General features: G+C 35.3%; 2 protein-coding genes across 2 annotated transcripts; one reads left to right on the top strand and one right to left on the bottom strand.

Moving 5' to 3' along the window:
• The first annotated feature begins 27,917 nt into the window (after positions 1-27,917).
• Positions 27,918-46,460, top strand: LOC113782442 (LRR receptor-like serine/threonine-protein kinase EFR). Its single transcript, XM_027328334.1, has 5 exons — positions 27,918-28,836; positions 36,424-36,495; positions 43,583-45,580; positions 45,692-46,029; positions 46,129-46,460. Exons 1-5 carry the CDS (start codon positions 27,918-27,920, stop codon positions 46,192-46,194), a joined length of 3,393 nt encoding a protein of 1,130 aa, XP_027184135.1. The 3' UTR covers positions 46,195-46,460.
• A 7,849-nt stretch (positions 46,461-54,309) lies between these two features.
• LOC113781991 (high mobility group B protein 14) lies at positions 54,310-59,896 on the bottom strand. Its single transcript, XM_027327905.1, has 6 exons — positions 59,763-59,896; positions 59,502-59,648; positions 58,166-58,223; positions 57,993-58,037; positions 54,743-54,823; positions 54,310-54,615 (listed from the first exon to the last, which is right to left on the bottom strand). Exons 1-6 carry the CDS (start codon positions 59,843-59,845, stop codon positions 54,565-54,567), a joined length of 465 nt encoding a protein of 154 aa, XP_027183706.1. The 5' UTR covers positions 59,846-59,896; the 3' UTR covers positions 54,310-54,564.
• Between the last annotated feature and the right edge of the window lie 12,193 nt (positions 59,897-72,089).

Genomic DNA, 72,089 nt, shown 5'->3' with positions numbered 1-72,089 from the left:
CAGTTGGCTAAGTTCGATATTGAGGAGCTTGGATAGGAGGAAGATGAAAAGGATCAGGACAGCATCGAGGCTGCATTAGATGCTGAGATAGCTGAGAGTGATGACAGGGTTGAGACGGAAAACACTTAGAAGTGTTCCTGGACTCAATTTGTTTTTTTTTTCTTTTTTTGTTTCCTATGATTCACCCGATCCATTATACTATTATTTATAACAATTTATAATAATATCAAATATTTATGGCATCGGCTTCTTCACTCCCCCATCTCTCCTTTATTAGAAATAACAATAGCAAATATTATTTTTAAAAATAAATTAACTATTATGACATCACGGACGATACAACTTGAGATTTTCTACATCCCAAGCTGGAGGCACAAGAGTGCCATCTCAGTAGGTTAGTGTACAATAGTCATTAAGGCTAAATTGTGTGACACGATAAGATCCTTCCCATTTAGAAGTTAATTTTCCTTGGGATTCAGATCGGCTAACAGAATTTTTCCTTAAAACTAAATCACCTAGCTCAAAACAAAGGTCCTTAACCCGAGTTTTGTAATAATGAAATAGGGTATTTTTGTATAGAGCGACCCTCGCTACCGAAGTTTCACTTTTTTTCTAGCAAATCGGTCCGTCTTTCTTCATCATTTGTCTCGACGATATAAGTAGTCATCCGAGAACTTAGAGTGAGGAACTCAGTAGGGACAATGGCTTCAGATCCGTAAGTCCGGGAAAAAGGTGTTTCCAGGGTAGTCGATTTCGGAATAGTTCGATAGACTCATAAAACGCTGGATAATTCATCCACCTAGGATGTTCTAACTCAGTGTAATCGTGTCCTGAAGCCGTGCAAGAGAGTCGTATTGAAGTTTTTGGCCTATCCGTTAGCTTGGGGATGTCCTACTGAGGTGAAATATTATTTGATGTTAGATCATCACACCATTTCTTGAATGGGTTGTCGACCAATTATTTCCCGTTATCTGAAATGACGATCCGAGGTACTCCAAAACAACAAACTATACTCTTCTGAAGAACTTCTGAATGACTCGATCTGTTATGCTACTTAACAGTTCAGCCTCCACCCATTTGGTGAAGTAGTCAATAACTATCACTAGATAGGCAAGGTTTTCCAAGGCCCAAGACAAGGGGTCAACTATATCTGTTTTCCACTGCTTGAAAGACTAGCGGAACGTGATAAGAACCATAGGGTTAGTGGCTAATAGTACTCGGGAGCGTAAAATTGGTAAAAAAGACAGTTCAGTGCAAGAATTTGGGCATCCTGTTGAATTGATGGCCAAAAATACCCGAGCAATAGGGTCTTTTTTGCCAGCATTTTAGTCCCAATGTGAGCTCCACAGAGTCCTTCATGTATGTTCTCAAGTACCCTCTCTCTTTTTTTCGCGGTGATGCATCTTAGTCATGACTCAAAGTAAGACATTTTATACAATGACCCGTTATACGGAGGCTAATGAGCCAACTTATGTTGGATCCTCCTCATCTCAAACTGATTTTCGAGAAGAATTCCTTGGTCCAAAAATCGGACAATGAGATCCATCCAAGTTTCTCCTATATAGATGGGGTACACCAACTCTTCTTGGTAACCCAAGTTAGTTAAGACATTCACTAAGATCATTTTGTTCAACTGAGAGAACGAGGTGGAGGCTAATTTGGAAAGAGTGTCTGCGCACTTGTTTTAGGACCAAGGTATGCAGTGGATCCCAAACGACTCAAAAAGATTAACTAGTCTCTAGACTTGCAAAATGTACCTTTGCATGACTTCTTCCTTAGTCTCGTATTCTCCAAGGACCTGCCAAACTATCAATTGGGAGTTACTATATACTTAAACATGCCAACCTCTCAACTCTCAGACTAGGCGCAAACTATCAATTATCGCTTCATACTCAGTCTCGTTGTTAGAAGCTAATCAAAATGCAAGGCAAACAAAAATTCCTCTCCGCTTGGCCCAATGAGGAGCAGTCTAGTTCCACTATCTTCATTATTGGAAGAGCTGTCCACATAAAGGCTCCGTTTGGATAAGTTATTTTTTAATCCAAACGGAGCCATAATTTTTTGTATATTTGGAGTTGTTTTTGATATATTGTTTGGATATGGTACTTTTGGAGTTATTTTTGTTTGTGTATTACTATAGCATTGTAGGTAAAAAAAATATTTTTCAAAAAATGCTGAATCCAAACAGAGCCCTAGGTAAAGGATGTCAGCATTTCCTTAGGAGCATCTTGATTCACCGCAGGGGTGAACTCGGCTAAGAAATCGACTAAAGCCTGGACCTTTATTGCAATTCTAGATTTGTAAGTCAAATCATACTATCCTAACTCAATAACCCATTTTGTCAACCTCCCCGAAGTTTCAGGTCGAGTTAATATTTGTTGGATGGACTGATTCCTTCTGACACATATTAGATGAGTCAGGAAATAGGGTTTCAATCTTCGGGCAGCATGTACTAAGCACAATGCCAGCTTTTCCAACTAAGGGTACCGGATTTCAACCCCACAAAGGGTCCGACTATTATAATAAACGGGATATTGAACCCCTTCCTCTTGCACTAGTACCGTACTGATGGCTTCCTCAACCGAAATGAGGTAAAAGTAAAGAATCTTTCTCGACTTCGGTGAGACAAGGGTTGGGATATATTATAGATAGTCCTTCATTTAATCAAAGACTTGTTGGCACTTCTCGTTCCAAGAGAATTTCTATGCCTTCTTCAAAATCTTAAAAAAGGGCAACACCTTCTAGGCAGACCGAAAAAGAAATTGGTTCAACGTCGCTAGTTGTCCTGTCAGTCTCTAGACCTCGCAAGCGTTACTTGGAGCTATCATGTCCTAAATTGCCTTTATCTTGTTGGAATTCAGCACGATGCCTCGATGGGATACCAAATATTCAAAAAACTTTCTCGAGCTGACTCTAAATATGCACTTTTTTTTAGTTGAATATCATCCTGATTTCCTGTAGGATCCCGAGAATCCCCCGCATGTCAAAGAGGAAGACATCAGTGATCTTACTTTTGATAAGAATATCACCAACATATACTTCCATGTTTCATCCGATTTGTTCGGGAAAGATGCGGTTAACTAGACGTATAGGTGGCGCCGGCATTCTTTAACCCGAAAGACATGGTGGTGTAATAAGAAATAGCTCGGTCAATGATGAAAGTCATTTTCTCTTGATTTTTTTCATTCATTTTTATCTGATGATAACCTTTGAAAACATTTAAGAAGTAGAGGATTTCATGACCCGTAGGCGAATCAACTAGGGTGTCTATCCATGGCAAGGGGTAGCAATCCTTTCGGCAGACTTTGTTGAGGTCAATGACGTCTACACACATACGCCATCCTTCATCATCTTTCTTGACCATAACTGGATTAGAGAGTCAGGTTGGGTATTGGACCTCTTGTATTATCCTTATTGAAAGAAATTTGTCTATCTCACCCAAGATGGCTTGGTTACGCTTCGGGTCGAAATGTCTCCTCTTTTGTTGCATAGAACGAATCTGAGGATCGATATTAAACATATATATCATAACGTTAAACGACATGCCGATCACTTCTTCGACCGTCCAGATAAATATATCTTTAAATTCCCTAAGGAGATCAATAAGTCCTTTTCGGATAGAGAGGGGTAGGCTTATGCCAAATTGGACACTCCGTTCTAGGCACATGATATCTAATGCAATTTTTTTAACCCCATCCTCGGTCTCTAGCCTCTTTGGCTTTCTGTACTCATGAGGTTCAATTGCATCGATAGATAAAACATCTAGGGGCTGCTTGGTTAGAGGGTTTTGGTATGGGGAATGACGATGATTCCAATACTTGGTGCTTGGTGTACTGTAATGGGAATTAAAATATTGGAATCATACCTAAAATTTTGGGGATTCATGATTCCTGAGTAAATTGGGAGGAATCACCCAAATCCTCCGTTTCATTTCCAACAGTATAAATAAAAGATAAAACATTTCCTCTCTTCTCCAGTAGACCCTTTCCTCTCCTCTCTCGCCATCAAATCGTCCTCCCCATCACAATCGATCTCTTATGTTCTCTTCTCTCTGTGAAGAGAAAAATTAAAAAAATTAGGAACCAATCTATTCCCTCGATTTTGCTCAAATTATTCACCAATAAAGTTTATCTTTTGGCCCAAAAATCAGCCTGAAAGTTGATAAAAATAGCGTCTTCATCAGCAGCAACCCAATTCAGAACCCATTTTTGCATTATAAACCTCAATTTTACAGGTCTTTGAGTGTAATGAATGAAAAGGTTGTTGGGATTGATTTGGGGACAACGAATTCAGCAGTGGCTGCCATGGAAGGAAGGAAGCCTACTATAGTTACTAATGCTGAAGGGCAAAGAACGATGCCTTCTGTGGTGGCCTATACCAAAAATGGGGATAGATTGGTTGGGCAGATTGCAAAAAGGCAGGCTGTGGTGAATCTTGAAAACAAGTTTTTCTCTGTGAAGAGGTTTGTTGGGAGGAAGATGTCTGAGGTGGATGAGGAATCTAAGCAGGTTTCGTATAAAGCTGTGAGAGATGAGAACAATAATTAAAAAAAAAAGAAAATTTAATTTTGATATCATTCCAACTATGTTTGTACCAGGCATCGGTCTGTGTAATGATACCAGGGTTCAAAACCCATACTGATTTTTTGTATATTATTTCATCTCCAATTCCAATTTCAGAGTATGAAACAAGCACCTCCCTAGTCTTCTACCTCAGGTATTGGTATCGAGTTAGTGGAGATCGCAACTTGCAAAGTGACTAAGTAACATTCACGAGCCACCTGTTCATTGCTGGTGATCTCGACCATTCCGGTTGGAGTTAAAAATTTGAAACTCAAGTGATAAGTGAAATACACAACCCGCAGGGCATTCAAGGTAGGTCAGCCAATTAACAGATTGTATGAGGAGTCTACCTTTACTACGGTAAAATTAACGGGAATGATTTAGCAATACGGATGGCTCCTAATTGTCATCGTCAAGGTGATCATTTTGTTTAGAGTAAACTACATGTCCTTCGAACCCAACTAGTGAAGTCTACACTGGGATCAGTTGATCATCCATCAACTGCAGCTTTCCAAAGGTTCGGTAATACAATACATCCATTGAACTTTCAGCGTCAACATATCTTGACAATGAAGTTATTGATGCGAGTTTCGATCACAAGGGCATCATGGCTATTTGATATATTGGGTATAGGATCATTCAGGCCATTGACCACGACTTGTGTGAGCTAAAAACTAGACTCCATTTGGTCAAGGGTGGCTTATCAGTAAATCCTTTTTTGAGAGCTTTGGCAATCTCCCCCTGTCGATCCACCTACAATGGTGTTGATGACGCTGGCTATGTTAGACCCGTAGTCAGGCAATCCATCTCGAGAAAGCTGACTAGACTCTTTAAGGTGCCGAGGGGTCCTATCTTAGCTTTCTCTAACCATGTCGGTTATCTCGTCTATGATCTCGATGATCTTGCCGACAGTCCTAGTCTCGGATAAACTATTTTAAATGCCACTTTTGATGAGGTTTTCTATTTTCTTTTTGAGATCATTACAGTTTTCGGTCTTATGATCAAATTTCTGTGGTACGCACAAAAAAGATTGGCGTTCCTGTTTTCTTTTTTTCCCCCCATCTTGGGTGGAGCTCTACCAAGATGGTGTTCTTCCATGATGGCGATGACGTGTGATCGGGCAGTGTTGAGGGGGGTCAATTCGAACTCATAGATAGGTTGTTTCTCCTTAGCGATCCGATCGAAAACGCTACAATGGTCCCGTGCACTTTGTGTGCCACCACTAATAGGTGTAATTTCGGCTAAAACCAGATTCTTTCTTCGTCTCGGGTTAGGGACCGCCCTAGACGCTTGGGCTTCCCATTTCATACTGTTGACATCCTCACTTTGAATACCCTTGTCGACCTTTTGCCAAAACTCCCTCAAGATCCGAGGGTATTCCTCATGTACTTCAGTGTTGAAGATTCCGACCACCAATCCATTAGTGAAAGCCATGATAGTGCCATGTTTATTAAGGTTAGGGATTTGAACGCTTTCGTCATGAAACCTCTAGACGTAAGAACGCAAGGATTCACTGAGGGCTTGCTGGATATTCATCAGATATGTCGTGATCTTCGTCATCAGGCGAGATGAGATGAGACAAACCTGTGTATGAACTTATCTACAAGCTCCCCTAGGGAAGATATGCTCCTAGGTTCTAGACTCCAAAACCATTTTATAGCAGTTTCCTAAAGGAAGACGGGAACGGCTCGACAAATAATTGGGTTAGGCATGCAGTAGCATGGAGATAATCTTCTGGATCACCTCGTCCCGCATAAGATTGCAAGACAAGGAGTTTAAAATTTAGTGGAATCAAATCTTCATTTATCTCATCAGTGAAAGGAGGGGCTTTCATGTAATCGGCGCAAACCCTTCAGGGCATCGGGATACTTCGTTAGCCCGTCGCCCGAGAAGGCCTTGAGAAAGAGCCCTCAATATTGAGGTCTGCCTAGAGCTAGATTTGGAGGGAATTCGTTTAGAATAACTCCGTCCGAGATGTCTATCATCCAATTCCTTCTCAAATAGGATCTCAGGAGAGGTAACTGACCTCCATTTTGAGGATTCGACCTTCTCCTTTCCATTTCTCTTGAAGAACCTCTCTAGCTCTTCGAAGATGCCAGGGTTCTTGGCCACATACTCAATCATCTTTGTGAGGGCCTCTTCATTCGTGGGTTGAGGGTCTCGCTGAGGTTCTTCATGGTTTGGATCTACTTCCTGTTGAATCTCGGTGTCAACTTCGGGATCGTTTCGAGGAACCTGACAACTTCTAGAATGCATGGGTATCATACTAGTGAAATTGTCGTTCCCACAGACGACGTCAATTGACGAAATGATGAACAGGTAGACAAGCCAAGTTGACAGCACAAGCACAATTGCCAAAATACGAGAATGGCTGGGGTCTTGTCCTCCCAGTCTCTCTCTGATGATAAAGTCAGTTACGGGACGAGAGTTGAAATAAAAATAGGTAATTGTTGTTAGTTTTGTCTACCTGGCATTTAGAGAGTGAGGGTATTTATAGTAGGGATTTAGAAGACAGGATGTGACTCCTACGCCTGGCTAATGGTCAGACGACATGCTAGGGCGGCGGGCTTAGTTGTAGCTCTAACCATTAGGGTAGCGGGAGTCTTCATTAATCACTAGTAAGTTCTACCCCATGGTATTTTATGTTGGGTTCACAATAGTTGCAGGGGCGAAGTCCAACTGGTGCGATTGATTGAGGAGATATCCATCTCAGGACGTAAAGATGAGGTCTTTCTGAGATAAGCGAGCTTGGGTAACCACCTCGGTAATAACGAGCCGAGGTGGTACCCATAGTTGCTATCGAGGTGATACCCGTAGTTGCCAAGAATCCTATCATTCTTGTTGGTCAATTTCTTGGGATCAGACCTAAAAATTCAGTGTATCAATACTTTGCATGCGTGAACAATTGTATTGGTGACGTTCAAACTGATCGTGGATTTACAGATAACAGCGAACCACTAGCAAGTTGATTGGAAGTAACTTAAGCAAGGAAGGAAATGTTGTTTGGAGAATAATTATTTAGAAAATTTTGTTTTATTGAATCTCAAAACACATTTTTTGTGATACCCCGACTTTTAGGATAATGTTTTTGTTTAGTCTCAAAGAGGATATTACGGTTTCTTTATTTTATTTTTATTTTAAAACATTGTTTTATTTTAAAGACAAGAAACTCTACTTGTACTTTAAAACCCTAGTTTACTTGTGACTAACAGGTTGTGTTTAAATCCCTCATATTTGACTCAAAACCCTAATTTTATTCTATGAAATTGTAAAATTCATCACATTTTTCTTAAAATTCCCTTTTATTTGAAATACATTACCTTATTATAGCTATACTATTTATTTACATCCTCAAGGGTTAGAATAAAGAATAGAATTAAGAGTTTTACCCTTAGTTTTATAGTTCGGATAAATTAGAGTTTTCACGTATTTTGGTAATGTGATTAAGTGTGGAGGTTTGTGTACTAAATTTAGTAATTAAGAGTGAGTTTTAGATGAGAAATAATATGATATTAGAAGTGAGAATAATAAATTAGTGAATTATAAGTAAAAATCCTAGTACGTGCGAGTTAAGGAAAAACGGGTAGAACCGATGTGCACCGTTTGTTACCGAGTGAGTGCACCACGTGAGCACCACTTTATTACTTTAATACCCTTGCTATTAATTGAGTCAAATCAGCCCCAAAATATCTGATAAAGCAGCCGAAAAGTCGGACAAAAAACAAGAGAGAGAAAAGAAAATTTTGACCACCAATCAAATTGTGACATGTGTTAAACTTTGACCAAGCCTTTTTCTTGCTTTCTTATCTTTCCTTGGGCTGCATTTCTTCTTCATTTCTGCACATTTGGCTGTGAGAGTGAGGAGAGAAAAGGAGAGAAAGAAACACTTCATTTCATCTTGATTTCTTACTCAATCTTGCAAACTAACCGATAGATTCACCAAATAATCCATGGAAGTTGCTTAGGAAGGTGGATTGCCATCTTGGAGTGGAGAGTTTTGGTGGTTCAAGCTTCCTAGAGGCTGTTGTGCTTCTCCAATCCTAGGTAAGGAAGGTATTAGTTCATGGTTCTACTACTTAATGGTTTACAAGTGAAAGTTATGGTTTGTTGGGCAAATCTCATGGTTTAGTAGTAGATTTGGTCAATTCCAGCTTTGTAGTGTAAAATTTCAGCTTTGGGTTTGAATGATTTTCTTCTTATACTTGCTGTATGGATGGTATATGATGTATATAAGATTGTATATGAGGTTGTAGTGCTGGTTTCAAGCTTAAAATGAGAGTTATACCTTGAATGGAGCAAATTTCCAGAATATCGGTTTCTTATGGTTCAGTTCTGCCTGTTTCTGTTTGAGTATGTTAGAGACCGAACCAGCCTTAGCCTAAAACATGAAAGTTGTAGAGAATGATATTTTATGATTTCCTACAAAATTTCAGCCCAATCCAACCTCGGTAACCTGTGAAAAGACCGAAATACCCCTGCTGCCCTGTTTCTGTCCGAAATTGATAATCAGCTTCTGTAATTGGTTAGCTTGACCAGGAATACTACTGATTTGGTTGTCGATGTCTTCTTAAGAATTATAGCCTTGTATCTTAGCTTTCAAATGGCTTTGGAATTACCTAAATCGGAGTTGTGTGTGCTGAGATATGATCGAATGAATCAGGACTGCTAGTTGAATTTCACAGTGAGCTTCGAACTAGAAAATCTGGGGTTGTTTTGGTAACTTTGACCTATTTAGGATGAGAACTGGACTAAGTACTCTTCATCAAAGTTATAGCCCTCTGTCTTAGCTTCGAAACGGTATAAATTTCACCCAAATCCGATAAGCGAGCTCCGGTTGTGTCCATTACGCAAAATAACGTCAAATCTGCCTTTTGTTTCCTAACTTAAACTTCATTTCCGCACATGTTCTGAACTTGATTTTGTACTTGTATGACCTTGAGTCTATTGGACGGCTAATGAAATGAAATTATGTTGTATGTAACTTTAGGTTTGATTGAGGAAAAGAATGAAGTCATAAATGGCTGAAAAATAGGTAAATACAAAGGACGTGCTGCCCAAATTTACGCTCGAGAACTAGGTAGATATGCTTGCGACTTGAGTAAGGTTTGAGAGCGAATACCACTTGAACCATCTAGGATATTGCACCTTCTTTTATCGAGGTATATAAGTTAGAACTTGGCCGACCTTGTACCCTTGAAAAAATGAAATTTATGACTAATAGATATACTTTTCTCCATTTCGTTGACCCAAATGGTATTTCAAAGTATAATTGTTTCCAAGTTTCAAAGTCTTAAGAGCGAGCATGAATTTCTTAGAATTTGATAAGTATCTTGAATACTACTCAAACGAGTTGCATTTACTTGATTTTCTTGAAGCGAAACTCCTATGTTTCAAACTCTAGAAAATTTTACATTCGTAAATGATATTTTATCGCAGATTTGGACTCCAACCAAGGAGTTGGACCTGAACGTGTTTTTGAGAGGCACTAGACTTTTGATGAGTGTTTCCAAATATCTGGTTGAACTTGACACTTGTTTTAATACTTGATCCATGAAAATACATGATACGAGATTTGTTGATCGGGCAAGGATGTACTTTATCTCACTTGCCCTAATATGATATCTACTTGTTTATTGTTGCAATTAACTTGATATACTTGTACTTGATTTGTAAGTGTGGAGCGGCAGTATGTACCACACTCTATTCGAGTGGGAGGTGCCTCTTATTCCCGTCTCCATACTTTTATTTTAATTCAGTCGATTGGAGTGTTACCTCATTGACTTTTGGGGACCCTAAACCCCATTGGCTAGTTAATCGAGTCGAGCCGGCAAGGGCTTGGTCGATTGGGTAACGAACCATGGGTCTTTCTTTTTGTCGAGTGGAGTGATATCTCCTCGACTAATCGGTATATTCGAGTATTACCACCAATATTTATTGAGGATTTTGGACCCAGTAGGGGGTGTGAATGGTGGATGGAGAGTAGTGTAAGTGGTGCTCTATTGGATTGGTTACTTACTTGAAAGTTGACGGAGTGTCAACTATTACTTGATCAAACTCTGGTGATGCAATGGGAATTTGGCTCCTGAGAGCCATCCGTATCCTTATACTTTGGAGTGATTATTGTTTATTGGATTATTGTTTCTTTTGAAAAACTTTTACACTCGCTCACTTTGAGATTTGCTATTTGAAGTATTATTGCTCACTTTTATGAACTATTCATGCTCATTACTTTGCTACGTGATACTTGCACTTTTAAATAAGGGTTAACTTGTTATTTGGAACCTCACTGGGCTTTTAGCTCATTCCACGCCATTTGTTTTCCTTACAGGGGTACGAGCGAGGCGTGAGACGTGTACAGACTAGTGTAGTCTAGTTGTTTTGAATTTTGTAATTGTACTTGCACTAGCTGCTCGATTAGGGTTGAATGTACTGAGAACTTAACTCTTTTGATGTATTTGGGACTGTATGGATGGTTGGGATAGCAATGAATGTATTTGTATGTTCCAAACTTGGGAACCGTTATTTCGTTTATTATTGAGGTTGCACCTTATTTTAATTGATGCGAGTGAGTGAGTCCTGGCGAGAGTTGGGCAGGCGATCTGCCGAACCCTTTGGTTCGCCTTAGGGTGAGGTGGGGCTGTCACATTTTTTAACTATTTTTTTCTCATACAGATTAAATTAAAAAAAAGTGCTATAATAAATAAAAATCTTATTCCCCAAATAGTCTTCAATACAAATGAATATAAACAGAGTTAAGTTCCTATCCTCATTGCATGGCTGCGACTAGGTATTATCACAGTTCAAGAATTGTTTGTTTCAAATTTTGTAGGGATATTTATGGTTATAGTTCTGGAACTTTCATCTATAGTCTTGGTTCCTTTTTGTTGTGAAGTTCTTTTAAGAGGAATCATAACCAAACATTGTGGGGACATTTACACTTATGGTTTTGGAACTTACATTTACGGACTTGGTTCCTTTTTGTTGTGATTTAGGCTTTGTATCTTTCAATTACACTTATCCACCTATGATTTTTTTTTTTAGCAGGAGACATGTAGGATTAAAAAGTGCTGAAGGAGAAGGGGCATTTGAATTTAGAATTTTTAATTTTTAGACTCTCGACCTTAACTAGTAGAGCCACTTATGATTATAAAATTGATTCTGAAAAAGTAAAGTTCCTGTTCTAGTTGTATTGCTGTGACTAGGCATGGCCATGGTTCAAGAGCTATCGATTTTAGTTCTATCATTTATGCTTACGGTTTTGGAACTTCCATGATTCCATCTGTGGCTTTGGTTCCGTTTTGTCGTGATACAAGCTTTGGTTTTTTTTTTTTTTTTTTTTTGTTCCTAGCAAGGGAGATTTTATATTTGATGTGAGCAAGGGAGAATTGAATTCGGAATTTTTAATTATTGGCATCTCAATCTTACCCACTAGAGCCACTAATGATTATAAACTTGATTCTTAAAAAAATTACAACAACGAGTTTAGATTAGAAAAAGGGAGAACTAAAGACAATAATGGATTTAGAATAAAAATAAAGCTTTCATGTTATTATTAGGAAACAAGAAGGATGGTACAAATTTATTGACAAAATATATTAACTTATTGTTTTGAATAAAACAAAAGATACATAATTTTCTTATTGGAATGAAAATGGGAATAACATTTCACTAGTCAATCATCTAATTACAAAAATCGAAATAGAAATGGAAGATGGGCTGGGCCGAAATGACTCAGAGTTGACGTTGGTTTGTTTCTTCAATAGACGGTTAACCCAATTGTGATCACCAGTTCCAACAGTTTTAGAGCCCAGTGTAGAACCTTCAGCCAAGGTCCCAGTCTCGGTTCCACTTCCACATATGTTGTTCCAATTTTTGTTTAAGAAACCATTGGTCTGGTCAAATTCAATGCCGGTGCAAACATGAGCTATGGTCATGCTTAGACACCTTAGCACAATTATTTCACACGAAGGCTAGCAATATTTCCAAAATAATAATGTTCTCACCAGAGCAAATTTTTCTTAAATACCAAGATTACCCTCAATTAATTAATTCCATATATTCTTTTTGATTTTTTTTAGATCTATTAAGCACTAACTAGAATTTATCTGTGCCTTAGCACGGTCTCTTTTCTTATTTATTGTGAATTTATACAAATATAAATAATTTAAATATGAAAATTAACAATAATCCTACATGTTCATTCATATTAACTTTTAAAAATTAATGTATTCTAAATGTCCAATTATTTACTAATTTTTAAAAATTTCTTTACATACTTTCACTATAATGATAATAAATATCAAATAAAGTATCCCATATCAAAAACTTGGGAGATATTCTTTTTTTATAAATATTCTTTTAGATAATTTAAATTTTTATAATGCCCATAAATCTAGAACTATATATTCACAATTAATTAAGTAGAAAAGATCTAGCAATCCAATTTTTTTCATCAATAAATATTTAGTTTTCAACAATATTGGTAAATCTGTTAGTATAACCATTAATTCTCTTTTTTGTACTAAGTTAATTCAAAATTAAGAAAAGAAATGATGAATAATTTAAATACTAATCAATGATATGGTGGTGAAAGGAAGTAATTTATGAAATATGTAAGATTTTAATAATTGTGATTTGAAAAAGGTTTTATTATAGTTCTATGTAATAATTTCATTGAAAGCATTAAGATAAGATTAGTTATTTTTTAAAGTTATTTTAGATATCATTAAGATAAGATTAACTATTTTTAAAATTTATTTTAAAATTAGGGATAATTTTTAAACATATAATATAATATTCAATATGGGTAAAATTCAAATGACTCATAACCCGTTAATTCTCGTCAATTACGGATGCCACATAAGAGTGAGAAACAATTCTAATTAAAATAATTACTTTCATATATATATATATAGATTACTCCTCTTCTTCTCTCTCCAATTAAAGTTTCTCATATTTCACTCACATTCTTCTCTCTCTCTCTCTCTCTCTCTCTCTCTCTCTCTCTCTCTCTCTCTCAGACACACGCACACATTAATTCATCAATTATTTTCATGATTTACTAAATTGGTCTTGGCTTTAATAATTTCTAGTATACTAATTTTACATGCTCTTATATTTTTCTATTTTTAAAATTTTACTCAAAAGGTTCTTTTTTTCAAACACAATGTAATTTAAATCAAAGAAAATAATAGTTTAACATGAAAAATAATTCCAAAAAATAGCCTTACTTTCCGTTCAATGTTCATGTACTATATAATGTAATGTAATTTAAACTTACTTTCATCTAATTATTAGAGAATATGAATATTTGATAGAAGTCAAGTCTTACATGATAAATATGAATACTTGACAAAGGATAAAAGTCAAGATTTACATGACAAGTATAAAAGAGGAAAAAAATGGTAAAGTTTCAATAGCATTAGTTGCTTAGAGTCATGATAAAAAAGGAAAAATGCATTTCTTTATTAAAATTTTTTATACTATAAGCAGAAAAATACATGTTGCATGTCAAAAAAATTTTATACTAAAGTGTTGAATTACAATGACATTATAATAATAATAATAATTTTAAAATGAAATTTATTGGAGTTAAAATGAAGTTCTATCTGAAAAAACTAAATAAATGAATAAATAAAAGTTCTAGAATTGAATAAAAAAGCAAGAATGCATAGAACTAAAAAGATACAAGAAAAGATTAAGGCCAAAAAATTAATTATAAAATAATGGATCTATTAGAGTGTGAGTGAAAAAGAGAGAAATGAGAATAATAGGAAGAACAGTGGGAGATTCTAATACAAAATACATAATTAGAGAGAGGGAAAAGTAGCAATTAATGCATAATAAATTCTAGAGAAATCAAAGAAACATATATAAAGTTAATTGATTGAAAGTAATTTTGACATTTGAATAAAATATGCTTTAGTGGGAAGATAATTACTTTGACAATATCGCTTGCCCACTACAAAGCATAGGAAATTTACATGAAACAAGCCCAAAAAAACACACTTGAAATCCAAAAGAAAAAACACAAATTTAGGGACAGTAACTTATTGCCAGAGTACTTTTTATAGTGCCGCAGCCGGTTTCTTGACCGCTAGGGGCATTTCTATTAGGTGAGCAAAATTGGTTTGGCCTATAGAAAGTGCTCTCGAAAAAATACCACCCTTTTAAATTTACTATTCTTAACAGCGAAAAACGTATATGTTTGATAGAAAGTAAAAAGGTGATTTGGGGTTAAATGAATCGATAAAAAAAAGGGTGAAAAGGTGAATTTATTTATTTATTATTTCTTCGTTCCATAAAATTTGTCATATTTATCATTTTTTTTGTTCCAAATTAATTGTCATCTCAGAGAACCACAAAGAGAAACCACAAAATTCTATAGTTTCCTAGCGTGCAACGACTTGATATTCAAAAAGAGTTAGGAGCAATGTCATCAATCAAAATCCGATGAGTCAATAAATTGGAAGTGCGGAAGTCCTCAGCTCACTTTCAGAGGAGACTTTAGCGACGACTTAAGCGACTTAAGATGTTGAGCTGCATCCATTTCCCGTCCACATATTGAAGTTATAGTCTCCAAAGACTATTCCAGCAAAAGTAATGTCAATCCTGACCTGGTAATGCCACAAGTGATTAATAAGAGACGACTTAAGCGACAAAAGATACGCATTCGGTTAATCATTCACATTGGACCAACCTTGGCTTCATACTCAGCTAACCAAGTAACCAACAAAAGATTTAAAAGCCGTGTTTAATTCTAATTGACCTATTTGTCTAGAAAATGACCCTGTGGAATAATAACATCTATGCTAGTTGGTCATAGCAGCCTCTATCTCGATTTGATGCCTAGAGCTGAGGCAGAACCTTTACTTTGGGAGGGCAAATTTGATTTCACATGAACTAGATGGTATAATAAAAAGACCTTGCAAAATTTTGTATTCGGGCAAACATTTTAGCTCAAAAAAAAAAGCAAATTTTTTTGAATGCTTTCAAACATTTGAGGGGTGAAAAAAATTTTATGAATCTAAGTTGGGGCGGTGACTCCTATCCAGTCTCCTCTCCTAAACCCCTACGCTGGTCTGCCATAATTTGATAGTTAATAAGTTGGAAAATCAACAATGATATTGATTGGTGATACTTTTTTTGGTATTGATGTTTATCAGAGCTGGACACCACCACACTAATTGATGTTCCCCACCTCCTTGTGTGTGTTACCATGTTAAGAGGACTTCCATGCTCATCTTCAGTGTTTATGATTTTGCGGTTGACACCAATTCATGTGAGCTACCGTTACAAAAATGCCTGGACTTGATCAATAAGCATGGCCATGGCAAAACTCATTGTGTTTGGATAGGAGATTAGTTGAGAAATTTTTCGAAAAAGCACTATAGCATTTCTTTTGATATCACGTGTATGAGATAAAAAAAGTAATTAAAATATATTTGTAATGTAATCAAATAATTTTTGCAAATAATAAGCTATCCAAGTAAACTGTTAACTTTTAGCTTAGTTTCGTTTGCCATGATGGCACCTGCCAGCAGCACAGTAATATTACTAGGGATCAACCACCGGTTCATGCTTTTAAAGATCACATGACCACTTTATGAAAAATTCACTTTTCGTCCCTAAACTTTGAGTTAGGGATACATTTTATCCCCAAACTTTTAGATGTATCACATTTAGTACATGAATTAATTATTTTTTACCACATTTAGCTTAAAAACAGTAAATTGCTTAATTTGGATGGGGAGAGTCATGTGTTTGGTAAGTGACCGTTAAGTAAAAATAATTTCTCAATCAAAATCAACGGCACCATCAGTTTTCTCCATCCAAATTGAATAATTTATTATTTTTTGACTAAATATGGTCCAAAATAATTAATTCATATACTAAATATGGTGTGCCTAAAAGTTTAGAGACGAAATATGTCCCTAGCTCAAAGTTTAAAGACGAAAAGTGGATTTTTTCCGGACTGCTTCAGAACCTCAAGAAATCTTGGCTAAAGATCGGTACGTTACCTCCTCCATTTGTGATTGGATAGGAGCCACCTACGGCCCTCGGCACCGTTGATTGACTGTCTTGAATATTTCAAATCTGAACCTTGCTGGTAGCCTGGTACCATACCTGCTCAACTTGGGAATTTGTCCTTTCTTGTTTCCCTTGATATTAGCAGTAACAATTTCAATCGAGAACTGCCTCATGTTTCCTCTAATGCTTATGGGCCCTAATTGGACCATGCTCAAACATTGGGGACGAGAATTATAGTAGTAGCGAAGAGAAAAAGAGAGATGGAATTGCCTTCAAGAAGCTTATTTTTAGCAGCTTTTTCTTTCCGTAGGATTTCAACAGTTCTGCCTTCCTTCGTCGGCTGAGCCTTCAGGTGACTTTATCAGTGAGATTTGTTATGATACATGAAACATAACGTTTTGTGAATATATTCTCAGATCATATCCTAAACCTCAGGTGGTTATACTCGTGAGGTTCTTCGCAAATTTACATTGTACGTGTCAAATGGTGCCGCCGACTGGACATGCGACTTGATCGGCTCACTTCTGAAAAATGAAACGGATTCCAGAATCCGGGTTAAATTAAACGAATACTTGGGCGATTCAAATTGACTATTGGACTCATTGACGAGTACTACAAGTTACTGATTGATCGTGACTATAAATCCCTCAAAAAGAAAGCACATGCTATTGTTGATATGGAACTGAAGTGTGAGAGGGATTTCACTGACACTTATCTGGATGAACCAATCCAACTTACAAAGGCCAGTAACAGGTTTTCAAAATTTGGCTAGCATTATTGTGGTCCTAGCAAATCATGCAATCTAAATTAGTTGATGCATTAGATGGATATCTCGCTCCAGCGTTTTGCCTTTTGACAGAAAAGAATGGAATGGTAGATAAAAATTTCCAATAGATGTCCAGATCTAATGTACGTTGTTTTTTTTGATAGCAAACTAGAAAATTTCATTAAGGTGAGGATAGGTCCGCCGAAATTGAGGAGAGAAGAAAAGGTGGTGGAGAATAACTCCAACTACAGATATCTGAAATAGAGTTAGCATTTCTAGCTAATAAATGTGCTAGCACATTGGCCTTCCTAGGGACCCAATTAGCCTCCCAAGCGGCGAAGTTCTGTAACCTAACAAAGATATCATCTAACAGCACCCCGTAGGCTGAGTCATCAGATTCCATAAGCTTAAGCATGTTGATGATCTTCAAAGAGTCTCCCTCCAAAATAATGTTGGGCACTTTCCATTGAAGCAGTAAGGAAATTGCAGTTCTCGCAGCATAGGCTTCGATGACCTCAGGGGCAAAGATACCAAAGATTTTGTGAGAAGTTCCTACAACAAAATTGCCCCGCTCGTCCCTCACAACAACTCCAACACCAGAGTAGCCATATTCGGAGAAAACTGCGCCATCGAAGTTTGCCTTTAGGAAGCCCACAGGGGGCTTTTTCCAGTGGAGTGGAGCAATGGAAGTGTGGATTGGAGTATTTGGAGATGTGTTGGCTTCCCGGTACTTCTGTAAGAAATTGAGAGAGAGAGAGACTAGACTGAGCGGATCCCGATATGAACCATCGAATAAAGAACCATTTCGGTTATGCCATAGATTCCAAAGAATTATGGCTACCAATTCCATGTCCTGCTTCTTCAAGAGATTCAGAAGGCCAGGCAACCAAGAAGAAACCTGATTGGCGGAGTCTAACCTTATCTTTAGTGTAAGAAAACTGAGGACCCAAGCCTGAACTGCTACAGGACAGCACAAGAAGAGGTGATTAACATCTTCAACGGGGGCCTTACATAAAAGGCACGTAGGGTCAAGGTAGACTCCACGGCTATTCAACGTGGAAGATGTAGGTAGAATACCCTTGTAGATACCCCACAAGAATATCTTGACTTTACTTGGTATGTTGAGCTTTCACAGGTGAGGCCAAATATCCTGCATCGAGCCATTACTCCCTGAAGCTACATCTTGCCAGCTTGTAGATTGTGTTTTGATAAGGTGGTAGGCACTTTTCACTGTGAAGGAGCCATTTTTAGAGTAGTGCCAAATGAGTTTATCTTGATTTCGACTATAACCCAATGGAATACCCATAATCAGCTCAATCTCATCCTGCCAAAAAAGCTCATGAAGCAACTCAACTTTCTATTTCCTGCTATTCCCGTCAATTAAACAATCCACAGTGGAATCATTCGGCAGCGCATCAGAACGGGATATAATTTTGAAAGTAGAAGGGCGTGGAATCCACCTATCCTTCCAAATTCTGATATGATTCCCATTTCCAACTCGCCATCTGCTACCAGAGAGTAAATATCTTCGAACAGCGCACAATCCCCTCCAAGTAAAAGAAGCCCTGGAAGTAGGCTCGTCATGAAAAAAGTCCTTCGTTGGAAAATATTTAGCCTTAAAAACCTGATGAAGAAGAGTAGATGGTTGGGTTGCAATGCGCCATGCCTGTTTAGCCAATAAAGCTAAATTGAAAGCCTTGAGCTGTCTGAAGCCCATGCCCCCATCATTTTTGGACGAGCACATTCTATCCTAACTCACCCAGTGGATTGGTCTCTGCTTTGTGCCATCACCCCACCAAAAGTTACTGATCATAGATTGAATATCGGAAAGCAAGGAGTCCGGGTACTTGAAACAGGACATTGAGTATGTTGGAATGGCCTGGACAACAGCCTTGATCATGATTTCCTTACCTGCCGTTGAGAGGCGTTGTTCATTCCATCCATGTATCTTCTGCCAGATTCTCTCCTTTACGGATGAAAAAACTTCAGACTTGGAATGACCAACAACAGTAGGAAGGCCAAGATACTTATTGTGAGTGGGAACTTCCTTGATGTTAAGAAGCTGTGTGATACTTCGACGAACTGTGGGGTCTGTGTTTTTGCTGAAGACCACTGCTGATTTATCAAAATTAACCTCCTGACCTGAAGCTGCTTTGTAAAGGTCAAGGATTGTCTTTATGTGCTGAGCTTCCTACAGCGATGCCTTTCCGAATAATAAGGTGTCATCGGCAAATAATAGGTGAGATAGTTTGGGTCCGCGTGAGCCGATCCGAAAACTTGAGATGCTTCCGCAACGTTCAGCTTCCTGCAATAAACAAGAAAAGCCTTTGGCACAGATCAAGAACAAGTAGGGTGATAATGGATCCCCTGTCTGATACCACGGTGGGGTTGTAGGTTCCCAAGTTGAGACCCATTCAGTAGGAAAGTGTAAGACACAGTAGAAATGCAGTGAAAAACAATGTCCACAAAATTGGAATGGAAACCTAAAGCTAACATCATATGTCGAAGAAAAAGCCACTCGACCTTATCAAATGCTTTGCTCATGTCCAACTTAATGGACATCGATCCCTCCTACCCATAGGACTTCAGCTTAAGGGAATGATTGATTTCATAAGCAATTAGGATATTATCAGTGATACAGCGCCCAGGGATGAACGTAGATTGACATGGTGAGATGACTTTGGAAAGACAGTTCCTAAGCCTATTAGCTAAGACCTTAGAAACTAGCTTATAAACTACGTTGCAAAGACTAATGGGACGAAATTGGGTGATATTGGATGGACTGTGACACTTAGGGATAAGGACAACAAAGGTGTGATTAAGACTTGTGGGTAAGGTGCCCTCGTTAAGGACAATAAGAACCCAACGAGTGACATCTCGACCAACAATATGCCAATATCTTTGGTAGAAGACTGGTGACATGCCATCCGGCCTAGGAGATTTAAATGGATGCATTTGACTTAAACTAATGTACGTTGTTATACATACACTCTAGACTATTTTACACAGGATAAATTACATATCCCCCTACGATTTTGTATTTCTTCTGAGATTTCAAAATAGACACAAAACCCACCTATAGTTTTAGGTAAAGTGAAAATGGATATAACGCATAATCAGTTACGACGATTAGACCACACGCTTTCTAATAGTGCGTGCAATGAAAACATAATATCTATTTAACCTCTCTATGATTTGCATCATATCCACTTTATCCCATGTGATTTTTGTATTTATCTACGTAATCCCTCTATGATTTTGTACAAAGTGTCTAAATCGTCACTTGATTTAGCATTTAAATAAGGATACTACTAATATTTCAACCAATGTTATATAGATTATTTTTTATTAAAATTTTAATTTATATGAACTACAGGGGTGAAATGGATATTTTAAAATATTAAAAAGATTATGTAGTAATAAATGAAACCACAGGAGTGTTATTAATAATCACCCTTTTACGCAACGGCGGAGAAGGAACGGAGGGATAATCTATGAATTATGATAGAAGTAATCATGAATTGGTTACATTGGTTGAGGAAAAAATAGGACAGAAAATTGTATCATTTTATAATTGGGTAATTAGACGTCTTGAACAAAATCAACGCATGCAAAATCCAAATGATACCGTAAGACGCGTCACATAGTTTTATTTTTCCGAAACCAGTACATTGGAAAAGTCAAACAAGGATGGCCAGTTATCAAAATTGCACCAACTCTTTGTTGAGTTCCATGAAGCAGACAAAATTAGATAACCAAAAAGGAACAAAAAAAAAAGAAAAAAAATACTTTTTTTCTGTTAAGCTCCTCCCCCTCAGGTTCTCTAGTCTCTATAGTGACTACCAAACCTGGACTACGTCCTTTCTTTCTAACACTTCCTCCAATGGCTTCTCATTGCCAGTCCCATCCCCTAACTCTTCTGTGTTTGGATAGGAAATTATTTGAAATAATTATTGTAGTATTTTTTTAATAATATAATATATATGAGATAAAAAGATGATTAGGAAAATAACTTTGAGCTCCTCCCTCTCAGGCTCTCTAGTCTCTACAATGACTACCAAATCTGTACTACGTCATTTCTTGCTAACACTTCCTCCAATGGCTTCTCATATTGGTAGTTCCTGTAACGACCCCACCTCCCCCTAAGGCGAACCAGAGGGTTCGGCGGGTCGTCTGCCCAGCTCTCGCCGGGACTCAGTCGTTCACTACAATCCTCTACAATCCTCAAATGAATTACAATACAAATCTCAAATATACATCCACGTCTCCAATAATTACATATCAAAAGCGAAACGGAAACAATTCCCAACTATACATAAAATGATTCCAAATCCAAATTGTACAAAACATAGGCCATCCATTCACGTGAATAAGCACAACAAGTCCTTCCTTCGCCTTGAGCCCTGTGGAGGGGAATAAAATAGTTTTTGGGGTGAGCTAGAAGCTCAGCGAGTAACCAGCAAAATCATTAGTCAAATATATTTCACAATGTTGCATTTCGATGATTTCGATGATGTCATGATTCAGAGATCAAATGTCCGTTTAGTGCTCTCGTGAGCCGGTGAAATCATAGCACTTGAACACCCAACGCTCAAATATTTCATTTAACATTAACACACGAACTCACGAAAGTGGGAGCAACATCGGTGCTCCAGATAACCATGAACATGAACCATAAACAAGGTGGAGACGTTGGTGTCCAGCACAAGACTTTCCCAGAACTCATTGAAGCCAAATCATGTCATGAATTCACATGCAAGCACGCATGATATGCAATCGAATAAGTAATGCAAGAAACATTTCACAGGTACTTTGGAAATAGTTTAGGGTCACTCACCTCCACGGCTCCGAAACTATCCATCATATTGCATTGCCTTGCTCAAACCCAAGTCTTAGATCACAAACTCAATGCAAACAAATCCTTTAAAAGTTCGGACAGCACTTCCCCTAAATTTGCTTACTTTTCCAGCCGTCATGGCTTCATGATTTCCTCATTCCAACCCAAAGGTACACACACAACAACAAGTTCATCCAATAGCCATTCAGCAAACTCCAAGTAGTACAAAGACAAGTCAAGCTAGGGAAAAGTCCGGAAATGAAAGTTAAGCTCAAAACCAGAAAAACAGTTTTGACGTCATTTTGTGGTAATGGTGCCAAAAGCACTACGATGGTCGGATGAAGGTGCAAGACCCACCGTTTCGAAGCTAAGAGATAGGGCTACAATATTGCAGAAGGTCACTCAACCCAGTTTCGAGTGTAACCAGGTCAAAAATGCAAGATACTACACCAGAATCACAAAACCAGATTCACAGAACGCATTCTAGCGAAAACATCATAACTCAGGCTCTCCAAGTCCAAATCCAGAAATTCCAAAACCAGCTGAAAGGTAAGAAACAGGGATAAATTTCATCAGAAGGCCTCAACAACCAAATCCAAAACAATTTCAGTCAAAACAACCCATTACAGGCGCAGTTCTTACATCCTGATGAACCCAGAACAGCAACAGTAAATTCGGCTTATCTCATTCTACACTACTCCAATTGACCTGAAATTTTACAGACACCCTTAAAACATCAATACCTACAACTTTCATGTTTTGAGCCAAGGCCAATTCGGCCTCTATCTATGACCTAAAAATTCGGACAGAATGTTCATCACAAAACCCTCACTTTTCAATTTTTGGTCCAAAACAGAAATTGGTTGCAATTAATCACTTTTTCCACCTCCTAGAGTCATTAAACATCATTTCCAATCATCATACATGACCCCATAATCATATTCATATGAAAACAGAAAAATCCCCAATAATTATAAAACTTCACCAATTCAACCAAAATCAAGATTTAATCCATAAAAGTGCATCTTATACCACCACCAATCATGAATTGAACATCAATTAAGGGAGGAGAGTGGTTCTTCACAACTCACCTTAGCCATACAAGAGATAGAGCAACAAATCACCTTAGCTTTCCAAACAACTCCACAAAACACCTCAAGACCACTTAGCAAAGAGATTTTATGGAATGATTTGGAGTTTTATTGGTTGGATTTGAAGATTGAGCAAGAAATAGAAGGAAGAAATTGAGAGCTTTTCTTTCTTTTCCTTTGAGAGAGAGCCGGCTATGAAGCTTTAGAAATAAGGATGATTTTTGGCAATTTTTTTGATATTTATTTGGTAAAGGTAAAGGTAAAGTCAAATGGTCAAAGTCCAAGACTTAATCTTATGGTGACACTTGTCACCTTTTGGTTCAAAACTTATCTTTTTGTCTCTCCAATACAAATATCTTAACACCTTGTAAAATAATATCACTAAATACAAAATTCCAAGAAGTTGTCAAAAATATATTGCGTTTACCGCACTTGCGGGTCCCACGTTCAAAATACGCTCTTAATTTCTCAAAAACTAACCGATACTAGAAAAATCATTTTAAAACTATTTTTGCTCATAAACTTTTTTTGGGGAATTTTTCTAATAAAGAAACTGTAGAAAAGGCGGGCGTCACAGTCCCATCCCCTACCCTTTTGTGTTTGGATAGGAAATTATTTGAAATAATCATTATAGCATTTTTTTTAATGATATGATGTATGTGAGATAAAAAGGTGATTGAGAAGATAAAAGAATATGTTGAAAATTGTGTTTGTAATGCAACTAAATAATTTGGAGCCAAATAATGGCAAATATTTATTTGGGACCCAATTGAACTTTCAGTATCCATTCTCTTAACTTTGAATAAATTTTGTTCAACTTCACCAAAGAAAAAATACAGGCTTTTATTCAAAAAATTTTTTTTTTTGCATAACACATACCTTTATTCTTTTGACGTGGAGCAATTACCATATGAATTCATGATGGAAAAACTATGTCGATTGTATGCAATTTGTCTTCACACGGATTTTCTAAATAATGTACTTATTATTATTTCCTTACAACCATTTCTATGAAAAAGAAGGGAAAAACCTAAAATATTGGATAAAACATCCTGGCTCCATGATTAATTATTTCTCAAATTTCGAGAGGTAGAATAAACATGTTGACCAAATTGAGATTGAAAGTGTTTTTTGTGCTTCTTTAAAGATTAGGTTGCCTTATTTTGTTTCATTAATTTGTCATAGGACTAAAACTAATTCTCTCATTTTCCTTTCTAGAAGATCTCTCTAGCTAAAACTTTCTCCAATTCTCCTATGAGAGAGAGGGCAGATTTTTATGATCTTTCTCCATGGGAGGAACCCTCTCTCTAGTTTCTTTCATTTGAGTGAATAAAATCTCTCTTAGGATTTATTAATGAGAGTTTTTTCTCTCCTAGGGTTACCTAATGAGAGTTTTCTTCTCTCAAATTTTTCTAGTGAGAGTCTTCTTTTCTCCTAGGGACTAGCGAGAGTTTTAGGTAGTTTGTTTTGTTTTTTTTTTATTAGATTTGAATTTTTTTCAGGTTTTCATTATCAGATCTCAAATATTTTAGGTCTATTTGGCAGATCTTACCATAATATTTGAACTTGAATCACTTAATCAGCAAATCTGGTGATTGGCAATACACCAGATATTCGTGGATTGCAATTATTTTATCTTATCTTTTATAATATTTTTTTGAGTTTTGTAGTGTAATTTTTATCTATTTTTCAAATCTATAGTATCCATTCTTCAAATCTGTTCTTTAATATCTGTGTATGTTTAATGATGTAACTTCTATAATTAGTTCAGATTTTAATGAAATTATGATGTTTTGTTTAAAAAAAAAAGTAAATTACATGTAACACCCCTTGCCCCACCCCCTCCCCCGATGATTTCATTTATTGCCACATGACCCTCCTAACGTTTCAAAATGCCCACTTCACTCCCTATGGTTTTATGTAAAGTGAAAATTTGATGAAAAATACCCATGTAACGTTAGTTGAAATACCAATAGTGTCCTTATTTAAATGCTAAATTAATCGATGGCTTAACCGTCTTATATTACAGTATAGGGAGATTACATGAATAAATGCAAAAATCACAGACGGTAAAGCGGATATTTATACAAATCATAAGGGGGTTACATGGATATAAAAATTTTATCACACGCGCTTTAAAAATGCGTTTGGTATAAATACTGTAACTGACTGTGCAGTCTATCCATTTTTCACTTTACATAAGATTACAGGGGATTATGTGCTTATTTTAAAACCTTAGGGGGGTCATCTGGCATTCTATAAAAGCACAGGGGGTAATAAGTAATTTACCCTAAAAAATTGTTTGTAGGAGTAGATTCCATATCGTGCATGATATATGACACGAAGGCATGATACAAAGCATTGAGGTCCCTTGTGCGACAATACAAAATCCAATTTCTATCGGGCTATGGTTTATAGCAATTTCTTTCTTTTTCTTTTCTCTTTTAAATGACTAATAGCAATCAGCATATGACTTTAAGAGTGGAGTGAAACTTTAAAGTAATGGCGACTAGACATGAAAGCCCTGAAAATATGCTTGAAATCTTCAAAGAAGCAATGACAAAATCCAAATTAATGAGAAAATCCTATATCCAGGATAGGTATATGTAATAGTCATATTTATGTTTTAAATTGCAATTTTGCAGAGAGAATACCAAAAAGGTACTATTCTGACACTTTATTGGAAAATGTATATGTCCGATAAAAATGCTATAGAGGTTAAAATAACAGTTCAGAGATTTTCAAATAGTAGATGACCAAAAAAATACAGCTTGCAAAAATTTGTTCTTTCATGATACATGGTGGACTAGTTTCTATCCAATATGGTTCACTTTTTTCACAATTTGAGCAACCATATCATCTGTACGCCCTCTAAGTGTTCTGTAATTATTTTCAATTGATATCTTTCTTCTATAGTTCTTGAATAACAGATTAATTCCCCAAAAAATTATTTTAGATTTCTTGCACAAAATTGTATATTTTCTGAGCTTGCAACCGACTTGAAATTCAAAAAAGCTAAGAGCAATGTCACCAATATACAAAATTGAATGATTCAATAAATTGAAAGAGTAGAGATGTAAATCTCACTTTTAGAGGAGACTTCAGCAACTGGAGGTAACTTTTTGAGCTGCATCTATTTCGCAGTCCAATGTTGAAGTTGTTGCTTCAGCGTAGTCTCCGAAGACTATTCTGCCGGTAAGAGACCACATAAGCAGCCAAATCGTGTACGCATTCGCTTAGTCATTCCATTCGAACCACCTGAATTCATAGTCATCTAACCAAGGAACCGATAAATTATTTAAAAGCCGTATTGAATTCTAAGGGTTAACTCAACTTCTTTGCACCCTCCAACTTGTGCCACTTTTCTTTACATTATAAACTTTAATTTTGGATATTTTGTGTTCTAAACTCTCAATTTTAGATACTTTGCACTCTAAATTCTCAAAGTTATCCTATTTAAGTCCAATCAATAATAACATTAGCAAAATTACCATAATAGAGGATTGTAAAAATCAATGACAATGTACTTAAAATTGTTAAAAGGAGAAAAGGATTGCAACTAGAACAAACTGGTCAAAAGTTTGTCCCATTCAATAACTAATATTGTTAGTAATGTTAATGAGATAAAAGACAATTCAAAATAATGATATGTATCATTTTGTTCTTCATTTGATTCCTTTGCACCTTTTGACCACATTTAGGATATTGTCATTGATTTGTTTGATACTCTGTTCGGTTAATTTTAGTAATGCCGTTGTTCATTGAACTTAATTGAGACTAATTTGAGAGTTTAGGTTGCAGAGTGTCAAAAGTTGAGCTAATTAAAGTTCAAAATTAAATTTTTGGGTGTAAAGTATAAATTTGATATTAGTTTGGAGGGGTAAAGTGGTGTTACTCCTTAATTCTAATTTGCCCGTTTTGCTAGTAAATGGCCCTGTGGAATTATGAACATCTACCAATGAATGTTGATGCAAGTAGAAAAGGTTTGTATTCCTTAATCATGAGGTCTTAGATTTGAAATTGATGAGAATGTAAATAACAACATTAGAAGAGTTTTTTATCGTAAGGGCCCAATCTGGTTCGAACAGAATTAGTTGCAAACTATTAACAGATGTGGATACCTATGTTTTGTACAAAAATTATCAACATCTATGCAAGTTGGTCGTAGAAGCCTCTATCTTGATTTGATGCATAGGCCCGAGGCAGAACATCTTACATTGATTGGGAGGGCAAATTTGATTTCATATCAACTAGATGGTACAATAAAATGAACTTGTAAATTTTGTACTGGGGCAAGCACTTTATCTCAAAAGAAAAAAATGTTTTGGAAACTTTCAAACATTCAAGGGGTTTCCTGAGTCTAACTTGGGGCATTATTTGATAGTTATTCAGTAGGAAAATCCAACATTTATATTTGACTGGGGATGTTTTTCCTGCTATATTGATGTCATCATAGCTACAGAGAAGAGACGACGACACTAATTGCTGGCCCCACCTCCATGTGTGTTAGTGCGTTAAGATGCTTCCTTGCTCGCCTCCCCTATATATGATTTTGCAGTTGACACCATTTCATGTGAGTTACAGTTTTTCATTTGTTTTTGTGTTTTTTAATCTGAACTTGATCAATGGGCATGGCCATGGGCAAAATTCACTACTTTTTCTTGCTAAAATTTAGCATGGTTTTCCTAGCAGTGGGGGCTGCCAGCAACAGTAATATTACTACGGATCAATCAGCGCTTCTTGCGCTTAGAGATCGCATGATCACTTCATCAGAACCTCAAGAAATCTTGGCAAAAAACTGGTCAGTCACCTCCTCCGCCTGTGATTGGATGGGTGTCACCTGCGGCCCTCGACACCGTCGGGTGACTGCCTTAAATATCTCAAACATGAAACTTACTGGCGACTTGCCTCCTCAACTTGGGAATCTATCTTTTCTAGTTTCCCTTGACCTCAGCAGCAACAATTTCCATGGAGAACTGCCTCGTGAGTTAGCTCACCTGCGGAGATTAAGATACCTCTATCTTGGGATCAACAATCTTGGTGGAGAGCTTCCCTCCTGGTTTGGTTATTTACACAAACTCCAACAGCTGACTCTAAGCAATAATAGCTTTTCGGGTTCTCTCCCGCCTTCCATCTCTAACATGTCAAAATTGGAGAGTCTATGGCTGACAGACAATTCCATTGAGGGGACCATTCCAATAGAATTTCAGAATCTTCATAGTTTGAAAATTTTGATTATTGATAGGAATCAGCTTTCGGGTCCTTTGCCTCTCCACACTTTCAATATTTCCTCATTGCAAATCATTTCTCTATTCCAAAACAGCCTATCTGGCATTCTTCCAGACACCATCTGTCACGCACTTCATAAACTTACATATCTTGGTCTGGGAGGCAATAATTTGATTGGCCAAATACCTTCAACATTGTCTCAGTGTTCCATGCTCCAGACGCTTGCCTTGCCTCTGAACTATTTATGGGGACCCATACCTAAGGCAATTGGGAACTTGACAATGCTCGAGACACTAGCCCTGGAGTCCAACAATTTAACAGGTAAAATGTATAGTGCCCTGTTTCTATTCCTATTTTATTAATATATATTAAGCTTATACTTGTGCTCTTGCTTATACTTGTGTTCTTGTATATGGTTTGTAAGTATATATTGAACTTATGCTTCTGTTCGCTGTGGATCATGCTTTAACAAGTATGCAAATCAAAATTGCAACCTTAAACATGCAAATCATGTAATCGGATTTTGCAATAAATATACATACATACACCCACATATATAGACACTCTCGTAGTCACGTTCATGTATGAGTCTGCATATATTCTTTGGTTGATTACAACTTCCCTTCGGTTTGACCAAATTACAGATTAGATCCTGAGGTTTGTGAATATTACCAAAGGTCCTACATCCAAACATATTTATAACAGAAACACCCCTAATGGCCTAACCCATCTGTTATATTCTCTCTATTGATGTCAACATTATTTTTTATTAAAAGTCCGATAATACCCCGAAGCCCCACCATTCTTCTCTTTCTTTATTCAAACAAGTTTTCCATTACCCCGAAGTCTCACCATTCTTCTCTTTCTTTATTGGGCAAATTACACTTTACCCCCCGTGGTTTATTTTTTTACATTACCCCCCTATAGTTTTAAAAGCTATACATAACCCACTCATTATTTAAATTAAACTGTCAAAGTAATGGAATTTGCTAATGGAGTTACCTAAAATATCAAAAATGTCCCTATATATAGTTGAAAATTATTTATTAACTACAGGGGAATTAATGTGTATATTTTGAAAATTATAAGAGAATTATATGGTAAAACATTAAATCATAAAGAAGTTATATGATAAAACATAAGATCAGACGAGGTTAGTGCATCATGTATATTACATTTATATATTCTGGTCACTATAGCCATTTTAATTTTTAAATAAGGGTAATTTCGATATTTTTAAAGGTTCCGTTACGAATCATCATTTCCATCATTTTGACATTTTAATCCAAATCATCAGGGAGTTATGTATAACTTTTGAAACCATAGGGGGTTATGTACAAAAATACTAAATCATAAGGGGGTAAAATGTAATTTGCCCTTCTTTATTCAACCAAGTTTTCCATTGCCAACAATTTCTCTCTTTCATGTCCGTCTGTTTCCTAGTGAAGTGAATCTTTAGTCTGAGAAGTTCATGAGCAAGAATGGTCAAATTTAGACACAAATAATCTAAATTTTAGGCCATAAAATACCCTTACCAACCCAAATTTCTCAAAACAAAAAATCACCATCTCTCTCTGTGACACCCCGCAATTTTTGGTTCCAGAAATTAGATATATTAGTTTGAAATTAGCCATAATTTTATTTGGGAAAATTTTGTTAATTGCAAATTTATGATATAATTCGATAAAGGTGTGCGCCGTTGGAAACTTTAAAGAATATTATTGAATAAGTTTATTGAGAAGAAATAAATATAAGGAATGATAAGTATGAGTTAACTAAAGTGATAAAGATGCAATTATTAAGAACGAGATAAGTTTGAATTTATTATGTTGTGGTTATAAAACTCTCATTTTTGATAAGTTACGAAATACATTTTAAGTGTGTTAATGGTAATGATTTCTTTATGAGATTTCATTGAGTTAGTAGCAATTAATTGTGTTGAATACTAAGAGTAGGAATTGATGACCGAGGAACCAAAATAAAAGGAAATGTGTAGAATTTCATGTATCTAGACAGCTCTTGTGCAATTAGACCTAGAAATAATTAGTAAAGTGATAGTAATGATTTATTGCAAGCTATTAGTATGAACTAATGAAGGGATAAGTTTGAATTTACTTCTTAGGTAGTTACACAACCTTTAGTTTTCTATCCAATAATGAGAGTAGAAATGGCTATTATAAAAAAGTGGGTACACTACAAAAAAAACCCCTGTGGTAAATCTAATATACAGAAAAGTCTCCCATAGTTTCAAAATATACAACACGACACTCCGTACTTTGAACTAAATTGTAAAGGTGACGGAATCCGTTAAACTTAACGGAAATAATTTATTGGAACCTAAAAAAAAAATTTATACCTAATTTTTAACAAATATACCTATTTTACCCCTTAACCCTCAATTCTCTCTGTCTAGAAAATAAAACAAATGTTATGAAACAATTAAATGGGAGTGAATGTCCATTAAACTCTCCTATGTTTATTAAGCTTATTTATTTCTATTGAATCCGTCCAAAGATAAAAGAATATGGATGATGGTTTGATCTCCCGATACAATTAATTTGTAACCCCTCAGTGTATCTATAAATAGAGGTGCATTCTTGATTGTTTGAAAGGATATAGAAGAAATATAGTTCTCTACTTTTATCGGCTTCTCCCTATTTTATTTTACCCCACATCTTGGGAATATAGTTAAGTATATTGAGCCATTGACAGGTGATTTATTTACTGCAAGATTTGTAGATTGTCATTTTGATGAATCACATTTTCCGACATTAGGGGGAGGAAAAGATCAACCGAAAAAGAAAATCCCGAAAAAGGAAATCATTTGGAAAATTTCATTGGATTTCTTGGATTCTCGTACAAAAGAATGTGAACTAGAAGTTCAAAGGATCATACATTTGAAAAATATTGCAAATCAATTGCCGGATGCATTTAGTGACTCCAGAAGAGTCACAAGATCACATATTCCTACTGAAAATGCTCCGATTAAAATAAATGTCCCTGAAAGACAAATCACAAGTGCTAATGAATCTAAAGCACGCCTGAAGCGTGGGAGACCTCTTGGTTCCAAAGATAAAAATCCTAGAAAGAAAAGAGGATCAAATGAATCCATAATTAGTGACAAAATTCAACCTCCTGAAGATGTTGCTCCCAAAGAACCAACTCCTGAAGAGAATGAATTATAGAAAATTCAATAAACTTTGTCACTACAAGAAAAAGTTGGAACCGAAGAGAAATAATTGTTGATGGTACTTTTGCATATAATGTAGCACTTAATATTATGGTAGAGGACGAGGATCATGAGCCTACATCAGTTGATGAATGTCGACGTAGAAATGATTGGTCAAAATGGAAAGATGCTATACAATCTGAATTAGATTCACTGGCTAAAAGGCAAGTTTTTGGACCTGTAGTTTAAACACCTGAAGGTGTAAAGCCAGTCGGATATAAATGGGTATTTGTGAGAAAAAGGAATGAAAAGAATGAAATTGTGAGATATAAAGCAAGACTTGTAGCCCAAGGTTTTTCACAAAGACCTGGATTTAATTATGATGAAACGTATTCACCTGTAGTGGATGCAATCACATTTAGATATCTTGTGAGTTTTGCAGCGCATGAAAAACTAGAAATGCATCTAATGGACGTTGTCACTGCTTATTTGTATGGAAATCTTAAAAATGATATTTACATGAGAATCCCTGAAGGATTCAACATGCCTGAAGCATGTAAATCAAATCCTAGAGATGTGTTTTCTATTAAATTACAAAGGTCTTTGTATGGGTTCAAACAATCTGGACGTATGTGGTATAACCACCTCAATGAATGTTTAACTAAAGAAGATTATATCAATGACCCAATATGTCCATGTATTTTTATCAAGAGAAATAGGTCAAATTTTGTGATAATTGCTATATATGTTGATGACCTAAATTTGATTGGAACTTCTGAAGAGATCCAAAAGGCTATCGAATATTTGAAGAAAGAATTTGAGATCAAAGATTTTGGAAAGACAAAATTCTGCCTTGGTTTGCAAATTGAGCATTTAGAAGGTGGAATTTTTGTCCATCAAATTGCTTATACCCAGAAGGTATTGAAGCGATTTTATATGGATAAAGTACATACATTAAGTACCCCAATGGTCGTCAGATCACTAGATCCTAATAAGGATCCTTTTAGACCACGAGAGAAAGATGAAGAGATACTTGGTCCTGAAGTGCCATATCTCAGTGCAATTGGTGCACTAATGTATCTTGCTAATTGTACAAGACCTGATATATCATTTGCAGTGAATTTATTAGCAAGATTTAGTTCCTCGCCTACAAGACGACATTGGAATGGTATTAAACATATTTTTCGCTATCTCCAAGGAACAATTGATCTTGGTTTGTTTTATTCAAATAAATCCAAACCTGAATTGCTTGGTTATGCTAATACTAGGTATTTATCTGACCCACATAAAGCACGATCTCAGACTGGCTATCTCTTTACTTGTGGCGGTACAGCCATTTCTTGGCGTTCTACAAAACAATCATTAACTGCCACTTCATCAAATCATGCTGAAATAATAGCAATTCATGAGGCCAGTCGAGAATGCGTTTGGTTAAGATCAATTACCCACTACATCCGGAAGAGTTGTAGGTTATCCTCCGAGAAGGAAAATCCTCCAACAATTTTATATGAAGATAATGCAGCTTGTATAGCTCAATTAAAAGGAGGATATATTAAAGGAGATAGGACGAAACACATTTCACCAAAAATTTTCTTTACTCATGATTTACAGAAAAATGGTGAGATTGATGTGTTACAAATCCGATCAGATAATAATTTGATAGATTTGTTTACCAAGGCATTGCCGATTGCTACATTTGAGAAACTGGTGAAGAATATTGGAATGCATCGGCTAAAAGATATCAAATAATATTTGCATCAGGGGGAGAAATTATTACACAAGAATAGTGTACTCTTTTTCCTTCACTAGGATTTTTGGTCCCATTGGATTTTTCCCTAGTAAGGTTTTAACGAGGCATATTCTTTGTGTAATGGACATCCAAGGGGGAGTGTTATGAAACAATTAAATGGGAGTGAATGTCCATTAAACTCTCCTATGTTTATTAAGCTTATTTATTTCTATTGAATCCGTCCAAAGATAAAAGAATATGGATGACGGTTTGATCTCCCTATACAATTAATTTGTAACCTCTCAGTGTATCTATAAATAGAGGTGCATTCTTGATCGTTTGAAAGGATATAGAAGAAATATAGTTCTCTACTTTTATCGGCTTCTCCCTATTTTATTTTACCCCACATCTTGTTATTTCATTAGTTTTATAACAACAAATGATTTTTTTGAGCTGTCTTTTGCTTAATTATATCAGGGCATTCTGGTCATTTCATCCATTTCCGTTAAATTTAAAGTATTCCGTCACCTTTACAATTTAGTTCAAAGTACGGGGTGTCGTGTTATATATTTTGAAATCACGGGGGGTTTTTCTGTATATTAGATTTATACAGGGTACTTTTTTGTTTTTTACCCTAAAAAAGTCCGTAGGTCTTGAGGAAACAAATTTACTCCTAAGAAAGAAATTATCATTTTAGATGACGATGCTCTTGTATTGGAAGTTTGAACCATTTTAGTTTTTGACAAGTTTTCACACCCAAATCATTAATTTAGTTTTGACTAGTACTGTCAAAAGTCACGAGAAGTGTGTTTATTTATCAAATAAAAGAAAAAGAAAACCTGGTAAACTAAGCAAATACAATTGGTTTAATTAAGGGAATTGGAATATCATATCTGATATGCTTGTTTCGTTAATGTTTTCTGAATTTATCATTTTTGTATTTTCTTTTTTCCACAGGTCTTAAAAATTTATTATTCTATGTTTTCTTCTAAAATAGTAAATTATATTTTTCCTTTCAATTTGTCATTTTATGTGGATAAAAAGTTCCAAATTCATAATAGTCTCTCTCTCTCTCTCTCTCTCTCTCATAATAAGCTAAGATGGCCTTGTTTTGGTTTGATTTAGAATTTGGAAACCTACTATCTCTTTGTAGTAAAATTAAGTTACTTTAGGGACTTTGAAAGTATTATGCATCTTTTAGACAAAAAGAAATAAAGAAAAATAATAGCATAAAGTTGGCCACACTTTTGTTCAGGGGTGAGCAAATTCGGTATAGACCGAATTCAAAATCGAAATCAAATTTAATTTGGTAATTTGAAATCGGGTATTTGGTAATTTGGTACAAATTCGGTACATACCGAATTCACCGAATTTTAATATGGTATGAAATAGGTAATGAAATTATGAATTTGGTAATAACCGATTTCATATTCAAATTCGGTAAAATGAAATAGGCTACCGCATTACCGCATTCGAATACGAAATTAGTTTATAAAATTATATAATATATGGATAAATGCTATTTAGTATTAGTATATACTACTAATATATTATTATATTATATAGGTAAATGTTATTAATAATAGTTAGTAAATGGTATAATCATGTACTTATAATAATAATAATAATATATAATAATGTACAATATATTATTTTAGTATTTGTTAATTGTTAAATGACTATAATAATACAAATATATAGTAATACATAACAATATAACATAACTATAGTACTTATTATTTTATACATTAGTAACATGACTAGAATTAGATAATAATTAATACATATATGTATAATACTAAATATTAAACAATAAACATAATTAGTAATTAGAATTTAGATATTGGTAATTTGATACATCATTTATGTTTGAATTATTGAATATTTGAATGCGTAACCTGTAACTTACAAGTATTAATGTGCTCTAAATTTACATTACATATTTAACATAAAAATTCATATTCTCTATTCACTAATCTTAAGGCTTTAAGTATAGACAAGACAACTAAGCAATGTAAATAAATGCATATAAATTGCAAATCAATGTATTAGTGTATTGACTTTCACAATAACATATGTAAGTAAATAAGTTTTATTTTGATTTGAAATAAATTATAAGTTTGTAACTAATATTACTTATTATTAATCATTGTAAATTATAAATTCATAAATTATCACTAATCATTGTATAGTCTAAGGTTTATTCTAGTTTCAACTAATCACTTTTTATGTGTTCCTTAAATCATAGACTAAGGATTCTAGGTATAAGTGATCAAATAGATGCCAATTAAATTAAACGACAAAATGATTAGAACATAAGTAATATGTTAAATTATGAATAAATTTGGGGATCAAATCAGTAATAATTTTTAAAAAATCAGTTTTTTTTTTTATAAATGAATTCGGTTAACCGAATTCATTACCATTTCCGAATTCGAAATCGGTTGCGAATGAATTCGGTTATAACCAATTCGAAATTGAAAGCGGTTTAGATTTCTATAAATCAAATAACCGAATTCAACTAACTGAATTACCGAATTTGTACCGTTTGCTCACCCCTACTTTTGTTCTTAGTTTTATGAAAATGAATTATTAGATTTTAAACTTTTGTTGCCAAAAATAAAATAAAATGACAACTAAAGAAAAAAAAGGAAAAATAAAATAGATGTAGTTGAAGCACACACAATTAAACTTCCGCCCCAATTTTGTTGATTTATTTGAAATGGTCTTTTTTGTCTTTTTTTTCAACACAAGGAGTATCCCAACTTTGTCAGACTAATTTCCCAGTTTTTTTTTTTTGTCATTTGCAAAACTCTTTCCTTGCCAAAAGTTTTTCAAAACCAAAGACATCACTTCTTAAATGCTAAAATTTATAAATTATGATAACTTTATCTACCCATTAGGCATTATTTCCAATTAATGCGTTTGGAAAGTTCAATATTCTAATTAATTGTCATTGTATCCTTCCATTACCAATCATATCAAACTCATAATAGTTGCGATTTTGCAGGTGCAACTCCAAATGAGATATGGAATCTAACTATGTTGACGGGTTTAGATTTTAGCAACAACAAATTAACTGGTATGTCAAATTTCCCTATAGGATTAAAAGGAACACAATCATTTCCAACTAATGCATTTGGAAAGTTCAAAAATATTATCATTATATGTTACTCTAGTTTTCCATTACAAGTCAAATCAAACTCATAAAAACTGCAATTTTGATGGTGCAATTCCGACTGAAATACAAAATTTAGCAATGTTGACGATTCATATTTTCCAAATCCAAACAACAAATTGACAGGCATGCCTTAGTTCCTAATTTCAAGGTCTTAATTGCATAGACCGCGGTTAAAACTCGGCATCAGTTTGATCTATAGGATAACTTGGGCCCATGTATTTTTTTTTTCCAGAAACGATAACGATTTTATTCATAAAATTAATGAGAACATACACATTATATGAGCAAGGGCTCAAGCATAGGCTTTACAAAAGTGGACTAAACCACAGAGGAACCTAAAGGTCCTCATTAAAGTATCCGCATAGCTAGCTTGCTCAGTTTTTCACTGAGCCTATTCACTTCAACAGGTAAACTATCAAATGAGCATTTCCTAAACATTGAGCTAAGGTCTCTGATATCCTCCAGGTGAGTTACCAGCCTTGAATTGCTAGTAGCTTGGGGTCGTAGCATATTCAGCACCTGAGTACATGGTGTTTGGATCTTGATATGTTGCCACCCTTTCTCGTTTAGCTTGCAGAGTGCCAGTTTGATGGCCATCAAGTTGTCCAAAACAGCCGAACCAGTACTTCTCTCCTTCAGTATCCAAGCTGCACATTTCTGGCTCCTGTTATTTTCTGCCGTAACTCCAATTCCCATGTTTTGGCCTTCTGCATGTTGTCCTACCTCAACACTGATGTTTAGCAGATTATCCTCTTCCCTCAGCCTTTCCTCATCTTCTTGTGCTACTTCTGTTTCTGAGATGCTCATATGATGCTCCATTTGTTGCGCTTGTTGATACTCCTCCCAATCCTTAATTGCTTTCCTGATAACTTCCATTGGATGTCTATCCTTCTCTTCGAATTCAGCTTCATTCCTAGCTTTCCAAATCTGCCAGAGTATTTCCACTGTTAAAGCTATATGTTCCAGTCCCTCCCGTCTGGTTTGTGCCTCCATTAAAATGCTCCACCATCTTCTGAAGTCAGCAGTATGTTCCTTAATTCCATCCCACTGGAGGGGTGCCATCTGCCATATCATTTGAGCCTTTGTGCAATGAAAAAAGATGTGTTCAACTGTCTCACTACCTTCTCCACACAGCTTGCAAATCATGTCACCTTTGCCTATTCGTTTGTATATTGCTTCCCTACCCGGCAAGACTTGGTTCAGACTTTTCCATATAAACAGCTTTTGTTTATGCTTTATCTTCAACTTCCATAGCTGTTTCCAGACTTTCTCACTCCCTCCTTCCCAGCTTGTCTCCCCCTTCAGTCTCCCGTTGGATTCCTGCTGCTTACCCTCCCTTGTAATTGCCTCATACGCTGATCTAACTGTGTATTGGCCATTGGTACTATAACTCCAGGAGTAGCAGTCAGGTCGACCAGTTAGGCTTACAAGAGTATTAAGTATCTGTCCAGCTTCTCTTGTGTTAAAGGTCCTGAAAACAAGTGGTGAATTCCATCTAAAATTAGATATCAGTTCACTCACTTTGCTCATCAGGCACCCTGTGGGTTTAGGGGACTCTAGCTTTCCATCCTTCCCATCCTGAATCCAAGCATCCTCCCAAATTCTGGTCCCCTTCCCATTTCCAATCCTCTTCCTTACACCTCGCTTAACCTCCTCCCTAGCTCCCATCAAGCTTTTCCAAATCCAGGATGAGTTGCCTTTTACTTCACAGCTCAAAGGTGACTCCTTCCAGTAGTACTTTGCTTTCAACACCTTGCTCATCAGCAGGTTTGGACTCGTGAGGAGCCTCCAGATTTGTTTACCCAACAAGGCTTTGTTGAAAGCTTGTAAGTCTCTGAATCCTAGTCCTCTTCTGTTCTTCCCAGCTGCCATCTTTTTCCATGAGCACCAGTGTACTTTTCTTTTTTCATTATCTCCTCCCCACCAGAATTTTGCCATTAAGGCATGTATATCCTTACACAATTTCACTGGAAGCTTGAAGCAAGACATTGCATAGGTTGGCATGGCCATAGTGATTGCTTTCAGTAACACCTCTTTTCCTGCTTGGCTAAGCTTCTTGTTGCACCAGTTAGAGACCGTTTTCTGGCATTTGTCTCTGATATAGCCAAATATTTGTTCCTTGGTTCTGGTTATTACCATTGGCAATCCCAGATACTTTCCTTGATGCACCCTTCTTATATTTCTTAGTCTGCTGCAGATTTCTTCTTGATCTTCTTGTGTCACATTCTTACTAAAGAACACTGAAGACTTGTCCATGTTTATCATTTGTCCCGAGCCTTTTCCATATTTTTCCAATATCCTCAGCACCTCTTCAGCTTGACTTGTATCAGCTTTGCAAAAAATCAAGGAGTCATCTGCAAAGAAAAGATGACTGATTGCTGGTCCACTTCTGCTAATTTTCATTCCTGTCAGCTTCTGGTTACTCTCAGCTTGAGCCAGCAGATTTGAAAAACCTTCAGAGACTAGTAAGAATAGGTACGGTGATAAGGGGTCACCATGCCTAATCCCCCTAGAAGGTATCACATATCCTCTTGCTTCCCCATTTATATTGAAAGAGAAAGTAGCTGTTGTGATGCACTCCATGATCCAGCTGATCCATTTTTCACAGAATCCCAGTTTGATCATCATTTCCTTCAAATATCCCCACTCCACCCTGTCATAGGCTTTTGACATATCTAATTTTAAAGCCATGAAACCTTGAGATTCCTGCCTTTTGTTTTTGAGATAGTGCATGTACTCATGAGAGACAATGACATTATCCAAAATTTGTCTTCCAGGCACAAAAGCTGCCTGGTTTTTACTGATGCAATTATCCAGCACTTTTTTCAATCTGTTTGCAAGTATTTTGGATATGATTTTGTAAATGACATTGCAAAGACTAATGGGTCTGAACTGCTTTATATCAGTGGGATTTTCTACCTTAGGTATCAGGGAAATGATGGTATGATTAACTGCTTTGAGCATATGGCCAGAATGGAAGAAACTTGTGATGGCCTGAATTACATCTGTTTTGAGGATATTCCAGAATTTCTGGAAAAAGTTTGGTGTCATGCCATCAGGGCCCGGAGCTTTTGTTGGGTTCATGGAAAACAAAGCTTCTTTGATTTCTACCTCCCTAACAGGTTCAGTAAGTCTAAGGTTCATTTGGTCAGTGATGGTCTGTGATATTCCTTCTAGAACCATGTCTACCTGTTCAGTCCCTTTACTGCAAAAGAGGTCTTTATAATGACTCACCACTTCTTCTCCTATCTCCTCTTCTGAGTTAGTCCAATCCCCATTCTCTCGTAGTAATCTGTGAAGCTTGTTTCTCTTTCTTCTACCCTTCACACTAGAGTGGAAGAAATATGTATTCCTATCTCCCTCCTTTAGCCACTGAACTCTAGATTTCTGACTCCAAAACATCTCTTCTTCCTCATACGCCTCCTTTAATTGCCTTTTTAGCATCTTGTTTCTCCTCTTCTTGTCTTGGCAGTCAGTGTCTTTCAGCTCCTCCAGTTGCTTTTTTACCTTGTCAATATTCTTCCTTGCATTTCCTTGAAACTGGTTCCTCCATTTGAGGATTTCAACTCTGCAGGTTGCAATTTTCCTATGTACTTTGTACATTCTTGATCCACTGTGGGGACTATTCCAAGCCTGTTTTACTACTTCTTCCACAACTTCTTTTTTCAGCCACCTTTTATCAAATATGAATCTTTTTTTCCTTCTTTCTCGCAGGGGGTTAGCATCCAGCAATATCATACTATGATCTGAGCCAAAATTCTCAATGTGTTTGACTGTAGCTCTGTCAAAATGTTGGCTCCAGGCACTACTTCCTAGTGCTCGATCAAGTCTTTGTCTAATTTCTCCTTCTTGAGTCCATTGATTGCTCCATGTCCACGGTTTCCCCTCAAAACCCAAATCTATGAGGCCATTTTGATGGATAAAAAGTCTGAAGTCCCTAAAAGAACCTTCCTCTCTTCTTCTACCCCCCCATTTTTCATCATTGGAAACAATATCATTGAAGTCTCCTGAGATCAGCCACCTTTGTCCCCACAGTACCTTTCTTCTCTCAATCACCTCCCATTGATTCCTCCTAATTTGATCATCAGTGCTAGCGTAAATTCCTATGAACCACCAGTCCACATTAGCCTCAGAATCCATGATATGGACTTCTACTGTGAAGGCAGTAGTTACCACATCCATTACCTGCATCTCATTGCTCCACATTACCGCCATCCCTCCTGCTTTATTCATAGATTCCACCACCACACTTTTTTCTGTTTTTGGTTTCACACAGGAGCACCAAGTTTGGGGAGAGGAGGTTACAAGCCTCCCTCAACTGGGGAATTGTCAAGGGGCTCCCAGCACCTTGACAATTCCACACCAGAGCTTTCATTTATCCATGGGTGACCAAGTTGGGCTGGTCACCTCCCCCTCACCTTCCATTACACAGCTTTTTTGACCTATCTCCATTTTTCCTTTCTTTCCCGTAACCTCAACCACGTCAACATCTACCATATCTGCATCTACTAGATGAAACTTCCTTTTTCCTGCAGGTTCTTTATTAACCAAGAGGTTTTGTATCTGTTTCAGAGGTTTCCTCCTTATAACTGGAGTTTTGGCCTGTTTCCTTCTCCTTATAGATGCCTTCTGATTGCTTGTGTCCCCAACATTTTCCAACGTTTCTTCTACTTGCATACTCTCAGTTTCTAAGTGCTTTAAAAGCTGTTCACCAGAATTCTCTGGCACCCTGTTCAGCTTTTCTGTACTGAACATCTCACCCCCATCTTTCGTAACCTGTTCCATTCTTACTGTCCCTACATTCCTGCTCTCCTCCATCTCTAATCTCTTCCCCTTTCCTTCTGTTTTTTCATTTTCACTCTCTTGTTCTTTTGTAGCCCGGTTAGTCCCTTCCTGACTACCAGCCACCTTCAGTCCAACTTCCTTATCGCCTACATCCTTAATACCTTGTTGCTCTTTATCCATCAGTTTCCCTCCTCCTGTCCTTGGCACCAGTTCCCCATCTTTGAATCCCCAGCGCTGTTTGTTAGGAGATGTATTACCTGACTGTCTGCCTCTCCCTTCTCTCTGAGGTAACATCTTCCCCCCTCCTGCCCTGAGCCATGGCCCAAATTGGTTATCCGCCTGGCCTTTCTCCACTTGTATACTATCAGTGCAATTCCTTTCACTATGTCCTATTTTACCACAAGTGTAGCAAAAATCTGGGCACCTTTCATACCTAAAATTAACCCATATCACTTTTCCATCCATTTTAACTATGGTACCTCTCATAAGGGGTTGGGATATATCTGCCATCACCAATACCTTAATGTGCCTTCCTTCCTTACCACCCCCTTGAGGTATGATAACTTCCTTTGTTTCCTGGAACACCGAAGCTATTTTTCTCCCCACTTCTTTCGAGAGCCAGTGCACTGGGAGGTTCCAGATTTGTATCCATAGTGGGGCGATATTAAACTCAGCCGTTCCCTCTTCAAAACCTTCAAACCAAGGCCTTACTACTAACATATGGCTGTCGATGATCCATGGCCCTCCCTTAGAGATCCTGTCTCTATCTGTGTCACTGGGGATAATGAACTGAAACGTATTGACTCCTACCTCCACAACCTTCAAACCTTTAGGGTATCCCCATGCTAAGGTAACAAAGTTTTTCACTCCCACAAAGTTTATTATTTTTTCACCTTTTATTTTCCCTACCAGGCTTTCTTCACATTCCTTCACGCTCGGTCCTACGTCTCCCCGGTCAATTTCTGTGCCACCCAACTCTTTTTTTGATAACACGAATTTTTGCAAAATCTCTGCTATCTCCTCAGCCATAGAAAACCAGCTATGTTTCCAGAGAAGGAATATCACTGACCAAGGCACCTCCAGGAGATGAAGCAAGGGTTAAGCCTACTGAATAGGGGTGGTCTAAACGAACTCTAACACTCTAGGTATGAAGCTTCCACTGAAGGGAAAGCAGTTCAGAGAGACGACTGGACAGAAAAATAGAAGCGTACAACTGCATCAGTGCACTTAAAACACCAGAAACCAACAAAAACCAACACAAGGCCTACTCTTTTTTTTTTTAATTATATAAAAACCTTTTAAGGCTGTAGAAAGCCAACGAAAAAACAGAGTGCCCTCTCCTATCCACGAACAAGAAAGAAATAAACAAGATTTCGGAAATAAAAAACCCTTTTTTTTTTTTTTTTTGGAATGCACAGGATAAACGCGAGGACAGAGAGGACCTCAGCGGGAAAAATAAAACACCTTTCAAGAGTACTTGCAAAACCAGGCTAGATCCGTACAGTAACGCTTTAAAGTTACCTGTCTGAGCTTTGAAGACAGAGGTTAGTGGAAATCCTACCAGACTGCCTTGATTTTTGGCTCCACCTATCTGAAGCTGAGAAAAAATCTTGTCCGTTGTCTTTTAATGCTCCTACTTAAATCTGTCGGAAGCTTTAAAATATGTAGAGAGTTTTGTATTCTTGCATATGGGTTGGAAGTTGTATGGTCACTCAGGTTTCAGGCAAAGTTTCTCAGAAAGACCTCCCAAGGAGGGAGATCTGCACACTTCCCAAGAGAGAGAAAATTTTGAACTCTCACACGGCGGGAGAGAAAATTTTTCAACTTGGGCCCATGTATGGTTGATTGAAATCAACTTTTCCTTTTAACGGAATTTATTTTGAGTAAATATTATATATACCAATAATGTATATACTATGACAGTTAGATGCATGATATATAAGTAAAATTTGGATTTAAAATTTAAATTCAGATGAGTTATCATGCATCCAATAATGATGATGTATACATTATCAATGTATAAAAGATTAATCCTATTATTTTATGTTCAAAGAGGTGAATTTTAAAGTTACAAATAGAAGGATTAGAGAGGACCTATAACCCTCATTTATTCTAAAGGTTTTTTAAATTTTTGTTTAATCTTGGAGCCTTGCTAGACAATGCCAATGGTATGCTAACATAATAATAATTTACCATATTACAGGTGGAATACCCGAAAAGATTGGGAACCTTCACAGATTGGGGCAGCTTTATTTAGACAATAATACATTATCGGGTTTTATACCTACAGCAATTTTCAATATTTCATCTCTCCAATATATTGCACTCGACCAGAACAAATTCTCAGGAACAATTCCTTTGACAATGAGCAATAAGCTGAGCAATCTGAAGTTTCTTTCTCTCCAACAGAATCACTTGACTGGAATTATACCTACCTCCATCTCAAATGCTTCAAAGCTCGTTGCTTTGTCGCTTCATGATAATGAGCTCACCGGTTCAATCCCCAACTCTTTAGGAAGTCTAGGAAAGCTAGAATTGCTAAACTTGGATTTCAACAGGCTGTCAGGTGAATCCTCATCTCCAGAATTAAGCTTTCTCACTTTCTTGACGAGTTGCAGATCCTTGAAATATTTAGTAGTGGGATACAATCCTCTGAATGGTTTCCTTCCAGCTTCCTTCTCTAACCATTCAACCTCTCTTGTATACTTTACTGTAAGCAATTGTAAAATCAAAGGAAACATCCCAACTGGAATCGGCAATTTGAGCAGTTTACTGCATCTAGATTTTTCAGGTAATGAATTGGTTGGATCTATCCCCAAAAGTTTCAATAGGTTGAAAAATCTTCAGGTGTTCTACTTGGGCATCAATCAAATAAGGGATGTCTTGAATATTTTCTGTGAACTACATAGCTTGGGGTTGTTACAGTTGAGCCAAAATCAATTTTTTGGTGGGATTCCAGAATGCTTAGGAAATATGATAAATTTGACTCAGATTTTTTTGGATTCCAACAACTTGACTTCTATGATACCTGCCAACCTATTGAGCATGAAAAATCTCCAAGTTCTCAACCTTTCATTAAATTTCTTGAGTGGTTCGCTACCTCTAGAGATCGGGAACCTCAAAGCGGCATACAATTTGGATCTCTCAATTAATCAATTGTCAAACATTATTCCTACTACTATTGGAGAGCTGCAAGCTTTACAGAATTTTTCATTGGCAAAAAATAATCTGCGGGGCTCTATACCAGAATCAGTTAGCAATATGGTCAGCTTGGAATTCTTGGACCTTTCCCACAATAATCTCTCTGGTGTGATACCCAAGTCAATGGAGGCACTCAAAAATCTTAAGGAATGCAATGTTTCTTTTAATAGATTAAGCGGCGAAATTCCTCAAGGTGGTCCCTTCAGAAACTTTACAGGTCAATTTTTCATTAACAATGAAGCACTCTGTGGTGACTCAAGGCTTAATGTTCCACCATGTCAGCGTAATTCAACTAGAAGGTCAACTAAAAGGAAGGTGCTTCTACTTGTCATTAGTCTGTCAGGAATTGCAGCAATACTGATAATAGCAATTGGAGCAATATTGACTCTAAGGAGGCTGAAGAAACGAAAAGGTTTAGGTGGAACAGAGTTGATGTTAGTGGCAAAATATGAAAGATTTTCATACTATGACCTTTTGCAGTCAACTGATAACTACAATGAAAGCAATTTGCTTGGAGAAGGGAGCTTTGGTTCTGTTTACAAAGGGATCCTAAGTGATGGCATTGTTGTGGCTGTCAAGGTATTCAACTTGCAAGTGGAAGGTGCATCAACAAGTTTTGATAGAGAATGTGAGATACTAAAGAGTTTACGCCATCGAAATCTTACAAAGGTGCTCGGCAACTGCTCCAACCCTGATTTTAAAGCCTTGGTACTCAAATACATGCCAAATGGGAATCTTGAGAAGTGGTTGTACTCCCACAACCATTTTTTAGATCTGTTTCAAAGAGTAAACATAATGATTGATGTTGCTTGTGCATTAGAATATCTCCATTATAGTTATTATACTCCCGTGGTACATTGTGACCTGAAGCCTAGTAACATCTTGCTTGATGAAGATATGGTTGCTTCTGTAAGTGACTTCGGTATCACAAAAATGTTTGGCGAAGGAGAAAGTATATTGCATACCGTCACCCTGGCAACACTGGGATACATTGCACCAGGTTAATCTTGTAGCTTTGGCTATCTATATTTCCTTTACTTCTAGGTTTTTCCATCTGTTGTTTATTCTTTTGGCTCTTTCTATTATTCTAACTATTGTAATCTTATGATAGAGTATGGATCCGAGGGATTAGTTTCGAGAAGAATCGATGTTTATAGTTTCGGAATAGTTCTGATGGAAACTTTTTCGAGAGTGAAGCCTAGCGATGAAATGTTTTCAAGTGATTTGAGCCTTAAAAGCTGGGTAGAAGATTCTCTTCCTAATGCACTTCAGGTCATTGACGCAAACTTAATAAGGCCAGAGGATGAACATTTCACTGGCAAGCTGAAGTGTGTTATATTGATTCTGAAATTGGCTTTGAACTGCTGTAGAGAATCTCCAGGAGAAAGGATGAACATGAAAGATGTTTTAGCAGAATTGAAGAATATTAAGCGCCAGCTTCTTATGACAGTAAGTGCCTTGCATTTTTTTTTAAAGCAAATTTTACTTTTCAATGTAGGAAGTTACTTTCCTTATCCATTTGAGCTCATAACCTACTATTTATTGCAGCAAACTGTCAGACCTCGAGTGGACCAGATACGTTTTTTACCACATCAAACAGATATTGCTGTATAGTTCTGAAGCTTGATTTATTGTGCATGCTGGATTCCATAGTTTTCACCTACATCACATTTGGACTTTCAGTTAGATTCCATAGGTTTCTCCTACGTCATATTTGGACTTTCAGTTATGGATCACATTGCACAGCTTTTTTTTTTTTTTTTTTGGCTTTTCGTTTTCTATCTTTTAATTCTGACTAATTTCTTGGATACATTTTGAGGACCTGACTATGTATCTTTTAATCTTGATCTTGAATTAAGATTGCAAAATGATGAGAGCGAACCTATTCTTGCAATAAATCTTTCTCTTCGGTAAATGAATATATCATGTTCCTTGAGCTCCTCCTAAACTATAGAAAGAGTAGCAGCTGCTGTTTGTTCTCTCTCCTTTACAACAGATATATCTTACATGCCTCCAAAGCGCTCAATGAAGAAAGCTGACTTGTGTTGGCAATTGTCTTACCTCCCTTTTCCTACATCACAAGTCTTATGGAATTCTTGAATCATCATATATCCGATTTTAAGTGCCTGTTTTTCTATGCAATGAAAATTGTGTGCAGTGGATTTGGTCATGATAGAGCTCTGCTGCCTGCTGGACTCTGGGTGTGGAGTCTAAAGAAATAGAGGTATACAAGCATGAAGTATCTAAGAATTTATAAAGCATTTTACCATAGAATATAGTTCATCAAACTTCAGCTATCGGTCTTTAATGCTACTTAAAGAATTGGCCTCGTGTGTGTAAAATTCTTGTAATGTACAGTTCTACTTTAAACAATGGGTAACAACCATATAGAGGACGTTGATGAGATAATTAATTACTAGGGAAAAATAGCAGTCGTGTTCTTGTTCTTGGAGTCTTTTAGTCTTATATATGGACTTTTCTCCAATATCCTTTGATTAGTATGAGACTAACGAAATTCATGTAGATAAAATGAGGATACACATGAGCATTTTGTTATACTATTGCTTTCTTTTCTTTACTCTTGTGGCAGAGCTATTTTGTTTAGAATCCATGTCATAGTTCAAACTAAGGTTGCAAACGAATCGAACCACTCACGAGCGGCTCCAGTTAAAAGTCGACTTGACATCGATCAATATCGAACTCGAGTCGGGTTCGAGTTGGCCAAATCGAACTCAAACTCAAAAGTATTAAACTCGTTATTTCGCGAACTCGAGTATATATATATATATATATATATATATATATATTATTTTAATAGTAAAATTACATATATATACACTTAATATTTTATTATTTATTTTTTAAAAATATTATTATATTATTTTTTAAAAAATAAAATAATTATTTTTTATTTTTTCAAATTTGAGGTCAAGTTCGAACTCGACTCGAATTTGAGTCGAACTCGAGCTCGAGTTTTAAATTGGCAGCTCATCAAGTTCGAACTCAAGTTCAAGTGTGATAAAAATAAGTCAAGGATCGGCTCGATTTGACAAAACTCGACTCTATTTGACTCGTTTGCAACTCTAGTTCAAACGAATTGTGATGAAAATACATGAGAGCTTCAATATTCAACAATTTGAGTTTAATATTTTACCAATAATCAATTGCTGTCTTTTACAACCTAATGGTAATATCATGTCGAATATTCTACAATAACGTAAACATTTAAAACGTATGTTAGCAACAACCAATGCAGATAGAAATTCAAGAAGTGAAAAAATGGGAGAAAAGAAAAGATTGCTAATGAAATTATTGGAAATTAATAGCTCCCTTCAATGTAATGGGCACTAAAGGTTGCAATTCGATAAATCAAAGGAAAACAAAATCTAGACAGTAGGTCAAAAAAAAATTAGATTGAAAGTTGAGTTTTGAAAACATGAAGAAAAACCAATGAGAGAAAACCCCTCGCTTAGGTGAAGATTATTATAGACATTTGCCACTGTGGAACATGAGACCAGTGGATGTTGGGGCTCACGTGGATGTTGTTACTAATGGTACTTCTAAAATCCATTACCTTATGTAAATTTCGATCCAAATAAGAAAGGCCAAAAAAAAAAAAAAGAATCCCTCAAATTAGCTGTGTGGAATTTGGGATTTCAATTACCACAAAATCTAGCAATGAATTTTCCATGCATGGTCATGATAGTTACGCAGTGAATAAAAAGGGGTATGCTTGGGTTGTAGTTTAAGTTTTGCAATGTTTGAAGACAAATTATGTAAAGTTAAAGCATGAATCACCATGTCTTGGAATATCCCAAAAAAAATTGAGATGATACTGTCAATAGTTACGGTGATAAATTACTAATTTGTTTAGTTTTTACTTAAAGATAAACTTTTAGTTGCATTTCGGTTGTTAAATTCTCTCGTACATTTCAGCTTGTAGCTGTACACAATACTTATGATAACATTGGAATAAGGGGGAAGAATGTCACACCTTTACAGCAAAATATAATAGTCCTTTCAAAAAATTATTTAATTGAAACTTTTATTTATTAATCTAAAAAAACAATATGTGATTATTAGGAATTACAAATGATAGTACTTACAGCGTGCCCAAACTTATAAAAGTAAGTGGGAGTGTGGTGTTTTCAGTTAGAAAGATACTAGTCCTAATTAACTTTGAAACAATTACCAGTTAATTTAATATCTATAATTCTATACTATATATAAAGCCTGAGGAAGAAATTTGAGATTAACATTGGAGTTAACACTTTATAAGTTTTCTTTTTTACCCTTATAAAAAAAATTTTCCACTGCTAATAGAGTCCAAATAACAGTTCCCTACCATAAATTGGAATAGCAAATGCATATCATTCACTTTCAAAAATAGTAGATAATGTACTTCATATTATGACAATTGGCAATTTCGTATATATAAACAAATAACAATATTGATGTGGAGATACCAACCAATTGTGCTAATTGGTAAAATACAGTTACGAAGAAATATGATCGCTAAGCACAAGTATAAAATAAGTTGCCGCTGTATTATACATGTACAACAATTGGTAGATAATGTACTCCATATTATGGCAACTGGAAATTTCGTGTATACAAAAATTGGCAGTATTGATGTGGATATATGAAGAGAGCAATTCATGTCAACCACGATATATGTATATGAAGAATCTAATGTAATGGTGAAAAAATAACTATTATGACCCATACATTAGGAATCAACTGCAATAATAAGAACTCAAAACTATGTATATGTATTTTTCATGGGGTGTTTAGCCTAAATCAACTATAATGCTTCTAATGCTTTATTCTTTTTTCCCCCCTATAATTTTGATTTATTGAATGAATCCTATCCTGAATGTACTATTTAAAATTCAAAAGTGTATTAGTCTTTGAAAAAAAAAAAACATGTTCTTACTTATAACACGGTAACCGCTTCCTTTTTTTTTTCTTTAGTCAAACGTGGTAATCACTATTTTTAATTTACAAATAATACCCGAGGTTCATGTCAATTTAATGTTATGTTTTCACTCATGTATGCCAAGTTACCCCTTTTCAGCATAGAATATAAAAATTAAATGTAAATATTCAGAGAATGATAGTATAACTTAGCTTACATTGGTTCCTTTTTTATATATTTTCAATTCAGAATGATGCATGGATGGTTTACAAGGGTTGTTGGATCTTCCTCATGGAACAGCATGCACTAAAGCAAGGTAGAGTAAGTAATTATACCAATGAGAGAATGATAATGCGGTGGTCTATCAGTTTGATAATGCCATATTAACTAATTGACACTTCTTTGGATAGTGATAATGTGTAAATATTCATAATAATATTGTAATTTAGCGGACATAACTACCAATACATTTTGCACGTAATTAAAATGTTTTGTAGGTAGTAAGGGATATGAGAAAGAGTACATTCTTAAATCAACTAGAAAATAATATCAAAGTGGCCGTTAATTTAATTATGTCACTTTTTGACCTATCTTTATTTATGTTAGCCAATTATATTATATCGATGTAAAAATGTAACTTTAAGGTGTAAATATTCATAAGGATAGTGCAATTTAACTAACATAGCTACTAGTACATTTTGAATGCGATTTAAATTAATTTATAGGTAAAAGAAAAAGTAATGTAGATGGGATATTCCCCTGAAAAAAAAGTGATATACCCTAAGAAATTTTAGTAAACTCTTACAGTAATGACAGAAAAATAGGTTGTGACCACTGATTTTATAGTAATTAATCTAATGACTTTTTCATCAATTTTTATTTATATGAACTAATCATGCGCATTACTTAATGCAGGACTAGAAAATATGCATTATTCTACTTCCAAAAAAGAAAATGTACTTCCAATAAGGAAATCAGGTAGGAGTTGAATCATCAAACATAGTGAATGATAAAAACTGATGATAACAATTCTAGCAAGAGAACTAGGTCTACCAAGCGGTACAGAACAAGTCCTAATTGTTTTCACAGGAATTAGTCGTTCAAGTATCAAAGCGGCCTTTGCCTGACTCTAATTTAAATCTATTCATACTGTTTAGGTGAAATCAAATAGATATATACAGCGAAATCAAATAGAGATATATTACATGCTATTCGTACATGCTATTTGTACTATTCAGGTGAAAATCAAATAGATATATATATATATATACACATATATGTATATGGGTTTAAAAAAAAACTATTCGCACATATGATCAATGAAGGATGAAAAAATCTATTTTGAAAAATGTGAAGGATGAAAAAATTAATTTTGTAAAATATAAGGGATAAAAAAAAATTCATTTTGTGAAATATGAGGGATTATAAATCGAATTATATAAAATTTGATTTGACAATTTTACTCGTAAAAAATAATCATGTGCAAGGTACGTGGTAGATTCTGGCTAAAAATTAGTCGAAAACCTAGGTAGAGATCAAATTTGACAAATGTAAATTTGTAAAGGACGTAAAATTATACTTTTAAAAGTAAATGACAAAAAAAGTTATTTTATAAAATGTGAGAGATATTTTAAACGAATCCCCCTTAAAATTTTCTAAACTTAGCCATCCTTGACTCTGTCATTGCTTGGATGATAATTCACAAAAAGATCCAGCCCATTAAGAAGTTGATGCTCCTTCTAGGTATTTGCATTGATTTCGTAGGATATCCTTGAGTGCTTGGATGATAATTCATGAAAAGATCCAGCCCATAAAAGAAGTTTAAGTCATGTCAGGAAATCAGAGTTGTTGAAGGATTTGGACAGCATCTGACTTGAACTATTGCATTAAAGCACATCGAATCAGATCTGGACTAAAACATGATAAGTTGTAGGATATTGATCCAAGGTTAGATCAGATCAAGTCAATTGGAAGTTTTGGTTATTGAGATACGCCAAAATTACCACCTACTAGTCAAAAGCCTATTGAGGAAGTTTTCAAAAACTTGGCAGCAGGAATCGCTACTGTAACTCAACTTTTTTTCAATATTAAAATGATAGAACTGGATTTTGGTATTTTTCATAAGAATTGTAGTTCCAGATATTAGTTTTTAATGCATATCAAGAATAATCTCAATCTTATATCTGTAGTTCAAGATATATTCAAAATACTGAAACCTGCCAAATCTGAATCTCAAGCGCGATTGGATTGTAAAACTGATTACCATAAGTCTTCTATGGTAGTGCTAACGCGATTTCTTTCTTTTCCACAGCTTTCCCAACATATTTTGGCATCTACAAACCTTCCTTTAACAACCCTTTAAGTCCATTTAAGCACGGATAAACTCTAGAAATTTCAGATTAACAAAATCATGCGAAATTTTCCAAAAACTTCAAGGAAATAACCTAATTTAGGCGACGACCTACAAAAATCAAAATAACTCATTAACGTAACAAATGTGATAATAATGATGCTAGTAATTAACTAAAATGGAGTAAATTAATACATAAACAGTTTGTCTAACGGGTGCCATAAGGCATTCATTAAGATATATTTCAGGTGTTATATTTTTGAAAATATAAGATTAATTAAGGAAAGTAAATAAATACAAGGAAGGGTAGATAAGATTAAATAAGAAAAGTATATAAATGCAAGAAAGGATAATAATTATTAGTATGTGTAGATATATAATAGGTTAGGTGAATACTAGATGTGTTGACGAGTAACCCAAGGACACCCGTTAGAAAAACCCATACATAAAATGTAACTACATTATGAGCTTATCAACTACCCCTTTTTCTTGGGGAAAAAATGATTATAGGTCATTATAACTGCTACAAGACAAGATATCAAATACATATAAATGTAACCTGAGAGTTTTGGAAGACATTTTTTAATCACAAGTAGGGTGGTGTTTTTGAAATGATACTTGCTTAATTTGTACTATCATTATTTTTATTTTTTTTTGTAACATATTATTATCTTTTTACTAGTGGATGAAACATGGTTTTTACTACACTCATACCTTCTTTAGCCGATATTCGTTTTCTTTTTCTTTTTTTTTTTTTTGCCTCTTTTTCTTGAGTGTTTCTTTTGGACGTTGATTTCTGTTGTATGTAAAGTAAGTTTGTTGTATTGCCAAAGTTTGAGTTCCAAACAATCAATAACTCTATCATCATAAAATTTGGTTTGTATTTGGCAAAACATAAAAATAAAAATATATATATTTGGAGATGAGAGAATATTATATTAATCATGTCTTCATTTTCTCATAGACATAGGCAGCATTAGCAACCAATGGTGGTTGAGTATTTCAAATGGATATGATTTTCTTTCTACCTTCATTCACTCTCTCTATGGTTCATAATTCATAGAAAAACATACACGAAAAAATGAATTACTTTGAAAATTGAAGAAAGTTTGGTGCGGGATCAACTTTAAGTGGTTGCAGTCCCATTTTGGTATTAAATTTATTAATAGAAGGACCTTAGAAAAACAGACTGGTTTAAGTATGCAAACTTCAATTGATGCAATTGCTACCAAAGAAAAGCATTAATCAATCAACAAATAGACACTAAAAATTGGATTAGTTTCATTGTTAAAGCATCATTAGAAGCTGATAATACAAATGTTGATTAGGTTCATAAGTTTATTTAAGCTAATTATATATGTGCATCTTTTGCCTAGTAATAAAAAAGAAAGAGGCACACAATGAACTCTCAAAACTATTTCCCTTTCTTAGTAGTTTGCTAGGAAGCTCTATTTTTGCTCTTTAGCAAGGGATGGATGTTAAAATTGGCCAATTTTATCTGACAACTTCAGTCCAGACTCCCAGATTCTGAGTTCAGGAATTGAACAAAGGGCCTATAGCTTCATCTTAGGTCGTTTTCAAAACACCAATAAAATAAAATCAGCTTATTTTTGGAACAAACTTGAGGTTTTCTCATTTCTGTTACCCCATTTTGTTGCTTTAGGCAAATGAACACCGAAGGGTAAAACTCAGGTCCAAGGGACATACTATCAACATAAATTTGCTGCTCAACAAAATGAAACAGTCGATTTAGGCATTTAAACAGAGTGGTAAAAATTATTATCGATCTATTGATTAATAGCTAGTTATAAAATAAACATTGTTACACCATATAGAACCCGCTTTCCATCTACTACCTGGTGCGAGAGAGTCTGACCACATTGTTTTAGCCCCACATTGAATTTTCAATGTGCCTTTTTTTTTTTTTTTTTCTAAAAATGAATAGTTGTCAGGACATGCAAATACTAGCTGTAGCATGCATGAATGTAAATGCCTCTTACTCCTTATTTTAACAATTCAATTAACATTTTCATCCAAAATCTTGAACTACATGTATGGCAATGTAAGAATAATTTCTTTCACTTGCAGCTTTTTCCTCTTGATATTTCCTTCTTGGAGTCCAAGATCATAAGATCATCTAAGAAAACGAAAAGTCAACGTGGAAGGTGGTGTTCTATATTGCACAGCTTAATCCCTTCTTCCATTCATTTTCAGATTGAATAATTTAGAGAGGAGAAAAGGTAACAAACAGAATTAAAATTTCCATAAGAAAGGACTGTAAAGAGATCTAGAATAAAACAAGATTCAGACAAAAAAGCTTCAGCTAAAATCAATTTGTCAACTATTTGTTGACAATTCAAATAAGCTCATAACTGATGAGAAATAGTACATCAAACCAAACGTCATTTCTGAATAAGCTTAACTGGTTCAAAATATCAAGTGAAATACTATTTCTGGACAGTTAAAAGAGTACAAAGAATGACAAGTATCATTTGCAGGCAATAAAGAGTACATAAGGATAGATAATACAGACAGTTTTGAGTTGTCAAGTCATTTCCTCATCTTTTAGTTCGTGATTAAATAGGGCTGGCAAAGAACCATTCATCAAGGATAAACGGGTGAAAGGCAATTTACATGATCCATAAACTAAAGGGACCTGAACACTAGATACAGACATCCTACTAAAAGTTTTTCGGAAGAAGCAATACTAGTAGTCCTAATTATCAAAGTCAGAATCATCTTCATAATCCTGATACTCCCCTCTTTCCTGCAAAATGTTTAACGCATTATAAGGAAAATGCTGCTGGATGCTTTGGTCTTAGGAAAGCTATTGCATGAACGTGCACAGAAGAAACTAAAAGTGGCAAAACAGAATAGGATTGGTGGAAATTAACCTTTCGTTTCATATATTCTGCCATTGCTCTGTCAAACTCTGCTCGTTTCTCTGTGGCTATATCATAATATTGAACCTTTTCCTGCACAGTATCAAAACAGTGGATGGAGAACAACTACTTATTCCATAAGCAGGCAGCTCATAAACTTCTTTTCTGTCAGAACACCATAAGGTCCATTTAACAGTTGAAATCATTAAAGAACATATTGCCTTTTTTCTGGTGACAAAAAATCAATTTTGACACCTCAGCATGCATCACTGATCCATCAAACACAAGAACAGGAGCTAAGTTTGCCAGGATCAAGTAAGCCACTATAGAGTCCATCTGATGGAGATCATTCTAGAAGGATAATGGCTTTCTTCTTCTTTTTTGATCTAGCAATACAAGCCAAAGCTAGTAGATTCAGTAAACCTTACAGAATCCCTAGTATACCGGTTACCTTTTCAGTTTGAAGCAGGAGGAGAATTTAACAAGATCCCCAATATAACATTTTGCTCCTTCCACATAAATACATTTGTATCTTGGCATATTTCTAGGGTTTTTTCCAATTAAATTTGTTCAGAGAAGATTGACTAGAGTGAAACAACTAGCTGAAGTTCATTTGACCCTCCCAATCTTAGTATGTAAAGGGTGAAAATACAAATAACAGCACCACATTTTCCTTTAATCCCATACACCCAAAAGAAAGTGTCCCCAGTCAAATGTGGGTAACAGTAATCAACTTGAGAGTTGAAACCCTTAAAGCACTTTGATGATCCCCAAAACACCTCAGATTAAAATTTCATAGGTAAATCATGACTTGTTCACCTGTCAACTACTAAAACTTGTCCTATGGAATATGATTAATGGTTATTAATTAGTTAAAAGCACTATATTGATTAAGCATCTTTCACAAACACAGACAAAATCTCCTTAGAAAGCGATGGTAAAATATGTATATCACAATTGCTTACTTGGATTCAGAATACTGTTGAATACACATGGGCATGCCCTACTCTTATTGTCCTTCTAGAAAGAGTCAGTGATATCTACCATCAATTCGAGCTTGTTAGACGGATCTTGTAGAACATATGAAGTGTTGACGTGGAACTCTAGACAGTTAGATGAGGTGTTTACAATGGCTAAATTTCTCACCTCAGGATATAAATCTGAGGAGGATGTTTCATAGCTGAAGATTTTGAGAATACCAGGTACGGTGCTATCTATAATTCTTTCAAATACAGATTTCATTCTGTTCTTATGCATGTCTCCAGAACCTTGCTGCTGCCACAGCTACCAAAACCAGTACTTATACCCCAATTACTCAAATGAGTTCCTAGGGCAAACATTTAACTGTTACCTGTTAACAATATACACAACAAAATCTGGACTCAAGCATTATGTTCATTTTAGAGACGCAAAGTTTACTGGGTGATACAGACATGGAAACTTTTCTTTTTATCGTTGGTAAAAAACATACTTCCTAAATTGACCTTTCAACTGTTTATTTTATTTTTGAATCTGAGTAAAATACGTTTTTACGATGGTAAAATACGTTCGGAAAAAATCCGTTTTTCGTTCTTGAACTTTGAGTTGGGGACACATTTTGTCCCCAAATTTTTAGATGCATCACATTTAGTACATGAATTAATTATTTTGGGCCACATTTCATCCAAAAACAGTAAAATATTCAATTTAAACTGAGAAATTGGTTTTGCTTAACGATCACATGCCAAACACGTGACTTTCTTCATCCAAATTAAGCAATTTATCATTTTTGGACTAAATGTGACAAAAAATAATTAATTTATGTACTAAATGGTGCGTCTAAAAGTTTGGGGACGAAATGTGTCCCTAACTCAAATTTTAGGGATGAAAAGTGAATTTTTCCCATCAGAAACTTGTTTGCATTTGAGTTCAAAAACTTTCCTCAAATTTGCACTCAACAGATTTTTGTATAGAGTTAATCTTATGTACACGAGCTGTGTATATAATGGATCAGATCTCAGATTCAACAAATGAGAAAGGCAGAAAAGGTAGAGGCAATAAACGAAAGAGACACGTAAACCTAAGTAAAAAATATACTTCAACTGACAGAAATTTATCAAGGTCCTGCTTCTCAATACAACAAAGTGGCTATTACAATTCTTAAACAGGCTAGAGCAGCAGTCCAGTTCCTTACGTGGTCATGAAAGAGCAAATGTAATGAGAGTTTCACAAGTCCTTCCAGATGCCCTTTTGGAGATGATTTAGCAGGATCAACCTTAGGATATACTAAAGCATAGTTTCAAAAAGATTTAGGCTTTTCAGTTGAACTTATTGTGTGGACTATCTGGTTTCACGTCTGGAATATGTGCTTGTTGGGTCAGTATAACCATAACTGATCACGAGACATCACTGTGAATAAGTAGCATTAGATGTGTTTTTTTCATTTAATCGAATTAGTTAGTTTTTTCAACTGGGATAAGATTTATATGAACATTTTGAAGCTTGTGATTAACCTTCTATAGAAAGGCTGTTTGTTAGCAAACCAGGTGGACTCTATGAATTTCTTCCACATTTACTATTCCAAGTGTCACTTTACAACCCCTATTTCACCATCCTTTTGGCTTCTAAAACGTTTCTTTTCTCCTAAAACAAATTCTAGCCCTTTGGCAATTACAAAACATCAAAAATTACCACCCATCACCATTGGCAGCCTCTTTTTTTTTTTTTTTTTTTTTTTTAGATTCCAAAATCTGTCCTGCGATAATACCTAAAATGACAGATCAAATTGTTTCCACTTCTCCGGATGACTTTTACTTTCAGATAAGAATTACAAGATGCAAAACCAAATGTAAGAGGATACTGATCTTGGATACATATTGCCACCTTCAGGATCTCAATATAATTAAGTTATTACAGATCAAGCCTGTAATGAGAAGGCCATTAGAATCTTTAATTTCGTAGCTTAATTGCAATCCTCAGAGAAAAAAGTTCAATCACTTCTAAGATGCCACACTAACATCTTGTGTGTTATGAACTTCAAATGCTTTACCATATTATACAACATTAGACATACTCCAGTACACTACAGAGTTCCTTCTTTCAGATTTACTGTTAATCTAAAGAAATTACCAGCCATTGAACATATTTTGCCCCAACATTATCACCAGATTATGTGCTCATGCGATTTCCCTATTCTGCTTACCAAAACAATTTGACTAGCAAAAAATATAGAGATTATGAAAAAGCATCATAAAAAAGTAAAGAACTATAAGAGTTCAAAAACCTCATATGTCATTGTTTTCCACCTCTCTCCACATGCCTTGCCAATCTGATGCAAGCAAATGTTGCCACGATTCATGCACAAGAGAAACAACACTGCTTAAGTAACCACAGTTGAACCAAATTGAAAAGAAAAAGAAAAAGAAAAGAAAGAAAAAAATGCCATAGCGAATATACATCACGCATAGTTTTGATATCAGGATTCTTCTCTTGAAATTCCTTGCGAAAATCCTCCCTATAGAAACATAATAATCAAGCAACAATTAGTAATTCAAGGGATTGTATCCCTTCATATTCAGAGCAGAAGATACAGTTCAAACACACGAAATGCAACATGACTCTTTCTACTACTTCCAGATGCTAGACTACAACAAAAGACCACATGATAAAGTTAGCATGATTCTGATAATTCACAAAAGTTAAACACAACCACAAACCAAAACATTGAAAACTCTGCGATACTATAACAAATTTCGACACAGTAAACAGAAATAGCAGATTGAAACTGGGAACCACATAAACTACTTCAACATTAAAAAGGCACAAATATGCATGTCCTCATCCTTGGGTCATACTTTACAGATTTCAATCGAGTTTCTGCAAGAAATAATCCAAACTAGCTACAAGCTGTTCTTGATTGCTTCCTAGTTGCTGTCTTTATTCCATAGGATGGAGATAATCGGCACATTCAACTGTACATTGGTTGGATAACATAGATTGTCTTTGAAGAGTACAACCACAAACTCGAAAAGTCTAAACTCAGAGTGCAGCATAAGATTTTGGATAGTAAAATAAACACAGATTTTTTACTGTAAAATTTTTGGTGGTCTTTAACAAACTTAACCTATATTGGTCAAGAGTGATGCCTAAAGTACACCAGAAATGCTTGGTGGTCTTTAACCTACATTGGTTAAATTTTTACTGTAAAATAAACACAGATTTTTGACTGTAAAATTTTTTGGTGGTCTTTAACAAACTTAACCTATATTGGTCAAGAGTGATGCCTTAAGTACACCAGAAATGCATTCCAAGCATCTTTCAAAAGATAACTTTATCTAACATAAACCCAAACTACCATAACATATTGTCGGACCACCTACGCCACTCTTGTAGATTCATATAATCAACCAATTTCCAGCTTTACTCTGCCTTCTCTTTCCCCCTGCTTGCAATCCCCATGTTTCAAAACATATCATCTCTATATAGCTTATTACATTAATTGCTTTATCATCTCTATATAACTGACTAATCAAGATTTTACCTAACTTCATTATCCCAATTCCAAATTTAAATATTAAAAGAACCCAACTCTAGTATTAAATTTCAAAAAACACGCCATAAGTTCATTATCAAATAAGAACAAAAGCTACAGCTGAATTTATATCCCAAAAAAATAATAATCAGTTCATAATAGAATTGGAGCAAATGCAGCAAGAACCCATGAGCAATCATAAACAATGAAAAAGTATTGACAGTAGGGGGCAAAAGGAGTATAAATAGAAGAAGAACATACAAGAAGTAGAAGAAAGCAGTAGGGGGCTTCTTGGGCTTAAAGGCATCAATTTTGGAACTCTTCTTCTTCTTCTTTGGTGTCATTTTCGACTTGTTTCCAGCAGGGTTTTTCATTTGCTGTGATGTTCTCACCCTCAAAACCATTCTCCTGAAAACTTGAGATTTTTCACTCAATAACAGCCAAAAATTACAAACAAAATTGAATAAAAAAACATATAATTTCTTTTATATGAAGTAAAATCCAGAAGCCAATAGTACCAACCCATCTGTTGTTTTGGCAGTAGCTGCTGAAGCAGAGGCAGAAGCAGAATTTTGAGAGGTTGAAGAAGCTCTTCCCTTCGCCATTGTTTAGTTGTGGCCTGGTTCAGCGTCTGGGAGGTTTGATTGTTCTGCGACTCTTTTGAGTCCTGACTAATAGTAGGTTTTTATGCGTCTCTGGGTCCGGACCCGGTCTGGTTCGATGGTATATACGGTCTTAGCAATTGAAATTTGAAATATCTAGCGGTTTTTTTTTTTAATCTTGTCATTAACTAGTTGTTTACATTGTGATATCTTCAAGCAACTTTTTTATATTTGACAAATATTTATTGAACTTTGACAAAAAAGATATTTATTGAAAGAATATTCATAGAAAAGAATCAAAATAATGAATGATATAAAGTTAAGATACCAAATATAGGATGAATAGTAAAATTAAACGGAATAAAAATAGCTGTGCACAAGTTAATAAACAGTTCATAGTGTTAACTTGTGCTTCATTTATGTACTCTTTTTTTTAAGAAATTTGTAAAGAAATTGGATTTTGGCAATGGAGAAATTTTAAGAAAATAATATCCAATTATACAATTTAAATGGATTAGTATGAGTGGTATGTTAAAAAAAACGTGGAGTAAAACATGATAGAAAATGAAAATTTGTAAGATCTTAGATCTATTATTAAATAATCAATTCAAATAATAGGAATAGAAAATGTAATTGTAAAAAATTTTAAAAATGAAATTATAAGCTGATTGATAAAAGAATCAATAAATGCACGATTAATATAATCCTCTTTCCTGTCCCTACTTCTTAAATCTTACTCCTCCTGTACCGGAAAAATTAAAAGAAAATGCACCATCAATGTAAACGCATATAAATTAGGGGATTACTAGACTAATTGAAATTTACTATCATTAAAGATAGTAAGAATAGAGGAAATGATATGAGAGAATTATGGGTTAATTGATAAAAGAAAATTATCAACTAAGGAATGCACAATCAATTTTTATTAGTAGAAAAGTGAGATGAATGTTGCAATATTTTTGCATTCAAATGTCCTTCACAAATTGTCCTTAAAGGAAACCTTACAAAATGAATCTTATGATAAAAATTTGTCTGGGGAGTGAATTGGGCGATAAGGGCTGAGAAATTGTAAGTAAGAGATTCTGAATTCAAAACTCTTACTTACAAAAATAAAATAAAATTAATAATTTGTTTTAATTCATTTTTGTCACATTCTTTTGTTTAACAAAGAAGTAATGTTTAGTCCTTCAATACAAGTTAGCTTTTATTCAAAATCAATTTCTTTGGATAACCTTTCAAGGAACCAAAAGAAAATTTAATTCAGTTATCCTATATCAATTCAATATTCTCTCTTTTTTTTTTTTTTTGCCAAACAATAACATAGGATTATATTGCATAAAAACAATTATACATGTTCACAATTGTAGAGCAACTGATCCCATATTTGTCCTGGCTAAACTAGATAATCAAGTAGAGAGGAAAACCTTCCACTGAACATCATTGACTAAACTTAAGGCAAATTTTGCCAACTCATGACTAACAAAGTTATCTTTTCTTTTGACAAAAGAGATGGAACATTTACTAAAACTTTGTCTCAGTTTTGTGATATATTCCGCAATGGTTCTGATTTTCGCATCTTGATTGCTCTCTACTATAATTCTATCTACTGCCATTTATAATCAGATTGTATCGCTACATTTCTCCACTCTTCCAACTTTGCCTTGATTAAAGCTCTTCTGATTGCACTTGCTTCCTCACTAGTGGGTCACTGCACTTTTGCTCAGTTCCAACCCAAGCATTTATGATATCTCTATCATTCTTTCTTGCAAAATTCCCCAACTTGCTATCCTCTTTTTATTGTCCAAGGCTGCATCTGTGTTGAGTTTAACAATGCCTTGCTATGGTGGCTTCCATTTAGCATTATCGTTAATGTTTTCTTCTCCTAAATCTCCTATATTCTCCCTTGGATTTGCGATATCGTACTCCTGCCACTCCAACATTGCTTTGTTAACTGTCTGTCCTGGACATTTTCTTTCTTTGTTGAAGTGGACTTGGTTCCTTGTCTTTCAAATCTGCCAAAGAATATTTATTGTTAATACTACATGTTCCCTTCTCTCATTTCATTGCTGAGCATCCATTAAGCTATTCCACCAATGCCAAAAGTTGTGTCTAAATTCATTCAATTCATCCCATTTAATAGGTGCTGCATTCCATACAAGTTTATTATGTTGGTAGAAGAAAAACAAGTGTTCTAAGGTTTCAACATTTTCACCACAATATAAGCATTTATCTTGCCCTTTCTAGTTCTACTCTTTATAACCTTATTTACATGTAATATTCTGTGTAAGCATTTCTATATGAAGTGCTTCAACTTGTGTTTCATATTTGGACTCGATAACAACTTCCAAACTCCGAGGTTTTGTTCATTCCTATTGCTATTTTCTTCTTGGTTTCTTTTGGTCTCATATTCCTCTTTAATCCCTTTTGCTAGTAAATAACCTGTCTTCACAGTATACTCATCCAATGCTGATAGTGGTCAAACCAATATAACCTTACTGTTATCAATACTCACTGGGATCTTTCTGATGCTCCTGCAGTCCTCCTTATTAAACACTGTGTCAATCAGTTCCATCTTACATTGAGCATTCTGTATTAGATTACTCACTTTACTTATCCAGCAATCTGTTGGTTTTTCTATTATGATCATTCCTTTACTCTTGTCAATATTCATCTATCCCTCTAGATATCAATTGGTGCACCCATCCCCCATTCTCTTTCTTACCCCTCTCTCAAGCAGCTCTCTTGCACTCATGATACTTTTCCACATCCATGAATCACTATCTCTTGTTTTCATCTTCCAAATTGACCCATTTTAAAAATATTTTCCCTTTAATATCCCACTCACCCTTTAGGTTTGGCCTAGTTAATACTCTCCGCAACTATCTTCCTAACATTGCCGTGTTGAATTCCATCAAATCTCTAAAGCCCAAGCTCCCTTTCCTTTAACTTCTATTGAGTTTGTCCAACCAATCCAGTACACATAGTCCTTTTGGAAGCCTACAACACCCTATAGCATAAGTAGGCATAACTAGTATAACTGATTTCAGTAACACTTCCTTTCCTGCCCGACTCAACAAGTTTTCCAATCATTCAGTTTTGACATCACCCTTCCCTTTATGTAGCTAAAGATCTGTTTCTTGGATCTCCCAATAACCACAGGTAATCCTAAGTTTTTACCCTGCTGCACATGTTTCATGCCTTCAAGTACTTCTAGCACTACATTTTTCCTGTCTTACCTAATATTTTTACTAAAAAACACTGCTAATTTTCCCACATTGATCATTTGGCCGGATACTGCTCCATACATGTTGAAAATTTGCATTACTTGTTGGGTTTCCTCTTCTGTTGCTTTACAGAATATGAAGGTATCATCAGCCAAAAAACAAATGGGATATAGCAGGGCAATTTTCAGCAATTTTAAGTCTAGCCAAAATTTACATTGCATTACTTGCTTTAATAAGTTAGAGAAACCTTCAAATATAATCACAAACAAGTAAGGGGATAGATGATCCCCTTGCCTGAGTGTGACAGCCCCATCTCCCCCTAGAGTGTACCTAAGGGTTTGGTGGACCGCCTGCCCAACTCTCGCCAAGATTCGGTCATGCGCTACGAAATTTTAGAACAATAACATCAATAATAAAGGCGATAACAAATACAACCTCCAATGTGTACAGTTATGGATCTCAAATGCCCGTACAATCTATGAATACCGCTACGGAGTCGAATTTACAAAATCAAAACCACGCAAGCAAGCTAGAAATTCTAAGGAGTGCTCACACGAGCAACTAACAAAAGTTAGACAAAGTCTATGCCTTTCCCAATTTAACCTCTCATGTTCTGATCCCTATAAGGAAAACAAATTCATAGAATGAGCTAAAAATCCAGTAAGCTTCCAAGAAAACAGGCAAGTAAACTCGCATACATGATACTATTCACAGGATATCGGAAAACAAGTCATACTCAAGCAGACCGTGACATATGGTTTAGTAATCAGGTAACCAGATAGATCATGCATTAATACACGGTAAATATCACATTTATGTCAAAAAGATATAGGCTGCTCTCAGGAGTAGGTTCCACAGCTGCTTGTTTGAGGTTCGTTGACTCTCCGTCAACCAGGAAATTATAATGTCCGTAAATCACCACTAAACGTCAATCTCTGTCCACTGATCATCCCCCTACCGGGCTCCAACACCAAAAGTACCCATGGTTCGTCAATCTCCTCGACCAAACCCTTTACCGACTCAATTTGTCCAACTAGCCATGGGGTTGGGCTTATAGCCCTAGGTATTCAAGAATCAAGTATTCATGATATGGTTTAAAGCCCCAAGTATTCAAGAATTCACAAGTGGAGTCGTTGGTTGTTATCCAATGCTCGTGCAATTATTGATTGGAGCCATTAGTTCTTACTTAACGCTCTGTATCAGAGATTTCACAGTGTTCAGATTAGAGTTCCAGTCCGAGTAAGTAGTATTAGGAAATTCTTCCTTTACCCAAGGTTACCCAACTTACCCGACCGCTCTAAGGCTGGTCTCAAGCAAAAGGTCTAACGAAATCTCAATTCAGCAATTACGTACCTATATTCACGCATACGCATGAGTAACCCAAGTTCGAACTTACCCGACGTCTCAGATAAGGATCTAAGGGCTCAGTTCAACCGCTGTAAGAAAATACAACTAGCCTACAAGTCATGCATGTATAACCGCTGTAAGAGAAATACAGCCGGCCTACATTCACACACACGTATAAATGCAAGTTCACATGCAAGATCAAGTAATTCAAGTTCACAGAGATTGAGTGTACATAAGACCACACTCACCTAGACAGGATCAAGTCACAAGTAAGCTCAACATATCAAGTTTTCAAGCATTTCAAGTATTTCAAATCCAAATACAGGTTACTTGCAAATCAAATTTGCTGGTACATGCATGAACAAAATATCAAAAGTTTAGTCGAGTTAGGTCAAGTGCGATAAAGTACACACTTGCCTATGAGATGACAAATCAAGTGTCTAGCAATTTCTAGCAGCAATGAGCATGAAACATGCAGTTAGAATACTCACCACGGCAACAAGCTTAAGTGTTTGCCTCAAGAGCACTTCCGACCTCACCTTCAAGTCCTAAAATCAAGTATGTAAAGTGTCATGAGATCCACTACTCCAAACTACCATATTCAAAGGAAAACACTTCCAAACCAACCAATTTATCTCAACTCTAATCATAAAACCAAATTCATAATGGTTCTACAACTCCAACTTGAAGTTGGAAATGAAATCAAGAACAACTTTTGAAGAATAGAATTTTCTCTAGTTTTATGTAATGCTATTTGAAAAATCATATCTTAAGTTTCTTAAATCCAAAATTTATAAATTTTATACCGTTGGAAAATAGACTCAAAGGATTACAATTTCCCAGAAGACACATTTGTAAGATTCTATTCACAAATCAGTCAAATTTCAGTCTCAAGTTGCTGCTTCATTGGATAGAAAAATAGAACAGGTGTGGAAATTCAGTCAACTTTGGAAAATCACAGATATTCATAGGAATTGAGAAAATTTATGAAATTTTCACGGTGGAAAGCACTCTGAATCTAGTTTTAAACGCAAAAAACAGAACTCAATTCCAACTTTTTTACACGAAGTTATAACCAAATTCCCAAAGCTGTGCAGAGCTTCCTGCGAAAATTTTCAGCAGCAAAACAATGAAGAAAAACAAGGTAGTTCACCTCTTAAAACCTTTCATTTTCCATTCCAATTCACTACTCATACCAGGATAACTGTCTAATCATGTGTTTAGGGTAGTACTACACCAAGTTCATCACACAAAACCAAGAACAAAGCTATATAAAGTCACACACTCTCTCTCGGTCAGTTTTAAGCAGAATTCCAGCCATGAAAACAGTGAAAGAAATGGTGTTCTTACCACTCAAAACTCATGATTTTGGTTCAAATCTAACACATACTTATAGCTTAACATATTATAGAGTATTTTGAGCAAAATTGAGCTTAAAATCATCATGAAAATTTAGAAATCAAGGCTGCAATTCCAACCCTAAATTTCGGTCAGCAAGCAGAATTTTCTCCAATGGATTTTCGAACATTCCTCCAATTAATTTCGTAATTTGTCAACCAAACCTATCTAACAAATCCATAAGATTTCATCACCAATGTAACAATAAATACATATAAGCCAAATTTTCAACAAGAAACCCATCATAATCATATATACATACAAACCCTAGCAAAGCCATGAAATTGCCATAAACATGCTTCCTTTAGCTTCTATAACATCAAACCTCAAATAAAATCAAAGATAAGAAGAGAAAACTAAGGTTCCTAGCCAAATTCAACTCTTTACCTCCAAACCCAAAGATGACAAGCCAATCAAGAGGGATAAAAGATTTTATTCTTCTAAAACTTCACCAAAAGCTCCTCTCCAAGCTTACCTTAAGATTGATCAGAGTAGATTAGGATTTTTCGTTGGATTCTTCATGATTTAAGCAAGAGATCAAGGCTGAATTTTTTTTGTTGTGTTTTCTCTCCCTTTCCTCTCTCAAAATTTCGTCCATGATGTGTGCAAGAAAATGAAAATGATGAAAACAAAAAGGTTTGGTCAAGATAAGAAGAAGCAAGCATGGTCTTGGTCAAACTTGGTTGGTTAATTGACAAATGTCAAGGAAAGATATATTATCTATCATTTTGCCTCTCTATTTGTCTCTAATCGCTAACTGTCACGCCCCGAGCCCGCACGCTCCCGTCATGCGACATCCGCCATATTCTCAACTCCCGCTCAAGAATACAAGGCAACATTTAACAAGAGTACACTTTAAAAGTACTAAATAATATAATCAAATAAAGTGCGGTACAAACATCATATAAAAGGTAGTCAACAAATATCCAATAATTTTGTACATTTATTCTCTGGTTGAAACAACGGAAACAAAGCAAATAAAAATTAACTAGAAGTAGCTAGTCTGCTAACTCTTGTTCACTTAAAAACTAATAAAAGTCATCCTCAAGGTCTTCTACGTAAATCAACTCATACTTTTCAGAATCTGCAAAGATAGTAAAAAGTGGATTGAGTGACAAGTCGCTCAGTAGGTAATATCTACCCCTCTGTTGGACCATGCATTCATAACTTTATAGGTACATATATAGATCTAAATCAAATCATTTGCACACCGTTCACATCCATAATCATGAAAGTAACGTTGTTTGTAAAACATTTAATCGTAACGAGTGGCAAACAATTTAAAACCATTTTATTGATAACTATACATGAAAAATCATAAAGTCATAAACCATTTCATATCAATTCATAAGTCTCTTCATATCAGTTCAAAAATCATTTCATATCAACTCATAACAAGTACATGTAATGATAGACTACTGAGTACTCAATTTAGAGATTAAACCCCTTCTAGGTGGGCGACCAATAGATTTCATGACTATCGATTGGTCTCATTACATACATGGGTCAATCGGTCGGACTTTATACCAGGCTACCACGACCTTGTCAATCGGCCGGATTCTATACTAGGCTACCATGACCATTAGATAGGATTATAACCCCTATCATCTATTCCATGATTGTTTTGAGCTTTTTTTTTACATAAATTTATTTCACACGTCACATGTATAGTTCTTGATTTCATAAAAGATACAGCTCATTTGGTATATAATAACATATCAAGAGATTTCAAAGAAGTCATATGGTCCATTTTTGTATAGTCAAAATAGAATTTGTTTAAACAGTCAAGTAAATCATTTAATAAAAAATAATTCAGATTAACACGTAAAAATATAGTCGATGACAAAAATTTCACTTTAAACTTTTGAAATCTCAGAAGGGTAAGTATCACCTACCTTTGTTTAGCTGCTCAAGTGGAACAACCTTAGGTCCTTTTACACTTGTGTCATACTTATCAAATGCATAGATTTGCTAATTAGTTGATATTTCTTATAGATGCATAAATATACTAACTCTGAGTAAGTTTAAGATTCGTGTCTAAACCATTATATGAACCCTAGTAGAGTTTTTCCCTAAATTGAGAAGTTTCTATTTTTGGAAAGTTTCTATTTTTAGAAAGTTTACATTTTTGGAAAGTTTCTTAATTTGAAAAGTTTTTCTTTTTTTTTTTTGTAAAGTTGCCTAATTTAGAAATAATTATTCGTAATCACATTTATTTTCTTGACCATTGTACATATTTATCTATACATATATATTTATTATTATTTTATTATTTTTCATTGTTATTGTTATTGTCCTTGTCATCACTATTTTATTTTATTATCATTTATATATATATATATATATATTTGTTAATTAGTTACTATTATCTTTTGCTTCACTTCTATTTTTGCGCATGTGTAGGTGTTATTATTATTTATATCTATATGTATATATATATATATATTGGTTTAATATTATAATTATTGTCTTAGTTTATTCCACTTGTATTTATATTTTTTTATTTTTGTTTATATATTTAATTTACTTCATCTATATCTATATTGTTATTATTATTGTTATTATTTTAAGCATATAAAAGAAACCTAAAACTTATCTTATATTGTATAACTCAATCTAATAGTGATAGATTAAAATGTTTTAGATTTCTACTTAAATATCTTAGGCCTAAATAAATAAGCCTGAACGACTAAATCTTTAAAAGTCACACTTATTTTAGGTTGGGTCTTGAAATTTAGTTCCTATGTTAGTCCATAAAAGGTGGGTTGGTTATACCTAAAATTTAACCATTGGACATTCACTAATCCCATACTATATTTTTGGTCCCAAATATACTTGCCATTTTTTTTCAAATTCTATTATTATTATTATGATTTTTTATTATTCGCAATTTTTTCCTCCTTTCGGTTGGCCCTTTGGCCGCTCTTCTAGCTTGTGAACAGATGAGGGTCTGATGACCCTCCTTTGTTATTTTTTTTTTCTCATTTGGTTGGTCGAAAGGCCAACCTTTCCTACTTGGTCAATGTCGCCAACCACTTGCTGGCGACTTTCCTCCTAATTTTTTTTTTTTGCATTGCTGAAGCTAAAGCTTCAACAATGGCGCACAATCAGCAGCGGCGATGAGCCACTGCTCCCCCCTTCCCTTTTTTTTTTCTTTTTTTCTTTTTAACTTTTCAATAGATTTGGGTAAACCCTATTCATCCCATAATTAAAATTTAATACCGTAATTCTATTAATCCAAATATGAATCCTCCTAAATCTCATATAAAAGCATATCTCTCTCTCTCTCTCTATATATATATAACATAATAAATATCTATAAAATCTTTAGAATAATTAATGTGACTAATAGAAATTAAAAGGGGAGTTTTCATGTGAACTTGGGACTTACAGTTCTAGGTGCTTAGTTGCCTGATTGATTGACAGAGACGCCTTCTTCTCCTTCTCTACTCTCTTATGACTCTTACTCTAAGAGGAGGCAGACAATGAAAGGTAGGAGTGTTGTTATTATTATTTTTTTCTTTGCCATTTTGATAAGTGTGCTAAACCCTAATAACCATCCACTATCTGGAGGTTTAGATAAGAGTTCTAATTGTTGTAAATTTTTACCCTATCTTATCTCATTCCTATCCCCAATTAACCCTTTAACCTATCTTACAATTATTTTTACTTTTACTCATGGTAAATTACCATTTAATTAATTGGGCAAGGATAAAAATTGAGCCCAAAACCGTGGGTTTTCCACTAACATATCTAATGCCCCTCTAATTAATTCTTAACACTTCTTGTCATATAATTCCTTTTACACAAAACTCCCTTTAATCCTTCAAATTTATCGCACGTATCTCACTAGTCGATCACACTAGTATCATGCACTATAAAATTTAACATGTATCAAATTAAACATGCGCCAAGGTAAATAAAGTAATAGGGTTAAGAACACACCTCAATCATCAAAGCAACTACAAATTCAAGGCAAGTAAGAAAAACAAGATAAAGGATAAGAACCTAATTTGCAGGGCCTCACACTCTCTCCCCTTAAAAGAATTTTGTTCTCAAAATTCTAACCCTTGCTTGCAAAATAAACTCGAGATCTCTTTTCTACGGGGTTTCCTCTGATTCCCAATAGCTTCCTCTCTCATGAGGCTTACACATTTGAATTACTAAACACCTATTACCTTTTCTAATCAAAAGTCCTTCCTTTATTACTAGGCACAAATAAGAATCCTTGTTCAAACCTAAGAATAAAATGCAGAAATCGAATCATGGATAGGGGTTTAATTCCAAATAGACACAGACATTTAACATCACTAATTAAAACATCAGACACCTAGTTTACTATTTGCAATGGAGATACAACTTACTACATAAAGCTTTCACTACACATAGTCCAATAAATACAACTATTTCAAATAAAACATCACTAATTATTGACTTCAACTATTACAACAGTTTCACCATTGCAAAATTCATTTATGTTGGCCAGTTGCTCACTTGATGTCCAAGTTCGTCGCAACTAAAACATGCACCAGTTTTCAAATAACATAATCCAGTATGATTTTTGTTACAGGTTTCACACTTAGTAGCTATGCATCTTTTCTTGAAGTGTCCATTCTTTCTTTTCTTCCTCCATTTATCCTTCATAACAAGTTCATCTCCACCAATCTCTTTATGTTTCCCTTTAGTATCATGAGAACTTCCTTTACCCCTTTTAACTTGATTGCTAGTATTGTTTTGAGATGCTACTTGACTAGACAAATGCACCAATTCAAACTTATTCCGCACCTCTTTCAGGATCCTTTCATATTTCTTTTTTAGTTCTATGTTCTTGTGCAACAGCTCAATTTTCTCCACATATTCTTGTTTCCATCGTCCTTCCCAGTAGTCAGCCAATTTCTTTTGAAATTCTACCTCCTTTCGAAGGATGTCTATTTTCTTATACATATCTCCCAAATTTGTCATCTCACCAATTTACTTAAATCAAATGATAGCTTGCCGGGCAAATCAAAGGATCGAAATGAGTAACTAATCACAATTGGAAACTCTGGCTATATAACTCTTCCATTCCTTTGCTTACAGGCTATCCAAGAAATATAAGTCTTAACTATTCTCTATTTGAGATAGACGAGTTCTTGGGTCTTTCCATCAAAACTACTATCATTACTTCTATACATAACAAAATATGGAATCATATTCTTTAAAGTAAAAGTTCTGCATCTTAACTCACTCTATTATACACTTTCATACAAACTTACTCAAGAAAAAATCATAATCCCTTACCTCCACTAGTGCCTTGTACCATCCGCCATCAAGACGTTCATCCTAATTCTGTCAAAATTTACATACCAATATAAAACTCACACCTTTGTCCCCAAAATCTCATAGATAATCCAAAACTTGTAGAGAAATATGAATCAAAACCAGGTTCCTATAGGGTATCATAGAAGGGTAGAAAATAGAAAATGGTAGTCAAGTAAGAAATTAAAAGAAATACATATGTAATCGTAATCAAATCGCAACAAAATCAAGAAAACACGGAACAAGGATTCATAAGTACAGGAGAAATAAAACAAGCTGCAATACTAGCACCTTAAACATTCACGATGACTGCAAAGTTAGCCATCATCTATAGAAACCCTCACTAGACATGCACGAGACTAGTCCATGATGGCACCAATTCATCCATTCACCTTGATCAGTTCAATCTCAGGTCCAATACTAGGATTTTTCATACCTTGACTTTTGCCATTCAATTTTATTTCAAGTGCAATCGTGATATCGACCCTTATTCTAGTACTCTCCACTTTTGGTACTCGGATACAAGAATCCCAAATTAGAAGAATTCACATCTCAAGTCGTACGCTCCCAAGTGTAAATCAACCAAGTTTAAGATTCCTACCTGACGTACATATCTATCTTCTTCAAGTATCATGATAAAGATTTTACACCAATAATTTTCATGATTCATAACTTACGCTCAAGAAGAGCATTTAGTTCTTTATACTTATTTACATAATTGTGACCATAACACCACCTGAGCCAAACTCACCCTGCGCAGAGACCACGCGAAGCAGCTCTGAGACCACCTGTGACAGCCCCACCTCCCCCTAGGGCATATCCAAGGGTTTGGTGGACCATCTGTTCAACTCTCGCCAGGACTCGGTCACGCGCTACGAATTTTAGAACAATAACATCACTAATAAAGGCGATAACAAATACAACCTCCAATGTGTACAGCTATGGATCTCAAATGCCCGTACAATCTATGAATACCGCCA

Source organism: Coffea eugenioides, chromosome 9 (genome assembly GCF_003713205.1).
Source record: "Coffea eugenioides isolate CCC68of chromosome 9, Ceug_1.0, whole genome shotgun sequence".
NCBI lineage: Eukaryota > Viridiplantae > Streptophyta > Magnoliopsida > Gentianales > Rubiaceae > Coffea > Coffea eugenioides.
This window is presented reverse-complemented; position numbering and strand designations above follow the sequence as displayed.

Coding starts and splice junctions, on each gene's coding strand:
- LOC113782442 (XM_027328334.1), top strand. CDS start 27,918: ATGGCCATGGGCAAAATTCACTACTTTTTCTTGCTAAAATTTAGCATG. Junction 28,837..36,423: donor GGAGTCCAACAATTTAACAG/GTAAAATGTATA, acceptor GCGATTTTGCAG/GTGCAACTCCAAATGAGATA. Junction 36,496..43,582: donor TAGCAACAACAAATTAACTG/GTATGTCAAATT, acceptor ACCATATTACAG/GTGGAATACCCGAAAAGATT.
- LOC113781991 (XM_027327905.1), bottom strand. CDS start 59,845: ATGGCGAAGGGAAGAGCTTCTTCAACCTCTCAAAATTCTGCTTCTGCC. Junction 59,649..59,762: donor ACTGCCAAAACAACAGATGG/GTTGGTACTATT, acceptor TCAAGTTTTCAG/GAGAATGGTTTTGAGGGTGA. Junction 54,616..54,742: donor CAGAATATATGAAACGAAAG/GTTAATTTCCAC, acceptor AACATTTTGCAG/GAAAGAGGGGAGTATCAGGA.